Genomic DNA, 60,948 nt, shown 5'->3' with positions numbered 1-60,948 from the left:
CAATGGAGACAACTATCATCATTGGAAGAAATTAATGAAGGTATTCATCCAATCCAATGATCTTGATGTATGGGAGATAATCGAGAATGGCTACTCTTCTCCAAAGAAGAAGGAGAAGAAGCGGAGTGACAAAGAACGGAAGAAAGCTCAACTTAATGCCAAGGCCATGCACATGTTGTTTTGTGCATTTGGTCCTGAAATCTATGAAGGGATTTCTTCATGTTCAAGTGCCAAGGAGCTTTGGAATAAGCTCGAGGAAATCCATGGAAACAAGAAAGAAGAACCACAAAGGTGGTGTCTCTAATGGCTTAGAAGAGCCCGAGGTATCTTCTAACTCAAATGATTTAATTCATATACATTTGATGAGTTACAAGATGCTTTTAATAGGTTATATTCGGAGTTTGAGACCATGAACTCCAAATATAAGAAAATGATTCAAAATTTAAAATTGAAAACGATTTTCTTTTGAAAACAAAATAGATTTTGAAAGCCAAAATGAAATTTTGAAAAAGGATTTAGAGCTTTCAAAAATAAAAATTGATAGTTTTGAAAAACAAAATTTTGATTTAGAAGTTAAGCTTGAAGGCTTAACAAAAGAAAAAGAATTAATTTCTAAAAATAACCTATTATGTGTAAAAATGGCAAAATGCTCACATTGCCATTTTCATGGTCATTTGGAACATACTTGTCCTTTTGAAGAAAGGAAAACATTTTAAAATTAGACAAGTATGGGTTCCGAAAGGAACAAGGGGCATTGAAACTAACGTCCAAGGATCCAAGTAATTTGGATACCAAATCGAAATGAATGTCTCTTGTAGGTGTGTGTGAGCAATGGTGATGAAGATGATGATATTCAAGATGCTCTAGCCACACATGAAAAAGGAATGGGTAACCTCTAAGCTTAATGCTTTTAATTTTGGTTGTTTGGTTGCTCATTTAATTTTAAGCATGCATGAGTTTTGATTTAAGTAATTATGTATTATTTTTAATCTCATGTATGTTAAAAAGAAATTATGATGAACATTTTAATGTCTTAATAATTTTTCAAAATTTTTAGTTCATCATAAAAATTTTGGTCAAAATTGGTTGTAATGCAATTGATATCTCTCTAACAATTGATATCAATTTTTCAAATACTTGATTTTACAAATTTTAAAAATTTTTGACCTAAATTTGGAAAACTTTATGCGTATGCACTTAATTTTAACAATTGGTATTAATATCAAATTTCAACAATTGGTATTGCATAAAGTATTTTAGACTTAGATATATTGAATTTCATGTGCCTCTAACATGTTTGTTATTATTTGTAGAAATTCAATATTTTGTTTAAGTGTCATTTATTCAGGGGGAGTTTTTGATTTTTCAAATGATTTTTAAAATGTCAAATTTACTACTTACTCTCCAAAGTTATTTTGAACTCAAAGATTGAATTATTTTTGATATAACAAAAAGGGGGAGAGGTTATGGTTTGAAAAATTCAATTTCTTAATGACAGGAGAAAAGGGGGAGCTTAACATTTTTCATATGTTTCCACAAACTAGTATCTTTTTTCATTAAACATTTTACTAAGGGGAGTTTTGTCAAAACATTTTTCAAATGTTTTGTTATATCAAAAAGGGGGAGATTGTTGAACTATGTTTCGATATAACAATTTAAGGCAAAATAGTTTTTTGGACTTGAATTGAATTTACAAAATGTTTTTGGACTTAATTGAATTTATTCAAAGTTTTTAAAAGGTTTTAAAAATATTCAAATCAATTAAATTCGGATTTGAGCCAAAAATATTTTAAGGGATTTTCAAGATTGCCCAGGGGGTATAGATTCCCCCCCCAGGGGGTACAGTACCCCGGGTACAATACCCCCCCAGGGTACAGATACCCCCTGCAGGTTTTTGCCTCCGAGAAAAACAGAATGTCCAGGGGGTATCGATTCCCCCCCAGGGTGTATGATTCCCCCCCTGTTCAACAGCCCAACGGTCATAATATTTGAATATTATGAAGGGTATCGATTCCCTATGAAGGGGTAACCGATTCCCCTCTATTCTGGGCAACCTTTTTGAATATAAAAATCATCCCCAAACGGCTCCAAAACATCCCCAACGGCTATATACGACAAACTCATTCCAAGCTATAAATACAAGCTGAGGACACTTGAAGAAGTAAAGAACAACTATCCAAGCAATCAAACACAAGAGAATAGTTTTTCATCTTATTTCATCTTTCTCTTGTAATATTTTGTTCTTGTGAGCTCAATCTTGTAAACACCTACCTTAGAGAGTTTTCTTGTTTACACTTATTATCCTTTTGTAAAGGGGAAAGGTTCTAGCTTAGCCCGTGTAAAAGCTAGGGAAAGGTTCTAGTTTAGCCCGGAAAAACTAGGGAGTTGTAAGGTTATCTCTTTGTCCTCAAAAGAAAGAACAAATTAGTGAATTTGTTGGAAAATCCTTGGTGAGGAGCTAAGGTAGTGGATGTAGACTTTGGTTGATAAAGTCGAACCACTCTAAATCGCTGTGCAATTTTCTATCTTTCAATCTCCTTACTCCCAAGGTTATCTCTTTGTCCTCAAAAGAAAGAACAAATTAGTGAATTTGTTGGAAATCCTTGGTGAGGAGCTAAGGTAGTGGATGTAGACTTTGGTTGATAAAGTCGAACCACTCTAAATCGCTGTGCAATTTTCTATCTTTCAATCTCCTTACTCCCTAAACACAAAACCATTCCGACCCCTCTTTGCAAACCGTTTCGGTTGTCGATTCGAGCTTCCGAAAATCCTAACATATACCTTCATAACATAATAAAAAATCAACTATGTTAATTTACCACTAATATTAAAACGTTTAAACAATTACGGATTTAAAGTTCTAAATGACAATTTATCAACCTGATAATTGAACAACGGGCCCTTTGCGCAATCAATCAAGACAATAATTCTTAATAAAAACAGAAGATATATAAATAGCGAAAAAGTAAAAGAATAATGAAAATTATTTAGATCTCACAATCCTTGAAGAGCCAAAGCTTCAATTATCTTTCAGTTGGAACAAAAGTATTTAGCTACTCATAATTGAAAGAACACCAAAAGAAAATAAAGATGAAGTTTGAAAATAATCTTAGAGAAAAACTTAATGAAAACTTAATGCCCCTATGAAATCCCTAGCTCCCCTTTTATAAGGACTTCCCTATTCTAGATAAGGAAGTTTATTAAAAGTAAATCCCACAAAATAGGGGTTTTAAATATCCTCATATTTTTCTAAAGATAAGAATAATTCAAAAAAATCTTTCAGTCATCATTAAACTCTTTTTCCCTTATAAATTTGTAACTTTGATTTAGGGTTGTATGGACTGGTAAGGTGCACCCACGCCTTAGCTGAAGTCTTCTTCTGCGACAGCTCAGGATGAATAAGCTGTGCCCATGCCTTATGCGAAAACCTCTTCTGGTCTTGCCAACTTCTTGAATTTTGATTTTTCCTCCTTAATTTGGTGATTTCGTGAATATAATCCTATTCATTGGATTTTGGACTTGTTTAATCCAAATCTTCAACCTAATCCACAAAATACGAAATATAATCAAAATCCATTATTTAAGCAATTTTAATTATTCAAATATGAGGAAAATAACATAGAATATATGACTAATATGCATCTTATCAAATAGATTAATCTACTAAAATTAGATTATTTATCTTTTAAATAATATTTAAATTTTTATTTTTGTTGTTATAAAAAATATTTTATTATATCTTTTATAGAATTTAATTTAAATTATTTAATGTAGATTATTATAAAAATATATATAAATAAATAAAATAAAAGATGAAAAATCTGCTTGATTTTGGATATGTCATTTACGTTAGTAGATAGTATTTTCACATCGTTTGATTCTGATTTATCGTATATCGATAGTTTTTTAATAGATTTTTTTGTGTGGTTCGTTTGCCGATGTAGTCAGATATATTCGTATTTAACACTTGTTTGAGTTTATTTAGTTAGATTTTTTAACTTTATTTGTGTGATATTAAGTGATTATTTTTTTTGTGTTTAAGTATTATTATTATATGTTTAGTTTACAATTTTGGTTGTAAACCTTCATTATAATTTAAATATTTTTTATTTTTAATAAAATTATAAATTTTTATAAAAAAAAATCTTACTTGCTGTCAAATAATAACAATAAATCTAAATTATTAAAAAATATTTATATTATTTAGAAGACACATTACCTAAATTTTTAATGGGATAAAATAAAAAATAAAAAAATCCTGAAATTTAAATATTGTATTTATATTTGGTAATATTTTATGACAAAATTTTGAAGCAACACAAAAATGGGGGAATAGGTGAATCAAGTCATTTGGTCGTCTCGCTGCCACCAAAAAATCCAACCCACGAAAAGCGCATCGTGCAGAGCAGGCTTACCCTCGTCGCCTTCTTCCCTTTAAACGACGCTCTCTTCTCTCTCTCTCTCTACTGTTCTAGAATCCAAGATCCCTGAGAATCCGCAATTGTCTCATGGCGCTAATCAGCCCTACCTCAAAAACCTAGTCCCTAGAACCCCTCTTTCCTCCTTTCCTTTTCGGTTTTATTAAATATATTTTATTATTTGTTTCGTTTTAAGAATTTAATTCGTGGAGTGGAGTGGAGTGGAATGGATGGAGTGAGTAGCGGTAGCAACATCCAAAACGATGCATCGACGAGCGGCGGTGGAACCCAAACGCCAACGCAACCTCAACCAACGCCGCAGCCGGTGGCGGTGGCGGTGCAGAGTGCGAACGCGCCCCCGCCTTTCTTGAGCAAGACTTACGATATGGTAGATGATACCGCCACCGACGCCATCGTTTCTTGGAGCCCAACCAACAATAGCTTCGTTGTTTGGAACCCGCCGGAGTTCGCTCGGGATCTTCTGCCCAAGTATTTTAAGCACAACAACTTCTCGAGCTTTGTCAGGCAACTAAACACCTATGTACTGCAAGTTTTCTTGTTTGTTATTTCCTTTACCTGTCGCTCTATTGTTTTAACTTATACAGTTTTGTCGAGCGTTTTCTGTTTTAGATTTACTTGTGAAATATACGATTTCCTTCTTGATGATAAGGTTTGACTGTGGATTTGAAACTGTTCCCAATCGAGTTAAATACATTGGAAGTGGTTGGCTCAAATCCATTGAAGTCATTGCTGAGGTGGTTTTGGAAAACAACCATCATGGAGGATAATTTTTAGAAATCTTTTATATCAAATTAAATTTAGGATTATTGGTAGTTGGCGGCAAATGACTGTTCTAACTTGGGCTCTAGGCCAGGGATTTAGCCAGCTAGGATTTTGAGGTAATCAATTTGTGAAGAACTAAGGAACATATACGCTAAGCTATATTATTATTATTTTAGTTGCTTTGGTTTCCGAAAACAGGATTAGGATCCTGTTCAGGGTTTTAAATAGTATTCATGGTAATGTTTTCGGTCGCTTCGCGTTTATCACGGTTGCGGATATAACGAATGCAGATATCGCGATCGTGAATTTTTTTCGAATAAGCTGATTTTTTAATAAAAAAAACCTGTTTTTTTATTAAAAAAAATTAAAATAACGGAATAGCAATCCACTATTGCCGCGATTGGCCGTGATCCGTTAAATTGCGGCCGCAATCCGCCACTATTGGTGTGATCCCGCTTCACATTGTTATTTTCCGCGATAGCGGTTTCGGACACCGTCGCGACTGCGATATAACGGTCGCGACACCATTATTCGGCCGCTATTTGAAACCTGGATCCTGTCTGAACTAACTATGATGTTTGTACTGGGGATTTGATGGATGCCATTGCTCCCATGTCATGAAATTGTTTTTTGAGTGTTTTAACTGTGCTTCTTCCTGGATTTTCTCAGCAACTAAATGGAGCACAAAGGGGAAATTGGGAAAAAGAAAGCAGATCAATGTTGTTCATGACTTGGTTACAAGGTTGTCGAAGGATAGTTACTTCTATTTCTCTTTGTCTGTTGCTACTAGTTTAAATGACTCTTAACCAAAGGTAATTTAGTATTAGATGTAAAGACACTGGTGCATAAAACGTGTCACTTAGATAAACTAAACTAAACGGGTCAGATCCGATAATCCAACATAAGATTGGATATGACCATCAATGTTGGGTGAAAACTTACTAACAGCACAGACATATTTGCTCTGCTTGTTATGGAGGATGGAAAAGCTTGGAGCTGGAAAATTTGTTAATATAATGGTTAAGCACTAAAGTAGGAAAGTGGTTATCAATGTTAATCATTTGATGATTTGATTAACAAAAATTTCCATCCTTCATACCAAGTAGAGCACTAATGCAAATATTCAGACTTGTCCCTTATATGTGTTTGAGCTCGACAGATTTGAGAAATCTGGTTTCTGGGCTTTTTCTCAGGGATTAGGCTTTGAGTACTGTGGATTTAGGTCTCAAAATGTAGTGGTAGAATTTCAGTCTTTTATACTGAAATGGAATCTAATTTGTTTCATACTAAGGTCAATAAATTACCAAAAACAATGGATATGTTGCAGGTAAGAAGAACCAAGCGGTAAGATTTTCGTATTTGTGATGTGAGGGAAATTAAATCATCAGTATTTTTTGCATTGTTCTTGTTAGATAAATTGTTCAATGGAAGAATCTTAAGTGTGGTTCAGGTGAAAGTTGTGTGATTGAATAATAGTTCACTCTTGATCAATAATCATAGACTCATGCTGGTACTCTAATCCAGTACCCACTTGACTGAGGCTAGCATGTATTACTTGCAAAAGACATCTATTTGTAGTGTTAGAAAATGACAATTTAATATTCTAAGATCTCAGTCTAAATTCTTTTATTGATTGTTCTGCCATAACTCTTTAAAAGTTGAAGAATTAGTCAATAAGTGAAATCTTTATTGAAATCTTTATTACTGCTAAATATGCAATTCTCAAATTGTATGCGTATTTTTTATGTACTTTGCATGCATATTCACAATTTCACATGCATTTAATGTAGATGTGCATCATAGATACTCTGAACACGCATGATCCTAGGTGTGTGACTTGATTGTCATTCTATCAGAATGTTTGTGTCAAATTTTTATATTATTGTCTGGATTTGATTGTATTTTTTGCCGACTCCTCCACGGATTTCCTTGGGAGTGGGATATTTATCACTTTGGCATGATCCTACGGTCCTACCATGGGCATTGCTTTATGTTTATTGCATTATCCTTCACGGATGTCCTTTCGACTGAGATATATGTTACTTTTGGCATCTTCAATTGGGCATTGCATTTAATCGCTTTCTTGTACTCAATATGGTTGAAATTAGTTGACTCCAGCTGCCACCTTCTACTTGAGCTTCATTGTATTAGTTTCTTTTGAGGTGTACTCTAGTTGAGTCAACTTTAACCAGCATAAGGCAGTGTGCATTTTCCCCAATATTGGCTCCATTTACCTGAAAAAGTTCAAAGAATAGGGCTTGAGCTTATTTATTTAAACTAGTTCCTAAAGTAGAGTATACCTATTGCTGCCACCTTCTGCCATCATTCCTTCGGATTTGGGAATTGGGGAAAATGTACACTGCCTCAAGGAAAACTTTTTCTAAGCTGGCTCTTCTTGAATTTGTATTGTGCAATGTACATTTTCCCCAACCTTGCTCCATTTACCAGAAAAAGTTAAAAGAATATGGCTTTAGCTTATTTGTTTAAACTAGTTCCTAAATTATCAAGACACTGCTGGAAAAGATGGATGTCTGTACCCTTCTTCCATCATTCTGTTGGGAGTTGGGACCAGTATTTATGTAAAAAAAATTTATTCAGCGACAGTTCTGTTGATTTTTCTGATTTCTCCATATATTTGTGCTTGTGTTTTAACAGGGTTTCAGAAAGGTTGATCCAGACCGTTGGGAATTTGCAAATGAGGAGTTTTTAAGAGGACAGAAACACCTGCTTCGGAACATAAGCCGGCGAAAGCCTGCCCATGGCCATGGTAATCAGCAGACATCGCAAGGACAGAGTTCATCTGTGAGTGCCTGTGTTGAGGTTGGGAAATTTGGGCTCGAGGAAGAGTTAGAGAGGCTTAAGAGAGACAAGAATGTGCTTATGCAAGAACTTGTTAGGTTAAGGCAGCAGCAACAGGCTACTGATAACCAGATGCAGAATATGGTGCAACGTCTTCAGGGGATGGAACAGAGGCAGCAGCAGATGATGTCATTTTTGGCGAAGGTTATGCAGAGCCCTGGTTTTTTTGCTCAATTTGTGCAGCAGCAAAATGAGAGCAATAGGCGCATAACTGAAGCCAACAAGAAAAGGAGGCTAAAGCAGGATGGTAACACTTCCTCGGCCTCCGATGGGCAGATTGTTAAATATCAACCTTTGATGAATGAGGCGAAAGCAATGCTCATGCGGATCATGAAAGGGGATGCTTCTCCCATACTGGACTCCTTTAACAACAATAATGAACATATCATGTTAGGCGACTGTTCATCATCGTCTAGTGGATTGGACGGCAATGGGAACAGTTCAACCCATGTATCAGGGGTGACTCTTCAAGAGGTGCCACCAACATCAGGTCAGTCAACATTTGTACCAACAACTTCGGGTATTTCAGGGCATCGTCCCTCAGCTGCCATATCTGAAATACAATCCTCCCCATGTACGACATCCTATGAAAAGATCACAACAGCGCCATTTATAGATGTGAGTGCGCTGGTTGGAGCAGAAAAGCCTCCATCTATGTCTGCTACTCAGACGGATATAATTATGCCCGAGCTTGGTCAAATACCGGAAATGGTCCCAGAAAGCATTGTTGATATTCCTACTGAAACTGGGAATGATGGATTGGTTGATCCCACTGCATTGGCTGGAAATGGTCTGGTACCATTGGAACTTGACGACATTGTTTCTGATCCAGACATAGATGCCTTGCTAGATGGCTCTACATTTTGGGATGACCTTTTGCAAAGTCTGGCACCAGAGGATATTGAATCAACCTCGATGGACGGTAAAAACAAGGAAGATGAAGAGCAGCCAATGGACGATGGATGGGACAAAACTCAGAATATGGATCAGCTTACAGAACAGATGGGTCTTCTTAGATCAGATAACAAGAGGGTCTAATCTTTTGATGTAGTTCATTGATTGGAGTTAAACCTGAAAGTTATATTTTTTTTCCGACATGATCCTTTAATTTTGGGCATTGGAAAACGATGAATCCTTTAATTATCTGTGTTGTTCTCACACGTATAGACATTGTTTTCTGCTTTTGTTACTTCACTTCAGCTTTTGTCAGTCAAATTTGGTAATCGGAGGTTTATTGAGCATTGATATCAAGTGGTTGAACCTCCTATTTTCTCGCATTTCGCAATTGAACTCTTAATTTTAGAAGCACACTTCTAATTAACGATTAACTCACAAAATAGGGTGTTTTGTTACCTGAATGCAAAACACATCGTTTTAAGACATGTTAGCTTAAGAACTTACAGATCCATTATTTACTATCAACTGAACTTTGCAACTTCTGATCTCCGGCGACAGTCTCTCCATTAGCGGCGTTTCTGTTCACCATGGGTCCGACATCCCCATACATTGAAAGCCTCTCCGACCTTGACAAACTATCCGGTGATGTTTGGTCGCTAGGATTGGTGCTCTTAGAATGTTTTGTCGGCCATTATCTGTTGATTGGTCCCGGGGAAACGCCTGATTGGGCTGCATTGGTGTGTGCCATATGCTTCGGAGAGATGCCGGAGACGGCTTCCCCGGATTTTAGAAGCTTTGTGGGGAGGTGTTTGGAGAAAGAGGAACGGCGGATGAGCTTCTGATCACCCTTTTGTGAATTGGAGCTTTTGAAGGATTCATGGAGTCTCTTCTTCAATTTCGCTAGAAAAACAGAAAAATATCGTTTTCAAGTTTTGGGTTTTCTCCTCCATAATTAAACCTTTCTGGGTTTTCAAATATTCGGAGAATGAATTGGATAAGTTGCAGTGAACTAAAAGCTTATTTCAAAGAACTGCACATTTCCGACCTGCAAGGAACTATGCGCATGACGAATAATAATGGCCACTGGTGCTCTAAAAACAAGACCTTTCTTCAAAGCCGGCGAGAACAAATAAAGAAACCAGAGAGGAGAAATAGAAGAATGACAGAGAAAGCAGAAAGATGAAGAGTGACATTTTAGATGAAGGAATTTAAGAATTCTCTCCTCACATTGTCTTAGGTCTTAGCAAAGAAAATAAGTTCTCTAAACAAGTTTACAAACATAAACCAAATAAACCAACCCTTTCGATTTTAAAATGGTAAATTGAATTTTACTGCTTTTACGGGTATGGACAATGGAGCATTTGGGCCTTAGTTACGCCCAAATATCTGTTCTTTGATTTTATATTGTCCTCTAATCTGGGTTGCTCTTCTTCCTCTTCCAAAATTGATTTGGCTCAGTCACAAACATTAAGAGCTTGGCGATTGATTGCTTCTGCTAGAAACTCAAAAGAAAAATCAAGGTCAGCTCTTTTTTTTCTCTCTCAAGTTTTTTTTTATGATTAATCTGAGAAAAAAAATGTGGATCCAAGTCAGGGCAATATGGCGCATCACAAAGGCATCGCTTCCTGTACGTGAGATTAGCATCGAGTTTGATTCTTTGAATTTGGATGGCTTTTGGGATATTATTGGATAAAAGTTGCGATTGTGCCGATATCTGACCGAAAACCAGTACATCCCCCATAAATTGTCCCACCGGGAATGAATTAAGTTTCATTCTAATAAATAAGCATCTCAGTTTTTTTGTGAATAATCTCAAGTTTCTTTCTAAGTATTGATAAGCTTTGGGTTGGGTTGATTTTGATAATTTGGATCATTATTCTTGTTTATAATGGAATTGTTCAACTTGTTTTCTGGGAATGAAGAGGAACATTTTAAATTACGGAAACTGATCCTTATTTATTGCAAGATTGATAGATCCTATTAGATTCTGCTTCAATCTTTTCAGACTTCTCGTTTTCTTTGCAGAAAGCATTTAATTTGAAGTAGAAAGTGTTCTTCCATGTGATTGTCAAGTAATTTGTCGCCCCATTTTGTTACTTCCATTCTATTACTCAATGTCAACCCCACAATGTAATCGGTTATGCCTGCATCAGAAACTGGCAATCTTGTGGATTTTCTTTTCTGGTGCCATCGTCTCTTCAAGTGAGGTTAGTCGGCATCATCTAATTCAACTCTTTATTTCTGCTGCAATCTTCTCCGATACTTGAGCCAAAGAGTTGAGTTTCAATGAGTTTGGCATTCTTAATTTTCAGGTCAAAACAAGCCAGCCATCAGATTCCCAGAACTCAGATGATGGGAAATATATAATGAGATCTTATTTTGACAACCACGAGAACCTTCATGATTCAAGTTTTGAAAATTTTATGACACGTGAACTTTCTTCCAGTTTGTGTATAGTGAATCCCGAAAACCAGAATCGTGGCGTGAGGCTATCAGTGCGAGAGCTCTCTCTGAACGGAGAAGGTTCTCATCGACAATTATCTTTGTCTATCAGATTGCAGACTGGGGAAGAGTCCATTCCTGAATTACCTCCTCATAAATGTGAAGTTATAGTTATACAAAGACTACCCCTTGGAGTATTTGCTGACCCGTTTGAGCTTCAGAATCTTCACAAGCGGATGGGTAAACCAGCGATTGATTTTCCTTATCATAGAAAACAAGCAATTCATCATAATGGCAAAACTAGGCTTGATTCGTCATCTTTTGTTTTTCGAGTTGATTTGCACTATCTACTTGTTGCAGGATTAAAAAATGTGGCTGTTTTTGGAGACACCAACTTAGAATTGCCTTCATTTCGGTCCAATCGGTCCGCTGTTGAAATCCACATTGATGCCGGATCTGACATCTTGTTTATGCAGAGCAGTGGAATGGAAATCAACATACTGCTTCCACTACATGCACGATATCAGGTAAGTGAAAGAAAATCACGTTTAAATTACTTTGTAATCGATGCAACTATCACTAGAGGCAAAATGCACTTGAATAGGGGTGTTGATTGTCGAATGAAGGTATTTGGTGAAAGTTCAGACATTTTCTTCATGTGTTTGCAGCCCCTTGATGAAAGTGGCTATTCTATTATCCAAATCGGTGAACCTGATATGCTGATGAGATGCAACATAGAAGGAAAGCAAGATAAGCAGAGTTGTTTGTTCATGTCACTCGAGGACAGTGCTAAATCCAGAATCAGTACCGTCGAATGGAAAATTCCTGCTGGAATGAAGGCACATACTGGATTTGTATCAGTTGTAACCTTTATTACAGCTTCTTTATCAACTGTCTCAATTGTATACACATCTATGTTTTGGTCGGGTACCAAAACATGAAATAACCTTAGCCAACATCAATTTATCCATTATAAGCTTTGTTATTATGAGACAGATTTCATATCTGTTTCTTAAAGATTTTGACCTCATTTCATCTTGAGTTTATTAATGTCTTCAGATCAATGGAGTTTATGGCAGTCCTTTAGAACCGAGTTTAATAATTACGGTACATTTGGTTCGCTGAAATGGAATAGAGTGGGAATTGATTACATGGTGTTAGTATTAGCTTACCATGACAATGCTGGCAATAAATCAATCTAGAATACCAGAAAAGTTGCATGTAAATGCATATATATTGAAAAACCGAGGAATTATAACTGTTATTACACGAAATGTCAAGAAAACAAAAGGAAGGACACAAAAAGCTGTAACACAACCTCAACAAACTCTAACACAAACACTAAAAGAAAATCTACACAAAGATCAACAAGATATCATTGGACGAGCTTCTCTTATCAGGCTGCAAGGACTATGACCACGATCAGAATCACAATTGCAAATATCACCAGGAGTAAGCAAGTCTGCACAAAAAGGGTGACGGCATTAATTCCTGGACCCGCAAGTCTGCACAAAAAGGGTGACGGCATTAATTCCTGGACCCGCAAAGCCTCAAACCAAATTCCACTATCCCAATTAAAAGGGGATAAAAAGATTGTATCTTTGTCGAGGTGAGACATTACATCCGGTGTGTATCAGTGTATAATTAGTAAAATTAAAACAGAAGAATCGTAACATTATACATTACCAGAGAAGAATTTGATCTCTGAGTCTTTGCAGCCTTCACAAGATGGGATTTTGCCTGTACAGTGGCAGCCCGTGAATTTTCAATATGGGTACCAATGTCATCTGCAGCATATTAACTTTCAGTACTTTTCAACATGACCCAGAAGATCAGAACAATCAAAGTGAACTCAATACAAAAGATGAAATTCTTTACCAATCATAGTTCCTTGCTCATGAACTAGCACAGCTAGATCTTTGAAGATCTCATTCACCTCACCAATTTGCTGCTGAATTTCTTGAATTCCTTGTTCTCTTTCTTCAATGATGGCCTCATTAAATGCAATCTCATTATCCAACAGCAGGACCTCCTGTCTGCAAAGAAAAATCGCACGTGGAAAAAGGCCGTAGTTCGATAAACAATTAATAAAAATCAACAATAAGATAATTTGAATATACAACACTGGATTGATGTATGGGAAAGAACGTGGTCAATCATCCTCCAGAAGTGTTTACCATTTAGAATCTAAAATTTTGTAATACAATGTATCAGTAGGGATCTTTTTTATTTATGATACTCCAATCTAAGATTAAACACAATAAAAACAGGCAAGCATGCATGTAAACACACACAGAGAAAATACCACGAAAAACTGGCATAGAGATTCATATAAGCCCAGAATCTACTTAGAAAACATGTACATGCTGCCAAATGAACATGAACTACAGCAGGAACAATGAAAAGAAATTTCAAAATACATGTCCAAATTCCAGAAGTGATCACCATATGAAAGGGATAAGAATTCATAAAGAACAAGTTACCTTCTTGATTCCACAAGAAGGGCTCGCTGTTCGGCACTTTTATCTGATCCCACGTCTATCTCACCAGCTGTGTAGCTGCATAAAACAGGAAGAAACCTCTAGTGAGAATATCGGTAACATGCAAAAGTATAACAGAAGGATAACCATCAAACAGTTCGATTTAAGACGAGTAAATGTAAGAAAATTCAGTAATCAATATGGATGTTTTATGAAGGATTTTCAGAACCATCTGAATGCCATGAACACAAAAGCATTCAAATCACTTATGCATCTAAGTACATGTAAACTCTCAGATGATAAATACCTTGAAGGAAGAACTGTTTGGGAAACAAAAGGAATGTATGCTGTTTCTCTTTCAGCAGCAAGCCGTTGAGCTTTCTGAAATTCTTTCAGAACTGCTTGAAAGTCTTTTGCAAGTTTGGCATCAGTTATCTTCTTGCTTGCCTACAATTACACAGATATAAAGGGCATCAAGTACTTCCAGAAGGGAAACGGGTTAGAGCAAGATAGAGGAGGGGTCAAGCGGTTATAAAAATAAGTTCAATAACCCATGTATGGATTACCATGAGATTGAAATATAGAACAAGAGAAACATCACGAACAACAGACAGTACAGTCATATGTCCTCTTTGTTGACTTAAAAAGTAAAAGAGAAGGCAGCATCGGTGAAAACCAAAATCATAACCAGAAAACAAACTTACACTAACTTCAGCACGATGATCTGTTTCACTAGCTTGTTTAAGTTTAGCCGAAGTGTCCTTCACTAATTGCCCAATATGTAACCTCGTTTTATGCCTGCCGAGTGAGATTTGTCAGGTTTACTCCCCACTCATAAATCTAATTACCATATAGCCAAAATCAATCAAGAAATGCGAAAGATAGCAATTCGTTGCCCATGCAATACAATGATGAGACAACTGAGTGAGCAAGAAATACAAAACCCAACATTATATATCAAAAAACATATATACTTATTCAGAGAATTCTGACATTCATCCAAACGACAACGATAATTCGGTGAGCTTTCTCATAAGTAAAGTCAAATTGCACTTGACAAAAGGCATTATTTGTCATCCCTAATTAAACACCCAAAAAAGAAAGATGTAATATAAAATTAAACCAACAATGTTATGTCCTTCGATTCAAAATCACAACAGGATCATATTTATATCCCGTGATCAGTTAAATAGCGATCGAAACAACTGAAATTGGGCAAAAACTCACAGCTTTTCTCGAAGCTCAGGCGTGTCCTTAGGATTCCGAGGGTATTGACGAGTCGCTGGAAGGTAGAGACGGCGGTGTTGATCTGGAAAATGCCGGAAGCCACTGCTTGGGTGGCATCTTGCTTGCCGTTGTTCAGATTTTGCCGCGTCGCCAATGGCCGTCCAGCTTCCAGATCTTGAAAGCTCATGATCCCTACTTCTCTATAAGTATTTTGATATAACCCCCAACTCGCTCGAGAAAATAAATTTCCTTGAGAAAATTAGTGGGAAAATGACAATAACATGCTAACCGAGCAGGCTGTTCGGCTACAGTTGGAGTAGATATAAAAAAACGGAATTTAATAACAGGGACCGTGACAGAGAAAAGGATAACATTTTTGACGTCTTTAAAGGAATATATGAAAATATAATCCTCAAACTTTAAAATATTTACAGTTTGATTCCTTTTTTTTGTCCACCTTCATCTATGAATTTAAAACACTTTTTCTATTTAGTCCTCGTATTTAGATTTCGTTTTTAAATTTAATGATAAATTGGAAAACATGTAAAGTTAATAATATTAATGTGAACCAAAAATATTGTACGGATTAAATTAAAAACTATAAAATTTAAATGTTAAATATTATTTTTACTCTTAACAATAATTTGATAAATATGAATTATTGTTAGGGATGTAAATGAATTGAGTTTGAACAAATAATGTTGTGTTTGTGTCCTTTTGTTTAGCTTTGCATATATTTATATTCGGTTTGTGTTCGTTAAATTTTTAATATCATGTTTGTGTTCGTTTGTTTATCTTTTAAGGTGTTTTGTTTGGGCATTTACAAATACATGCATTTAATGTTCACCGATATATTTTATCAACATATTCATTTAGTGTTCGCAAACATATTTATTTAATATTGACGAACATGTTCATCAAAATAATGAAATTATGCTATTAGTACTTAAACTTCTTATGTTTCACATATTAAACTATAAAGTTCATTATGCATTTTATTTAGTCTCTATCTTCATTAATATTTAAAATGTAAAAAATAAAATAAAAGGAATAGCCATGGAAAAGAGCTTATAAATGAGTTGATAAAAGAGCTTTCAAATGAACTTGTTCATGAATATAAATGGATACACTTTAATTTTGTTCATTCATGAATATAAATGAATACACTTTTATTTGTGTCCGTTCATAAATATAAATTGATATGTCTTAATTTGTGTTAGTTTATTTATTAAATTAATATAAAAAAATTATTCTTATTTATTTATTTAACTTAATAAATAAATATAAACAACGTTTTACGAAAAAGTCATGAGCCAAACACTATTTCATTTACACTCTTACTTATCGTGGTAAGTGGTTCGTTGAGAGATTTCTTTTATTGTTGTTGGCACGTGGATGATTAAAAATGATAAATTTATTAGTATTTAGAGTAAAGTACACAAATCGTCTCTTAATTGTAGCATACTGTTTTGTTAAGTTCTCAATTATTAAAGGTTATAAAATGATTCTTCGTCTATAGAGAGTTGGATTCAACTATTAAAAGTTACAAAATAGACACTCGACTATTCATTATGTTCCAAACTTGTCATTTTCCTTTTAAAAATGAACAATCGTTTGAGTTAGACGCTAACATGTTGATTGAGATATGATAATCATTTAAGATTATGATATCATTTTATTATATCTCAGTCAATAGATTAACGTCCAATTCAGACTATCGTTAAATTTTTAATGAAAAAGAAGAGATTGAAAAATAATGAATATTCAGATAATAATATTTATTATGCATTTTTGTCAGAAGCAATTGTTATTTATTATTATTTATGTTAAATCTTGTACTATATTTGTAGTTTAGTTAATTAATATATGTCGAGTTATTCATATGTGTTTTTGTGTGAATTCGATTTTCAAATTATTCTGATGTAATTATTACTTGATGATATTGTAGTCTTGTTGTTATTATAGGATAAAATAAATTTATTTGCTAAAATTGTGATTATTGAAATTTGTATTCAACTCTACTTCATAGAGTTTTTTTAATGAGAAAATTAATTAATTAATTAATTAATATCTTCGTGGATTTAGCTTTAGATTTATCTAATTTTTATTTAATTAAACTTAAAAGTTATGATGGTGGTAGATAATACAAATTAAAATATTTGTGAATACTTGACTTAATTTTATAGTTAAGATTTGAACAACATTTTTGTTTTAAATATTTTAGTTAAAACTCATCACAAATTTAAAATATATAAATATTATTATGTATATATGTATTACTTGAATATGAGAGATAAGATTGAAACATCATTATGTGCACGAAGAAAAGATATTTGATATTATATCCATGATTGTATAAATATCATACATTTGTCAATAGTAATTTTTATCAGATTATTCGATATGCACATCTTTTTAAAAGAAAATGTTAAGACGAACGGTCCCAATTTTTTGTCTTAACTTTTTGAAATTTTATATGTGTCACAACCATGTTAAATGCACTTAATTGTGATAATTACTAGGCATTAGGATCCCCAATGATCTTCAATATGTATTTCCAGCTAATGTCTTTGTCTCCTTTTCCTTGAGTGATCAACCTCTAGTGTATCAAAAATTTTGTTAGCCACATTAAATGGATTCAGCTACAGCTATACTCTTTGAGGCTCTTCTCAAGCATGTTTTGACACATTTCATGCTATATTCGAGCACTCATATAAGTCAGAACACAATCATTGATCTAACAACTTAAATGTAGTGTATCATCTTCAAGAGTAATTGTGCACTCCCCGTATAGAATATAGAAAGAGTGTGTGTCTAGTCTCTGACCTCTTTTTGAGTCTTGAAATCAATGCTAAGTTTAGTTTGAAACCCTCAACCAACCAAACTAAGTTTAAAAAGTCAGTTTGGTCTTAGTGAACAAGAAAATATAAAACCCTACATTATATAAAATCCAACATGTATGAATTACATGTCCAATATATCAATAATGAGCTTACTTGAGATATTTGGTTCAGCTATATCAAAAATATAAAATCATGCATGCATAGTTTTACATTTACTCAAGATTAAGGTAAATATATTATGAAAATTAGAAGTGATTTTAATCTATAAACGAATTTAAGAATTAGTTCACCTTCGGTCCAATCCAATATATTGTTAATCTTAATTAAGTATATATATCTTTAATTGAGAGTTAACTTGCTTTAATATGCAAGACAAAATATCCCATTTGCATACTTTAGAGGAAATAATAGTCTTAATATAGATTAGAGAAAATAACCTCAGTAACCGAAAATGCCTTATAATATACGATTTTAACCAACTTTTTTTGGATTTACGAAAATGACCAACAAATTCGCAACGCGAACTCCAATTTCGCAACCAGTTTCCAAATTCGCAACGCGAATATGTAAATCGCAACACAGAAGTCAAATTCACAACACATAAGTCAAATTCGCAACACATAAGTCAAATTCGCAACGCGATAGTCAAATTCGCAACGCGATAGTCAAATTCGCAACGCGATAGTCAAATTCGCAACACGAATCTGTAAATCGCAACGCGAATTTGTAAATCGCAACACAGAAGTCAAATTCGCAACACAGAAGTCAAATTCGTAACGCGATAGTCAAATTCGCAACACTAAATTTCAAATTCACAACACTGAATTTCAAATTCGCAACACAAAAGTCAAATTTGCAACGCGAAAGTCAAATTCGCAAAGCGCGTTTATTTTCGCAACGCGAATTTTATTTTATTTTCGAATTCGAAACACAATATTAATTTCGCAACACAAATGTAAACAATATTATCTCAAATCATAACCTAAAACCCTAAATCACAACTCAATCTCATCTCCATCTCTCACTCTCTACGGCGACATCCGTCCCCATCTCTGACGAAATCTGTCCCCATCTCCGGCGAAATCCGTCTATCTCCATCTCTCAGAGTAACCCTCACAACCATTTACAGTCAGAAATGAAAAATCAACCACCGAGGGTTATTTTTTTAATCTCTTATTTTTATTTTGAAAATTTTGTATTATTATTAGATTTTTATTATATTGATGATAAATTTACTGGTAATTTCAATATATATAGATTAAACATTTCACTGAGATTGCTTAGTAAATTCATTCGGTTGTTGCCAATACTGCTAAACTATTTAGTCTTTAACCCTGTGAAGTTAGTATTTGTCTTTATTTTGTCTTTTTGTTGAAGAAATGCAATTCATTCAAGTTTCAATTTGCAGAAGAATAGTTTTGGAAACTTAAATTCGCAATACGAAAATGAAAATCGCAACACCAAAATCGCAACACGAAAATGAAAATCGCAACGCGGTTTTAGTTTCGCGTTACGAATTTAAGTTTCAGAAGCTACTCTTATTCTGCAAATTGAAACTTGAATGAATTGCATTACTTCAACCAAAAAACAAAGATAAATACTAACTTCACAGTGTTGCTAATTTAAGTTTCAAGAATAAACTACTACTCTTTATATTGGCCTTGAACATGCACTAAACCTATATGTTGTCCTTTTATGTTTATATAAGTGCTTACATCTGGAATGTTATCTGATGCATTTTGTGAACTATGATGGAATAATGACTTGGGTGAATACCGTGCTAGTTTGAAACATATTTGCTTTGTTTTTACTGTTTAATATCATGTCTGTTTATAGTGTATAATTTGTAGTTTTTGGTATATCTAACTTGGTATGTTTATTGTTTTTGTAGAAATTTTTTTCGGCTCAATTGACCTTAAGGAATAAATTAAGCCTAGCCACTAAAATTGCGTCGACGCTTACACTTCTACAAAGAAAATTGTTTGAGGATACTTGTTTCGGGCCATGGCTGAAAGTACAACATTCGAGTGGAGATGCTATGTTGACACATTTTGTTTCTTTAGACCATGACTAACGATCTACCCGAGAGGATACAATGTGATGATGAAGAGATATGGTTTCATTTTCCTCCGGCGTATACTTGTTTTGGGCGGGAGGAGTTTTGCTTAATCACTGGTCTACGCTTCGGACACAATGAAGTAACCCGGTACACTAGTCATATCTCCCGCCCATCATGGTTATCTCGGGTTTTTCCTGAGCTGGCAAAGTCGAAGCCGAGTTTACACGTCGATGACTTGAAGAGATTATTTGTTAAAGATGGTTTTACTTGAATTGATGACCTTGATGTTGTCCAAGTTTGCCATTTATTACTTTTGTATGCCGACCTTTTAGGCAAAGAGGGCAGACAATATATTTCTGAGGACCTTATATTATTGGTAGAGGACCTAAATGCATGGAACCTGTTTCCGTGGGGTTCATATCTATGGAAAGCTACCTGGAAGAAGTTGTCGTCTGCCTTTGAGGACCGAAAAATTTTGCAGGGCGATGGTTCTAAATACACTTTGGCAGGCTTTATTTGGGCCTTTAAGGTTAGAATTTCTATATAATGTTTCCAAATTTATAATTAATTATTTAACAATTACTGATGTTTGTGTATTATATTGTTTGTAGATTTGAATATTTGAGGCTTTTCCCAGCATGCAGACATATACGATAAAAAATTCAAATGATATTCCTAGGGCTATTACCTGGAAGAGGATCCGCATGTTGGATTGGGAAGAGTTACTACCATATAGGACGATGAATGATGTAAGTTAACACACAAATACTACCATATAGTTAAACAAGTTATTATTAGTACACGTTTAACTTTGTTTAAGCTTTTATATTGTTAGGAGGCCAACTATCCATTACAGAGGCTGACACCCACAAAGGCTGACCTTGCCACTGATTGGTGGCAAGCTAGTAAGCGGTTTTTTTATGGGACGGATGATGAGCACCCCCCCACTTTGAGAGCCATCACCGGATCAAGTCGATTCAACAGCTCGACACCCGGAGCCATCACCTGATCGAGCCTCTTCTCCACCTCCACCATCACATATTCCATCACATCATCGAGCCTCTTCTCCACCATCACCTCATGATAGGCGACCGACAAAGAGGCCACGACATTTATCTCCCTGTTCTCCACCTCTACGGGATGAGTTAGGGGAGTTACGTGATGAGGTCGGTGCTTTACGTCGTGAGGTTAGTACTTTACGTGAAGACAATGGTGCATGGCGTGATGAGGTACGGTCTTTATATGGTGAGGTGGATGTTTTACGCGATGACAATGGTGCGCTACGTGATGAGGTATCTACTTTACATGATGAGGTAGTCGCTCTACGTGAGATTGTTTTATCGTTGCAAAATGAGGTTCATACTCTACGCAATGAGGTAAATTTGTTTAATACTATACTAAAAATGCAAATAACATTTTTTCGGCATTATTTATTTATTTATTTACTGATTTATGTATTAATTTATTTTCAGCGGCCCGATAAGGTAGATGCTTTATGTCGGGGTTTTTTTTGCACGACGGGGTTCACGCATCAGACGTCGTGCATGTGCCATTATGTCTCCTTTTACCCCACTAGTGCCGAGACTTCGTAAGAAGAAGCCTGATTCACCTGTCATCGTTCAAGAGGCGCCTCCTATCGTTCAATAGGCTCCTCTCATCGTTCAAGAGACCCCTCCCACCTTTTAAGAGGCCCTGTCATCGTTCAATGGGTCCCTCCACCGTTCAAGAGCTCGATTCACAACACGTCATTTATTGACATATTGATAAACCCCCTCCCGTGCCCGATATGATGGATGTGTGTTGGTTTTCGTATGAGTTACCGGCCAGTAACATTCCTCAGCAGGATAGGGAAACACTATCATACACAATTACGAATAATACCCTTTGGGCTAAGACCGCAATTGATTTTTATCTACATGAGCGGAGCCAGGGGTGTTATTCTGACATATGCAAACTCGACGATGTTATGCATTTGTTTCTTGATAAGTCTTGGTGGGGTATTTTATTAGGGGTTGAAGATAATGGCTATTTCGAAGGGGGTAAGTCTTATATTCTTCTTATATTGTATTTTGATTAAATTTTTTTAAAATTTATTAATAAATTCACTAATATATGTATTTTTTTATAAAACAACATATTGATGCATGGGTGTCACGTCTTCTAGTAATAAGGAAATTGAAGAAAATAAAAAAATACTCGATGGACTATTATGTCGACGTCTTTTCACGTAGCTCACTTGAAGGATCCGAGAGATTCTTCATATACGTTGGGTAATGGAAAAGCTAAACTTTATCCTGCGTGGTGGGGAGGTCGATAGGTTAGTATTTATTTTTGAAATTTTAAAGGTGTTCATAATTTTTATTTGATGTGCGCAATTATTTATGATTGCAGGTGTTTATCCCTATTTTGGAACGTCGTCATTGGCTTCTCGTCGAGCTTCAGCTCCCATCCCTGAAGACAATGGTATATAACAACATGTTGAATTACATACCATTGTCTGATTTGAGAGATATTATTACAAAGGGATGAAGCGCTAATTTGGCTAAATACTTGGCTGCGATTGATTATTGGACTAATTCTGGAAACAAAAAGCCAAAGAAGTTCAAGTTATAATGATCAGAGATGAGACTACGCCATAACAAACGCAGGGAGCCAGAGGGGATGTGGTCTCGTATACATATGCTTGGAATGTTTGATGACAGAAGTAAACATTTCTACCTCCCACAGATAGAGATAGAGGTGCAGTAGGCTTGTGGTTTCGGTATTTTATGGCTAGATCGATATATGCAAGACGCTGTCTACCTGCATCCGCGTGCTGAAAGTGTGCATAAACAATGGTAAGTTTGAGCAGTGTTGTTAACATGTATACTCTAATTGGTTTAAAAATATTGGTTAAGTACCTAGAATTCAGTAATTTGTTGTTTGTTGGTTTTAGATGTGTAGAAAGTGTTGTTTGAGCAAATATTTGGTTTCTGTAGGTTAATCCTGAAGTGAGATACGTGAAATTGATGTATTTGTGCATAAACAACAGTCTGGGTACACTTTTTTTTGCTTGTTAATTGAATTTTTACATTGAAAGTTGATTGTTTAATTGATGAGGAAATAAGAATTATTTTTTGCTTGTTTAATTAATTTGTAAAAGTTGATTTGTAAAAGTTGATTTGTTTAATTTGATGTGTAAATAAGAATTATTTTTTTGCTTGTTTAATTGATTTGTAAAGTTGATTTGTTGTTTTAAATTCAATATCATTATGTTGAAGGCAAAAAAGACCGTTGAAGGTCAAATTCGCAACGCGAAATTCAATTTTTGGTTGCGATTTTATCATTACGATAGTCAAATTTGCAATGCGAAAGTCAAATTCGCAACACGAAATAAGCGTTGCGATAGTCAAATTCGCAACGTGAAAGTCAAATTCGCGTTGCGATTTTCGGTTTGCGATTTTGCGTTGCGAATTTGACTTTCGCATTGCGAATTCAAGGAAAACGCCTTCAAAAAGATAACAGACAACAATCTGATAAGTGATAACAACTGAACATATCATAGCAATGTTCAAACTCAAGTTACTAATGAATGTCTAACTGAAAATGTATGCATTCACACATAAAATACGCATAATACAACGTTTGCATTTAAAAATCACCTAAGTTAATAAGTCCCAAAAGGTGAAGCCGGTTGTGATTGGGATTTTGATTTTGATTGCAATTTTGATTTCCTTTTGTTTGGCACCATATGAGCTTTGGATTTTGACGAGGATCCATATTTTGGTAGAGGAAAAGAATGTTGATGGCACTGGTGATCCACAGTCAACCTTGTATGACCACTTTCCTTGCACCGACTACATGTCGATATCCTCTTCTCTTCACCCTTAGACGGTATACGATCATGATTTTTTGGTCGGCCAGGTAGCCTACTGTCCATGACTGGTGGCAAAACTGTTTGTGAGTCATCTGGTATGTCCCACTCAGAAGAATGTGAAATAGGGTAGACAATCTCAGCATAAGTCTGTCGATATACTTCTGTAGTGTAGCAATCCATAGCGTATGCGCTTGAATCATCTTGGTTTAGATGAAGAGCAACTTTTATAACATGGCCACAAGATAACCAGATGTTTTCCATTTCTTACAACTACACGTCTTTGCATTTAGATCGACAAGCCCATTTAAGTTATTATCCAATACTTCAAACAAAGTGTTTGAACATGGTTCAACTCTCCATGACGTTGACTTCACAACACATTTCGTTATCTTTTTTTTAGTCCATGGTGTAACACGACGTTCCAATGTTCCTGTAAATTTAAATAAATAATACTTAGTAAAATATATTAAATATGATAAGTTACGAATTTAAAGAAATAATACATGGTTCTTTTCTTGTAGTACCACTGTTCAATAGAGGCTCGAAAAAACTCCATTAACATAGTAATGGGCAATTTCCGGGAATGACGACTTAGAGCGTTGATTAATTCTGCACTATTAGACGTCATGAAACATATCTTGCTCCAAGTTAATGTCTCTTGACATCTTCAAGTGTTGAGCACATTGAGGCAAAACACGTCTTAAACAATTTATAAGCTTATTAAAATCCACTTCCCGATAAGCTTTTACAGCCTTCCAGTATATTCATTTGTGATTTTTTATACCATCAGACCTTGATTTTAGATTTCTGTACAAATGAACACCACAAAGTCCGTGAAAAGCATCTGGGAAACACCTTCTAACAGTGTTTTCAATTGAGTTTGCCCTATCGAATATGATTGCCATATTGCTAATAGGACCTATACAATCCCTAAGATGCCCATAAACCATGTCCATGAATCAGAGGTTTTAGATTTGCCAACCCCGTAAGCTATTAGCAGTATCCAATTGTTAGCATCCATGGCTACTGCTAATATGTTTACTCCAAGGTATCGACCTTTCAAATGTGCTCCGTCAACTATAATAATTTGGCGCATGCAAGTAATAAATGAACGAATCTACAAAATCATATACACAAGAAATATAATCATTTAAATGTGAAATGCATGCAACTAACAAAAATGAGTCAACAAAATTATAATGATTTACTAACTGCAACACCAATGGCGATAAACAGCAACTCAAAGTGTCCATCTCTATCTGTATTGATATGAGTTACCGACCCAGGATTTTTCAGCTTTAAATTGTGACAATAAGCCGGTAGTTGGGCAAACGATGCTTCTGGCGACCCTCTCAACAATTCCAAGGCATAACATTTGGCTCTCCTAGCTTGAGAATATGAGATACTAATCTTGAACCGAGCATTCATATCAGTCATAATTTCATGTCCCTGATATACCCTTCCATTCAAAAACATTAACTCAGCCATAAAACCACCCAAAACCTTTTTGTTTGCCTGTCTATGGTGAGGAAAAACTTGGGTTCTTGAACATTTATGTTTATCAATAAAATTCCTAACTTGAAACATTTCGCAATCTTTTATCCTCTTTGCAGTCATACGCCACGTACAGTTTTTGTCAATCATACACTTTATTTCAAAATGATCTTTGCTTGATTTGTTAACTTTTAGTTAATAGTCATCTTCCACACATTTCGTATACAAAGTTATCTTCAAGTCTTCCTTTGTATCAAAACAATCATCTTTCTTGATACGAATAACTTTGTGTAACAATCAATTGTTATCTTTACCAACTATTATTCCGTATCTGAAATAATTATGGCATATTCCAATACTCCCGTGGCATTTCCAATTATACTCCCATGGCATTTTCTTCTTTTTCTTTTCTTCGGGGACTTCTTCTTTTTCTTTTTCTTATTCTTTTTCTTCTTTAGGGTTATATTAATTACAGAATGGATGTTAAACATGTTCATTCACAGTCGTAACTTCCTCCTCATTATCATCAACAACATCTTCCTTGGCAGCGGTTGTTTCATCATCAAAATCTGGGTATTGACCAATATCAAAATCATTACATTCAGGGTCTGTTTCTTCTTCTGAAACATCATCAAAATCTGAGTATTGACCAAGATCAAAGTCCGGGTATTGACCAAGATCAAATTTTGAATACTGACTAGTACTCACAATTTTTCCTGTTGGCTCATAATTGTCTAACTGGTCAATACAAAAATCAGAATTTGATGCTGAAAGTTGATTGAGATTTGGATTAGGAAAAGGTTGTGGGTTTTGAGATTGTGTTTGGTATTGGAAATGTGGTGAAACAAAATTCTGATTTGAGAGATATTATTACAAAGGGATGAAGCGCTAATTTGGCTAAATACTTGGCTGCGATTGATTATTGGACTAATTCTGGAAACAAAAAGCCAAAGAAGTTCAAAGTTATAATGATCAGAGATGAGACTACGCCATAACAAATGCAGGGAGCCAGAGGGGATTGTGGTCCTCTCATATACATATGCTTGGAATGTTTGACGACAGGAAGTAAACAGTTTCTACCTCCCACAGATAGAGATAGAGGTGCAGTAGGCTTGTGGTTTCGGTATTTTATGGCTAGATCGATATATGCAAGACGCTGTCTACCTGCATCCGCGTGCTGAAAGTGTGCATAAACAATTGGTAAGTTTGAGCAAGTGTTGTTAACATGTATACTCTTTAATTGGTTTAAAAATATTTGGTTAAGTACCTAGAATTCAGTAATTTGTTGTTTGTTGGTTTTAGATGTGTAGAAAGTGTTGTTTGAGCAAATATTTGGTTTCTGTAGGTTAATCCTGAAGTGAGATACGTGAAATTGATGTATTTGTGCATAAACAACAGTCTGGGTACACTTTTTTTTGCTTGTTTAATTGAATTTTACATTGAAAGTTGATTTGTTTAATTGATGAGGAAATAAGAATTATTTTTTGCTTGTTTAATTAATTTGTAAAAGTTGATTTGTAAAAGTTTATTTGTTTAATTTGATGTGTAAATAAGAATTATTTTTTTTGCTTGTTTAATTGATTTGTAAAAGTTGATTTGTTGTTTTAAATTCAATATGCATTATGTTGAAGGCAAAAAAGACCTGTTGAAGGTACAAATTCGCAACGCGAAATTCAAATTTGTGTTGCGATTTTATCATTACGATAGTCAAATTTGCAATGCGAAAGTCAAATTCGCAACACGAAATAAGCGTTGCGATAGTCAAATTCGCAACGTGAAAGTCAAATTCGCGTTGCGATTTTCGGTTTGCGATTTTGCGTTGCGAATTTGACTTTCGCATTGCGAATTCAAGGAAAACGCCTTCAAAAAGATAACAGACAACAATCTGATAAGTGATAACAACTGAACATATCATAGCAATGTTCAAACTCAAGTTACTAATGAATGTCTAACTGAAAATGTATGCATTCACACATAAAATACGCATAATACAACGTTTGCATTTAAAAATCACCTAAGTTAATAAGTCCCAAAAGGTGAAGCCGGTTGTGATTGGGATTTTGATTTTGATTGCAATTTTGATTTCCTTTTGTTTGGCACCATATGAGCTTTGGATTTTGACGAGGATCCATATTTTGGTAGAGGAAAAGATGATTGTGATGGCACTGGTGATCCACAGGTCAACCTTGTATGACCACTTTCCTTGCACCGACTACATGTCGATATCCTCTTCTCTTCACCCTTAGACGGTATACGATCATGATTTTTTGGTCGGCCAGGTAGCCTACTGTCCATGACTGGTGGCAAAACTGTTTGTGAGTCATCTGGTATGTCCCACTCAGAAGAATGTGAAATAGGGTAGACAATCTCGGCATAAGTCTGTCGATATACTTCTGTAGTGTAGCAATCCATAGCGTATGCGCTTGAATCATCTTGGTTTAGATGAAGAGCAACTTTTATAACATGGCCACAAGATAACCAGATGTTTTCCATTTCTTACAACTACACGTCTTTTGCATTTAGATCGACAAGCCCATTTAAGTTATTATCCAATACTTCAAACAAAGTGTTTGAACATGGTTCAACTCTCCATGACGTTGACTTCACAACACATTTCGTTATCTTTTTTTAGTCCATGGTGTAACACGACGTTCCAATGTTCCTGTAAATTTAAATAAATAATACTTAGTAAAATATATTAAATATGATAAGTTTACGAATTTAAAGAAATAATACATGCATGGTTTCTTTTCTTGTAGTACCACTGTTCAATAGAGGCTCGAAAAAACTCCATTAACATAGTAATGGGCAATTTCCGGGAATGACGACTTAGAGCGTTGATTAATTCTGCACTATTAGACGTCATGAAACATATCTTGCTCCAAGTTAATGTACTCTTGACCATCTTTCAAACTCGACATCTTCTAGTGTTTGAGCACATTGAGGCAAAACACGTCTTAAACAATTTATAAGCTTATTAAAATCCACTTCCCGATAAGCTTTTACAGCCTTCCAGTATATTCATTTGTGATTTTTTATACCATCAGACCTTGATTTTAGATTTCTGTACAAATGAACACCACAAAGTCCGTGAAAAGCATCTGGGAAACACCTTCTAACAGTGTTTTCAATTGAGTTTGCCCTATCGAATATGATTGCCATATTGCTAATAGGACCTATACAATCCCTAAGATGCCCATAAACCATGTCCATGAATCAGAGGTTTTAGATTTGCCAACCCCGTAAGCTATTAGCAGTATCCAATTGTTAGCATCCATGGCTACTGCTAATATGTTTACTCCAAGGTATCGACCTTTCAAATGTGCTCCGTCAACTATAATAATTTGGCGCATGCAAGTAATAAATGAACGAATCTACAAAATCATATACACAAGAAATATAATCATTTAAATGTGAAATGCATGCAACTAACAAAAATGAGTCAACAAAATTATAATGATTTACTAACTGCAGCACCAATGGCGATAAACAGCAACTCAAAGTGTCCATCTCTATCTGTATTGATATGAGTTACCGACCCAGGATGTTTCAGCTTTAAATTGTGACAATAAGCCGGTAGTTGGGCAAACGATGCTTCTGGCGACCCCCCTCAACAATTCCAAGGCATAACATTTGGCTCTCCTAGCTTGAGAATATGAGATACTAATCTTGAACCGAGCATTCATGTCAGTCATAATTTCATGTCCCTGATATACCCTTCCATTCAAAAACATTAACTCAGCCATAAAACCACCCAAAACCTTTTTGTTTGCCTGTCTATGGTGAGGAAAAACTTGGGTTCTTGAACATTTATGTTTATCAATAAAAGTCCTAACTTGAAACATTTCGCAATCTTTTATCCTCTTTGCAGTCATACGCCACGTACAGTTTTTGTCAATCATACACTTTATTTCGAAATGATCTTTGCTTGATTTGTTAACTTTTAGTTGATAGTCATCTTCCACACATTTCGTATACAAAGTTATCTTCAAGTCTTCCTTTGTATCAAAACAATCATCTTTCTTGATACGAATAACTTTTGTGTAACAATCAATTGTTATCTTTACCAACTATTATTCCGGTATCTGAAATAATTCTGGCATATTCCAATTATACTCCCGTGGCATTTTCCAATTATACTCCCATGGCATTTTCTTCTTTTTCTTTTCTTCGGGGACTTCTTCTTTTTCTTTTTCTTCTTCTTTTTCTTCTTTAGGGTTATATTAATTACAGAATGGATGTTAAACATGTTCATTCACAGTCGTAACTTCCTCCTCATTATCATCAACAACATCTTCCTTGGCAGCGATTGTTTCATCATCAAAATCTGGGTATTGACCAATATCAAAATCATTACATTCAGGGTCTGTTTCTTCTTCTGAAACATCATCAAAATCTGAGTATTGACCAAGATCAAAGTCCGGGTATTGACCAAGATCAAATTTTGAATACTGACTAGTACTCACAATTTTTCCTGTTGGCTCATAATTGTCTAACTGGTCAATAAAAAAATCAGAATTTGATGCTGAAAGTTGATTGAGATTTGGATTAGGAAAAGGTTGTGGGTTTTGAGATTGTGTTTGGTATTGGAAATGTGGTGAAACAAAATTTTCTTGGTGATGAAATTGTGGTGGAACCATTAAATTTTGAGATTGATAACAACGTTGTACATTGTGAGCACCATAAACTGGGGTTGAAGAACTTAGTTGACTACTACCCGCTACTGACCCAACTTCACTACTTCTAGGTTCAACAACATACAATGTAACATCATCTTCTTGCGAAACACTAATGTAAGCAATGAATCGTTCAACATCTTCATTGTCGGTTAACAAATAAACTTTACCTTTTCTCTGATAAGATAGCCTAAATCCACTTAGAGGCTCTAAATTCAATTTCTTTGCAACATGTAACATTAGAGTTTCATAAGTTAACTTTTTTAATGACAGTTTTAGTTGAAGATTCATGGGTAAAGGCACATATTGTAAAACACCATGAACATTCTCTCATGACCCTCCAAAACACAAATCTATCCAAACATGATCAACATTAGATGATTTCATTCTACAAATTATAAATTAATTTACTGAACAAACAAGCTATAAACTACATATCATCACTAACTTAGAGAAAAACATACCTTTATTAAGTTGATAATTGATAATTTGGGAGAGAAATCATTGAAAAATTATATAGAAATAAAATTATGTAAAAAAAATTAGAGATGGGGAAGGATGTCGTTGGATATAGGAACGGATGTCGCCGGAGAGAGTGATAGATGGAGATGGAATGAGTTGCGGTTTAGGGATTTAGGTTATGAGTTGATGCTGCTGCGTAGTTATATACCCAAAACATTTGTGTTGCGAAACTAAAACCTGTTGCGAAATTAAATTCGTGTTGCGAATTAGAAAATCGAGTTGCGAATTTGAAATTCAGTTGCGAATTTCAAATTCAGTGTTGCGAATTTGACTTATGTGTTGCGAATTTGACTTCTGTGTTGCGATTTACAAATTCGCGTTGCGATTTACAGATTCGTGTTGCGAATTTGACTATCGCGTTGTGAATTTGACTTTTGTGTTACGAATTTGACTTCTGTGTTACGATTTACAATTTTGCGATGCGATTTACAGATTTGCGTTGCGAATTTGGAAAATTGCAATGCGAATTTGGAAAAACGCAATGCGGTTTACATATTTGCGTTGCGAATTTGGAAACTGGGTTGCGAAATTGGAGTTCGCGTTGCGAATTTGTTGGTCATTTTCGCAAATCCAAAAAAATTTGGTTAAAATCGTATATTATAAGGCATTTTCGGTCACTGAGGTTATTTTCTCTATAGATTATTTACTCGAGGTAATTTTATAAACTATGAATTTGTTTAGATTACCAAGCATTACAAACAAATTTATAATTTAAATTATAATTAATTAAATCGTTAAGTACTCAATAAGTTTATATTTATTTTTACTTGTTATTTAATATGTAATTCAAGTTTAAGAGTATAATATGCACAAAAGATACATAAATAAATACAAGAATTTATCAAACGAATCCGTTAAAATTGATTACAATACTAATTATCTTAGTTCAATAAACATAAAATAGAACTTATTGAGTAATCTTAGAGATAATTATATAGATTAAGAAGGTACATATGATCTGCAAATGTAATTGTATGAACTCATATCCAATAGAGATAATAATTTCCCTTTTCACTTATATTTTCAATATATTTTACTACCAATGTATTTAAATCTAAATATTATCCAAATCCTCATTTATTTTGCCTCATTCCTTAAGACAGACTTAATTTGATTGGGTGAAGTTCTCATATCTCCTTGACCATGTCGTCGGTTAGTTCTTGCTCCCTCTTGTATTAGCTTTTGCTTTTGATCGATGAGTATTAACCTTTCCTTTTCCTTTTTATTGATTATCACTTTGCAATCTGAAGTTGATTCACATTTGGTGTTTGTATCTTTGAATCATTTTGTATTTGTTTTGTTGATCCAACCATTACTGTAACTCTGTGCATAATGTAGCGTGAGTTTCAATGGATTCTTGAGGTTGATGGCTTGTATGCATTTGATTTGTGATTGCTTCGTTGAATCGTTCTAGATTCCCCATTAATTTTTCTTTTTAGATTGATTCATTTATTATTACTCGTAAGCTTGTTGAGGTCGAGTTCTGCTTAGTGCTTATTTTCTAAGTCAACCGAAATCGTAGGTTATGAGTTCCAGATATTATAAAATTAATAAGAAATTGTTATTTGAGGTTGATAATTTGCATATATTTACATTTTTTTATCTCTTTTGCTTTTAGTTATGAAGATTCTACTCGTCATGCTTCTTGTCATTTGCAGATTGTGAAAATTAAAGTCAGCAATGTTTCTTTACGAGCAACTGAGCGGGACATCACTGAGTTCTTTTCCTTTTCTGGTGATATAGAATATGTTGAAATGCAGAGGTTGGTGGCACTTTCAGCTTTAGTTCCTAGCATCTTTTATTCTTCCTTTTCGATGTGGTGTAAAGCTTATTATATGATTATGCAGTGACAATGAGGTGTCTCAAATTGCCTATGTTACCTTCAAGGATTCACAAGGAGCTGAGACTGCTATTCTTCTCTCGGTAATTCAGCTGCATGCTATCAATAATGTCATTTATTTGATGAAAAAATGTGTGTTTATGGTTTCTTTATTGATAATCATGATATAAGGCTATCTGCAGTCCAATTCCTGTCTTCCCCAGATTGTTTAAATGTTGAACCACCTTTGATCCATGGACAACATGGATAGCTTTAATTTGGAATCAACTTATAGTTTTACCTATAGGACAAGTCCATAGATAAACAGGGACATCATTTGGTCAAAGAAAAGTAGTCCAGCATGAATCTATTCTCTTTATGACATACATACAACTTAAATATGTACTTGTGTTTCAGGGAGCTACAATAGCTGATATGTCTGTCAACATCTCGTTGGCTCCAGATTACAAGCTGCCTCCTTCTGCTTATACGCCGTCTCCTGTAAGTGTCACGCCCTATTGTTAGTTTAAACAATAGAACAATGCTTACAATTCTATTGTTTAAACTACAAGCTGAGGCTGTTGATGTTAACTGGTGCTTCCAGCACTTAGAAAGCATGTTGTTGCTACACTAACAAGCATTTCCTTGTTTAATTTTTGACATAACATTGAGCTATAAACATCACAAATAATGCATATGAGAGTGACCGTAATGCATAATGCAACAAAAAATTGACATAATAAATAGATAATCAATTATATCAAACAGTTGGCGGATCCACTCTTTAGTGAGAGAGAACACATGTTTACCTTAACTTTAAACTTTCTTCGGGTAATTATTTGTTTTATTGTCTGTGTCCACCGTATAAAAATTTTATGTTATTAATATGCATATATGTCCGACCTCAAAAATATTTTAAATATGCATCTTATATGAAATTTTCATTATTACATCGAATGTTTAGGGCATACTACAAACAAAAACTCATATATATGCATGGCATTACTAACAAAAACTCATATATAAATCAATGCATGGCTTCATCAACCCTAAGAATTATCAAAAGAAGCAGAAGTAATTGCATAAGAGAATTCTTCAAAACTGATCTTTCCGTCGCCGTCAGTATCGGCTTCCATGATCATATCCGTCAACTCTTCCACCGTGAATGAAAGTCCGAGCTTCTCCATAGACTGAGCCAACTCAGCCGCTGTGATGAAGCCATTGCCATCACTATCAAACAACTTAAACAACAGCTTCAGTTGCTCCTCGCTGTAGGGTGATTTCTCCTCCAACATAAGCTCCGGCGCTACTATCGTCACGAACTCCGGGAACTCCACCAGCCCATTGTTGTTTGCATCTGCCTTTTCTATCAAGGCTTCCACCTGGTCCGAGCTTGGATTTAGCCCTAATGACCGCAAAAGTGAACCGAGTTCCAATTGTGTTAGGCTACCATCTTTGTTCCTATCGTATGATTGAAAGATCTCTCGTAGTTCTGCGAGTTGCTCTTCGTCTAGCTTTGTCGTTTGCTTGTTGTTCATGCTCATAAAAAAAGAAACTTCAAAATGTCTATATCTATAATTCTTATGAAATTTTAAACCATGATCACAACAAAGTCAAAAAGAAACTCCTTGGCTAAGTAATAACTGGAACAAATTAAAATGATTGTACACGGCTCTGTGAGGCAGATTGGGTCATCACTTCCATTAATGATCTGTGAGAAAACAAGGTGACATTAATTAATGTCTATTGTAAGATATGGGTTGGCTTTTATTGGTGCCTATAAACAGTATTGTTCGTTCCTGGAATTCCTTCACTTTTGGTGGATCTTTGCTTTTGTTTTACAAGAGTTTAACCCAAATATCGGATCACACGTCTTTCTTGCTGACTATAGACTTTGTCAGCCGTTACTCCCTCAAAATCTTTACAATGATTGTCTTGGTGGTTAAAATAAGTATTTATTTTTTCTAAAAGTCTCAAGATTAAAAAGTTGTATTTATAAGGTATGTATATTGTCAATAACTAAAAATATTATATACAAGTGATTATTCTCTGATTTGAACAGTAACACAAATAAGACACATGGAATAGTGGGCGTCTTTTGCATGGTCCGGGAAAAACGCTTAGACGTGCACGGACATGGAAATATAGAAAAGACGTCGGATCTTCCATGCATTTCAAGAAGACTCTAGGTGATCCATACGATTTTTGGTATGTTGTAGAGACCATCCTATTAGAGAAAATAAATTGAGGTGGTCATTACAAGGGAAAATTTTCTCCATACTTTATTATCTACATGATTTTGTCAATGTTATTTTATAATTATCCAGACTATTTAAAAAAAAACTCATGTTACAATATCAGTTATATTTACATAATTTATTTTGAATCCAGGTCAAAGGATGGGAAGCTTCTTATAACCTCGTACTATGTCCCGATGGGGCAGAATAAGAATGTTATGTGGTGGACTGGTTGCCGTGAAAATGAAATTTTGTTGAAAATTATGTCATATTTTCCACGTTCAATTATTACCTATTCTTCCTTCACATTACTGGTCATAGTTTGACAAAAGAATTTGGGTTCACGACGGAATTGAATTGGTCAATCACTACCAACCATTTCACACTTGGATTCTTTTAATAATATGGAAGGGAAAAGGACGTTCTATGATTTACTACTAACCAAAATTTGAACATCTTCTGTCAATACATTATGATAATTTTTTTACAAAAATAAAAACAACTCATTTATTAAGATAAAAATATATTCGAAATTATAGTAAAATTTTATAACTAAAATCGTAAACCAAATACATAATTGGGACATTCTCCTATAATCATTAACACGTGAAGTTAGCCACTTAAGATCATATAAGAAAAAGATAAAAACTTCATCCAAAAAAACTCTAATTATAGGTAGATACTAACAGATCTTAGTGCTACAACAAACGAACCACACTAGGGAATTAAACTATTTAAAGATCGTCGATAAATGCAAATCAGAGTCAAGCATTGTGACAAGACTATATACGAACGCATGCTGTATAGCCAAATCCAATTCGATGGTCCAAAATAGAGAATATCAGCATGATAATAATTGAGTGTCATCTTGATCAGTAATGGCACCGTTAATTCAACCATGAGAAAATTAAAAGACAAGAATAGTCAAACGACCGAAAAAAGAAAATCGAATAACGTATTAAAAGACAAATAAAAATATATCATAAAGGTAGATAACAATGTGTTATAAAGACATAGTTATTAGAAATACAAAAAAAATAAATATGCCATGTAAGAAAATAAACAACAAAGAAATACTTACAACGGTAATTAATATCAAATTGATGTCTTCAATTACTAACCAAAGATGAAAAAGAAAAGTGCAAACAACGATTTAGAAAAAAAGAAATTGACTTTAGGAGCGAGCAGCTGCTAAATGAAAGTTAAATAAAATCAATTAAACTTTAAAGATATATTATGACAATTTTTTTAACAATAACAACTGTATTTTATTAATAAAAGTAATGAAAAGAATCAAAATACAACGCTCTAAAAATGAGAGAAAAATAAAATGATGAAAGTTAAAATAATATTATTGCATATTCTTTAAAAAAAATTATGATTTTAAAATTTTATGCATCTTCGTCAATTTGTATCTTCTGAAGTTTTTCAAATTCTTTAAAACTACACATATTTCAAACAGTTACAATTCTTTAATGTGATTCTCGAAAGACTCATGTGATCTGTAATCTGTTATCTGACAATCAGATCTATTTAGTCAGACAACTTTCAAATAATCATTATTATCTTATGCTTCGTACTTGCACTAAAGACCAATATATAAGTCACTATAAGAGGCTGGTGAAGGAACTTATCACTCTCTATTGTTCATCATCTCTTTCAATCGTTAAATCATCAATTGTGATTTTCTACTTAAATCGTAATAGATGTACAGTCCAAAAATCATCACGATCCAATTTTTCCCATAAAAAACATACGATGTTAAATTTTAATAAAGTTTAAATTTAATTTAATTCATTTATATATATTATATAAAAAATAGATTCTAATATTTATTTTTTCCCCGAATTTTCCATCTTCCTTTATCCTTCTTAATGTGAAAACGAAGTTTGTTTGTAGCATCTTCCTTTTGCCTTAACAACATTGTAACAGGATTTTAGAATCTGTCTCACCCACCTTTGTTCGACATGATCTTACAACTATATTTAGCTTATATGTACACAACTAATTCATAATTGATTTAAATCATCAATTTTTTCCTTGCATAATCTCACCTTTCGCACTATTGGATTTAGTTAAATCATCAAACAACCTTAATAGTTAAGGAGAGTGTTATTATCTTTAAATATTTTGGATTTAAACAACGACGTATGCCGGGCGTGTGTGCATTCATTGTCAATTGATTAAGAGAATTTTAAATATATATTATCTTGTAATTATAACTAATAAAAAATAATAAATTAGTGACACTTGTTGGCATTATTGTTTCTAAATTGGAAAAATAAAGTGGATAGAGAGAATAGTAGGTAAGATGATGATGTTTGATCATGTGTACATATAAGCTAAATATAGTTGTAATTCAACTAATTCATAATTGAGAAGAACCCTTAAAGAATCGGCCATTGACAATAGGGCATGCAAAAATGAAAGAAATGTGGTTTGGTACAAGAGAAAGCTTTGGGGTCAACGTATAATATGCAAGGTTGGTTACTTTTCAAGGAACCTTAAATCCCCATGGAATTCAGTCCCTTTTGGTAAACTGTGAAACCACTTTTGGGGAAATTACCCAATTTAGTGTGGTTTTGGTCAGTTTTGTTGGTGAACAAGATCAAGTGAGGGTGATCATTAAAGGGGATCATGAAATTATGGTACAAGTATATCTACTATCTACCACCTTAAGGCCTACCCTACACTAAAAAGTCCCATCTAACTTTAACTAACCATGGGTCCCCATGAGGACCTTTTTGTAATCAAATTTATTTATTCAATAAAGAAGACAAAATCACCAAGAATAATCTATCAAGATGGATAATTTTATTATAAACATCTTTGTTTATATGGCAGGTTGTTTGTGTAGTCTCTCACATATTCATGCTATTTAAGATTAAAATGAAAGAAATAAATAATAATGAATTAAAATTTATACGAATTTTATTAAAAAAGAAACAATATGTGTGATTCATGTCGAATACACATATTTATATGGGTCAATAGGGCAGCGATGACGACGATAAGTATATACATTGTCTTTGATCACTTAATAAATACATATTTAGAAGATTATATTTAAACACCTTTTTTATAAAAAATCATATATAAATTATTAAGTTTAAAAAAATAAAAAGATTAATAGTTTTATCTTTTTAGAGAATTTTTTTATTCTTTAAAATTTAAAAGATAAAAATAATAATTTATTGTGTTTCTATCTTATTCATGCACCAACCATGCAATAGATACCTAAAAAGGTTTAATTTAATTTATATAGATTTTATATAAAAATATTAAATATAACATTAGCATATTTTTAAATAAATATTAATACAACTTTAAAAATAATTAATATATGTCAAAAGAAAATTAACACCTCTAATTTGTTTCTACAAAAATGAATTTTATATAACTTTTTTTAAAGTTTATAATCATAATTTACATTTTTTTTAACTTAATCTTCATCAGTTAATACATAATTTTGTCAATTACTTGAAAAAATAATACAGCCAATACAAACTAAATTTTAAACTGGTGTGAAATTAAAAGGTAAGAGTCTGTTTGGTTCTAGATAGTATTTTTTATTTTTATTTTTGTTTTAAGAAAATAGTTTTTATTTTAAGTTTTTTTTTAAAATTAGAAAACATGTTTGGTTGATATAAACGAAAACTTGAATCAAAAATAAAATAATAAAAACATACTTGGCATCTAATTATTAAAAATAAACATGAATAAATGATTATTAAAATTTTAAATTAAAATATAATTATTAAAAAAATCATTACATTAATTCAACATGTGAGTTACGCTAATATAAAATAATAAAGTCGATAATAAATTTCATAACACAAAAATTGTTTTAGTTTATAATAAGAATATAATGTTATGCTATATTGTAGATCAATTAAATTTAAAAAGTACGCAAAAATATTGTTATAAGCAATAACACACAAAAATATCATTAAAATAAAAATGTGTTTAAAGATAATAGAGGCCCTCAAACTTTCAAGAAAAAATAATTAGTGTAGCCCCTGAACGTTTTTTGCACTGAAAAAAATTAATATAACCCTTTGAAGAACGGAATCAAACGTTGACAGTCACAACGCTTACATGACAATTCATAAACTTACATGACAATCTACAATATCGATATGATAGTTTACGATATTGTTGTTGTGATACACGATAGATGATGATGTGGTAGATGGACCTAATTAATTTGTTTGACTAAGTTTGATGGCTTAATAGATTTTTTAGAAAGTTTGAAGATTTACTTATTTGAAAAAATCAAAAATATAAACAATTATTAAGATATTAAATACATTAAATATAAAAATACTACATAATTAAATTATTAAAAATTTTCAATTTAAGGACTATATTGAGTGTAAAAAAAGTTCAAGGACCATTTTTTTTTGCAAAAAAGTTTGAGGGTTTCTGATACCATTAAATCAAAAAATTATTGTTAGAATAATTTAAACCCATGTAAGTTAAGTTAAAAATATAGATCTCATTTTTCTTTATTTTTCAAAATTTCAAAACAGATTTAATGAAAATATGAAATCATATTTTTTATGTTTTTATATTTTTACTTTTTTTTTCATTTTTCATAAATCATTTTCCAGTTTTACAATCAAACATGTTTTATTCAATATTCTCTATTTTCTAAAAAAAATAAAAATGAAAATAGTCTATATTTTCTAAAACTAAACCAACCCCTAAATGTTTTGATTTATGGCAACGATGGTACAAGCAGACTACATTAATTTGAACTTGCCCTAATTTTGAAAGTTGTTAATAATTAATAAAAGTGTGTACATAAAAATGCGAGAAATTATTTTATGAATCTTATTTATCAGTTTTGGAGCAATATGAAATTGTAAACTCAAAATAACTTTTTATGGAAAAGATTACATATAAATTATTAAAGACTGTCGTCAATTGTTTTATTCCTTATTTTATTTTTACTTTGACATAAGGGAAAAGTTAATCTTCGGATTTTATTAGCTTTGATTGAATTTAAATTTTATAAAATAATGAAATAATTTTTTTAAGAAGAGGTTTTTTTACCTAAATATCACCCTAAAAAATTATTTACCAAAATAACACTCATTGCTCATTAATTCTTGATATAACACTCATTGCTCATTAATTCTTGATATAACACTCATTTCTCATATGTGGTAAGAAGATGCATTCTACATTACGTACTTTATACATGTGGCATTCTACTAGGAATTGATCGAGGCGGTGCGATCTCACCTTTATAAATTTTAAATTCTCTTATATTTTATTTATATTTTATGTTGATTATCTAATTTCGTACCTCGATTTTTTTTTGTCCTCTTAAAATTTTAATATTACTTCTTAAGTTCACAACTATGGCATAAATTTTTGCGCCTATTCTTGGTTGTAACAACATTTAAATCAACATATATGATATTTGTATTTAATTTAGTTGATTTAATATAATCATAGGCTCAATACTTTTAAACTAAATAGAATTTTATGTTTTGAATTAATTGAATAAATTAAAATTTAATTTTTGTAATTTATAAAGATCAATTAAATAAATCAAATTAATAGAAACTACGAAATGTGAAATACGGGTGAACAAAATTTGATTTGACTTGATTTTTTTTTAAAATTTTGAATTATTCGAATCAACTCAAATTATCGAAATGATTTTCGAGTTCAAGTTGAGTTGATATTTAAAATTTTTTATTCGCTCGAAAAATCAAAATTTTGGTAAATTATTTTGATAGTTTTACGATTTAATCTATGATTTTCTTATTTTTTTCAATTCCTTATTCATATTAGGTCCAATTTTATTAAATTTGAACCACATACTCTTAAACTATAGTAGAATATCTATGTACTTTCAGTTCCACTTTATGATAACTGTCGCAAACCGTCTTTCGGTTGGGCCCCGGAATTGGGCTTCGACTTAGGAAAATGGATTGGAGTCGCCACCGATCATTTATTTAAAAATAAATGGGTTGATCGGATACCCTATTTCTTACCTGATCTGCGTCTTACCAGAAATATGTCGAGCTCGGGAGTCGGTTACGGTCAAGGAAGGATTAGCACCCTTGAACCGCCCTTTCGGTACTACGTAATTTCCAGTTGTCTTAATTAAGAAAAATAACAAGTTAAATTAAAAGGTAAAGTTTCGACCCCAATTACTTACCCTTTATTGATTTGAAAATATCCTTAAAAAATCGAGAAATGTGTTAGATAAACAAGGTAAATAAAACAAATAAGGTAAAAGGGAAAAATAAAATAAATAAAATAAATAAATAAGATAAAGGAAAAACAATAGTAAAGTAATAATTATATATAGTAATATTTGAAAAAGGAAAAATATATATATATGTATACATCAAAGTATTAAAAAATAGAAAAGTTACCCTCTCACTTCACCGAAAGTGAGGGTCTTTAGTCAGAAATAAGACAAAAAATGGGTCCTCTAGGTTAGTAATATATAATATAATGTTTAATAATAATAATGATAAAGACACAAGATTTTTTAAAAATAATATATAATAATAAATAAAAAACGAAAAAATATATATATATATATATATATATATAAAGTTATAAGATATATTACGTAAATAAAAAATAATCAAATAAAAATAATTAAGATATATATATATTAATAATAGGTATATAATCAACCATTAAAAGTATAAAAAATATATGACTAGATAAAGATAATTACAATATATATAGTAATAATAGACTTATAAGTAGAATATTAAAGAATATATATATATACATATAATAATAATAACATAAATAATAAAAATAAATGAATAAAATATCCATATAATAAATAAAGGGACTAATATAGATTTTTAAAAAGCTCTTCCACTCCTTTAACCGAAAATCAAACCGGTTTTTCAAAATAAGCCTCGGGGTAGATCTAGGTTTGAAACTTCGAAACCCTACCCATTTTGGTCATCAGCGCAACCCACGTTTTGGGTTATTCGAACCAAATCTCAAGAAAAATAACGTGCACATGCAAAAGAAAGAAAAAAGAAAATGCTACCTTTTATTTCCTTTTCGAATCCTTTACAATAGCTTTGCCTTTGTATCCTCCCGTGCTTTCCTCTATGTTTTGTGTGTAAATCGTGTCTTACAATGGTGAGTTACAATGGCTATTTATAGTGCTTGTGGATCCTATCTTTAGGAATTTAAATCTTAGTAGAACTCTATCATATTTTTAGGAGTTTGAATCCTAGCAAAATGTTATCCTATTTTTAGGAGTTTGAATTCTAGTAGGACGAAAAGGTGTGTTGACAGCTGCCCCTCTTTTCCCATAGTCGTGTAACGGGGATAGGGCAAAGATTAAAAGACACACTTTTCGTTTGGTGGAGTTGAAAATTGACTCTGATGTTTCAATAACTCCCTGTCGAATTGAGTTACGGATGACTCCTCCATCGTGAAGTCGAGTTCATCTTGAAATGATATGAAATTAAAGCCGTAGTTCGGAATTTGAATCAGCACGTGGCTTCCCGTTACCCTTCGGTCTTCTTCTCGGTTTAAAGACCTTGGATCGGAATCGAACTCAGAAATCTTCATTGACAGATAGCTTTTTCTTGACTTAAGCTATGCTGTTTGAAAATGGTTGCTTGTCACTAAGGCACGGCTAACCCAGGTCCTCTTCTCGACTTGAAAACCTCGACTGCAACCGGAAAGTAGTGTGATTGATGTGTCATCGAGCTGAATGGAGTCGAACTCGACAATTTTGATGGCATATAATCTTTCTTTGAGTTGGATATCCTTCGTCGTGAAGTTGAAATCCAAGTAAGTAGCATTGTTCCAAGTCCAATATCCTCCGTCGTGAAGTTGAAATTGGCTCTGGAACCGGGAAATTGTTTATTGACAACCAGCCGTCCCTTCGTTGTGAAGTTGAACTTGTGTTGTCTCGAGTCCAATATCCTTCGTTGTGAAGTTGAAATTGAATCTGAATGAAATTTTGTTGACAAGCAGCGGTCCCTTCGTCGTGAAGTTGAACTTGCGTTGTCTGGAGTCCAATATCTTTCGTTGTGAAGTTGAAATTGGCTCTGGGATTGGGAAGTTGTTGTTGACAAACAGCGGTCCCTTCGTCGTGAAGTTGAACTTGCGTTGTCTAGAGTCCAATATCCTTAGTTGTGAAGTTGAAATTGGCTCTGAGATTGGAAAGTTGTTGTTGACAAGCAGCGGTCCCTTCGTCGTGAAGTTGGACTTGTATTGTCTGGAGTCCAATATCCTTCGCTGTGAAGTTGAAATTGGCTCTGAATGAAATTTTGTTGACAAGCAGCGGTCCCTTCGTCGTGAAGTTGAACTTGCGTTGTCTGGAGTCCAATATCCTTCGTTGTGAAGTTGAAATTGGCTCTGAGATTGGAAAGTTGTTGTTGACAAGCAGCGGTCCCTTCGTCGTGAAGTTGAACTTGCATTGTCTGGAGTCCAATATCCTTCGTTGTGAAGTTGAAATTGGCTCTGAGATTGGGAAGTTGTTGTTGACAACCAGCGGTCCCTTCGTCGTGAAGTTGAACTTGCGTTGTCTGGAGTCCAATATCCTTCGCTGTGAAGTTGAAATTGGCTCTGAAATTGGGAAAATTGTTTATTGACAACCAGCGGTCCCTTCGTCGTGAAGTTGAACTTGCGTTGTCTGGAGTCCAATATCCTTCGTTGTGAAGTTGAAATTGGCTCTGAAATTGAGAAGTTGTTTGTTGACAACCAGCCGTCCCTTCGTTGTGATGTTGAACTTGTGTTGTCTCGAGTGCCACGATATCCTCCGTCGTGGAGTTGAAATCGCGGATGGCCCCTTCGTTGTGAAGTTGAGCCTTGACTTGAATATCATTCGTCGTGAAGTTGAAATCCAAGTATTGTATGTTGCGGGTGGACACAATTCCCTTCGCCGTGAAGTTGAAACCGTGGAGACCCCTTTATTGTGAAGTTTAGCTTCGAGCTAGATATCCTTCGTCGTGAAGTTGAAATCCACTCTCGAGCAAATTGTGTCGCTTTGAGTGCAATATCCTTCGCCGCGAAGTTGAAATTGACTCTAGCTAAAACCTGAAAAAGTTATGCATATATGTGATGCTATGGATGCAATGCTCTTAGGTGTGCCTAAAATGCATATGCAACATATGTTATCTTGGGGCTCTGGAGAGAAATCTCGATCTCCAGTTGCCTGTCTGGAATCTTGATTCTTGAATCTTCAAATTTTGATCCCTGATCTTGAATTCTTCAAATGTTCAAATCTGATGTGCACATTCTATTTTTGATTTGAGAAATATTTCTCGACCATCTCAAGTATGTGCCTGAGCTGAGTGTAACGGTTCAGATGATGCTTCAAAAGAAGTTGTCTTGAAAGAGATAGAATTCGTTTCAAGGGAAACGATCTCAAAGATATCTGTTGTTTCATGAGAAACGGTCTCAAGGGAAACAAATTTATGTTTTAAGGGAAATAAATTTGAAGATTTTGTGTTTCAAGAGTAACTGTCTCAAGGGAGACAAAATTTGTTTTAGGGGAAATAAATTCAAAGATTTTGTTTCAAGGGAAACTGTCTCAAGATAGCCGAAAATTGTTTCAAGAGAAACTGTCTCAAGAGAGACAAAACTTAGTTCCAAAAGAAACTGTCTCAAGGGAAACGGTATTTGTTTCAAAGAAAACATATTCAAATATTTTGTTTCAAGGGAAACTGTCTCAAGAGAGACAAAATTTATTTCAAGGGAAACTGTCTCAAGATAGACGAAATTTGTTTTAAGAGAAACTGTCTCAAGAGAGACAAAATTTGTTTCAAGGGAAACTGTCTCAAGAGAGACAAAACTCTTTTAGTGAAAACGATCTCAAGCGAGACAAATCTTGTTTTAAGAAAAACAATCATGAGTGAAATAAATCTTCTTTTGAGTAAAACAGTCCCAAGTGAGACAAAGTCTGTTTTAAAAAAGCAATCTCAAGTGAGATAATCATCTGCATTAAATGAGACTGTCTCAAGCGAGACAAAATTTATATTGGAAATGTCGAATCTGAAAATGAATGTCGATCTTTCTATATGTCGAGTTGGTTGAAGTGTAGCTTCTTGCTGCTGAGCTAAGCAACCGACATCAATCTGTAAAGGTGCTTTTGAATCGAGTATCCTTCATCTTGAAGTCGAACTTGACTCTAAAGCTGTAAAAAATATGTACGTGGAAAGAAAATGATAGATATGATGCTCTAAAATGTATGCATAAGATGCATGTAACATGAATTGGTTATATTTTATCTCCTGAAAAAGGTCCGATAATTCGCATTAGGATGTTGAATCCCCAAAGATGCCTCAATATCCAAAAATGCCCCAATATTTGATGTTGAATCTTCAAAGATACCCCAAATGTTCCTTATTTCTTGCTTCATCATTGATTCTAAGCATGAGCTTTGTGTTTGAGAGTCACATGTCATTTACCAAGATCCACTCTAGAGAGACTGTCTTGTTTGAAAAAAAAAATGTTGTTCTTTCTCTTTTATTTTCAAAGTCATGAAAATATCAATTAAAAGAGTTTCAAGTTTTAAAAATATTGCCCCTATCACGGTTTTACAATTGAGACGAATCATAAAACTAGAGTTTATCGGATATCAAAGAATTAATTATAATGTTAATCCTTCAATAAATTATAGTTATTTGACAAGTGTCAAGATCAAAGCTATCTTTGAGAGATGGTCAAGTAAGGAAAGGATAAAAAGTCTCAGGTCATTGTGTTTGGTCAAAGGTTTGGCATTTGATGCTCAAAGGTTTGGTATTTGATGCTCAAAGGATTGATGGGGTAGCTTGCATGCTTCTCTACTGGAAGTGTTCTCTGACTCCCAACCTTCGTTGTCACACTCGGATTGTGCGATGCCTTATCAAGGAATTTGTGTGATCGCCTCAGTTGCACAATTTTTATATTCGAGCCACCTTTTCAGGTTTTCAACTCGAATCCTCCTTTGGTTTCAAGACGTTATTCAGGATTTGAACCCCCTTTGTTATTTTTCTCTACCATACATTAATTACATTGTTTTTTTGCAAACAAAGATTAATCCTGATGGGCAGGATGAAATCTAAAGATAGTCTCTTCTGTTTAGAAATCCATGTATGATTAGAAGGGACTTTTAAGGCACGTAATGTAGGCCAGGGTTCGTGGTTATGAAAGAAAAGGATAAATAGGCCCAAATAAGTGTTTCAGGGTATTGAACTAAGGATCAATTCATTCTGATGGCATCAATCTTGTCTTGCTCAAATTGTCTCTTTCTCTTGATGCTCTATGATCTTTGAGTGAAGGGATTCAGTGATTCGGGAATGATTGTGCTTGATCAATCTCATTGAAGCTTGATGCACCATTTGTCTTTAGGGAATTTTGCATGTGTTTTTTGTCCCTTTTTTTATTTTTGTTCTTTCTTTTTTGTTCTTGTTTTTTCCTTTTTTTCTTCTTTTCTTTTTTCTTTTTGCCCTTTTGTTCTGATTGAATCATCGCACTTGGCATTTGGTTCACCTTTCGGTATCTCATCTGAATCAATGTCTTCACTCATGTGAGCAGATTTTCTCCACCTTGCCCCCCAGTGTGGAGGGTGATCCTTGGTTAGGGTTGAATCAGAAGAAAAAAAATACTATAGGCTCAAAAGGGGATGCAAGGGATATATATTTTCTCCTGTTGTGAAGGGATAAAGAAAGAAAGCCGTTCATCATTTCATACATGTAAGTATTCACAGAAGAGGTATCCTCAGGGGGATAGATTTTCAGGATTAATTATATTCACATGAAAACAGTGCAATTAATGCATGATAGAATTATTTCAAATGAATTATTTTTTCTGCTCCTTGCTCCCATCATGTCTCAATGTTCAGGCTCCCGGCGAGATGTCCCAAATTGTATCTTGGAAGAATGCTCATGTTCAAATGAACAACTCAATGCCTTGGGTTTTAATGGTAAAAAAGGTTAATTTTGAGTCTAAAAAGACAGTTGTGTGATCTTATTGACTCAAAGAAAGGTATGGGTGTATCAAAAAGATAAAGGTAATGTTCAAGAATTTCAAATGGAGGTAATGTCAAAATTTGGTTTTTTGGTAATGACCATGAGTTATTTTGGGTAAAGAATCAAGGTATTTTATTCTAGGGTTTGAGACATGGTAAGAAAGGTCTAATCTTGTCATATGTCAAAAATCTATAATTCTTGAAGAATTAAAAGAATCCTTAATTCATTTATATTCAAAGAACTAAAGATTAAAATTTGTTCAATTGCTCCACCTTAGAAAGTAACATGAATTCAATCGTTTAAAAGATGTGTTCAAACAAAACAATCCTATAAGTACAAATGGTATATGCCATGCCCCCTTCTTCGGCAAGCGCCTTACAGTTTTCAGAAGAATTTTTGGGAATCCTTATGTGGCAACAGCTTCAACATCGTAGCCCTTAGGAGATGGGTACTCTTTTCTCAGATCATCCTGGCAGGCTTAGTCCTACAATCAGCTGATCCAGCTCCCCCTGTACTGATTTTAGTTTTTCTTTAATTGTTAAAATCTTACTTTCATGTGGTGTAATGTGGTTAAGATCGAATCATCCGTGACTTAATTTCATGTTTATGAATATGCTTAAAAATGTATATGAAGATGCAAAAATGCAAGAATGCATGAAATGTTCGAGGCATTGATCCAAGAAATGTGCATGTTATTATGAATAATCCTTATTGGGGACAAAAATGTTTTATCTTTTAAGAGACAAAAATATCCTGACAGCTTTTAACATGTTGACTAGTCTTCTGCTTTCGTCTTTCACCGGTTGAATAACCTGTCGAACCGCTCCGGCCTCTCTAGATGAACTGTGAAAATGTTGAGTTATTTTTCGTACTGGTCCAAGAAGTCTTGAATGATCACATCTCGAGCATTTACTTTTGTTGAGTATGTTCCCAATGAATTCGTCATTGGAGCCCTTAATTGATAGGAACTATGTGAAGTTCATTAATATGTTTCTTGAATTCGCCAGCAATGGTCTCCAATTTCAGCTATCATTTTGCCATTGTCGTGTTCAAAGGGACTTCCAAGATACATAACCTTCATCCTGCCCCTGCAACCTCTTCCAGTCAGTTCTTCAAAGATAAGCTTTCATTGTGCTTGATGTAGACCCGGTTCATTCTGAGTCATTTATAATGTAGCAGAGTGATATACTCTTCAATTGTGGGCACCACGTCTTCTGGATTGAATGTGACACATAGTCGCCTTGTAGACTATCCTTTGTATTTTCATCTCTTGTATTACAACACCTTTGTTCATGGATTCAGATTATTCGAGTTTTAACAAACACGTTTTAGTGGATTAATACCTCTTTTAAATGATGCAAGTGATGAAAATAAAAGAAAAGAAAAGAAAGATGAAAAGAGTTAGTGAGGTGAAAAATAATAAAAAACGATCATGAAAATGAAAAATCCTACCCCACATGATATCTACCCCACATGCTTATTATTCCTACCCGGCCATGATCTCTATCCTGCATGCTAATCTCAAACAAATCCTAATCGCATATTTGTCTAGTTCGCATGCTTTGAACATAAAGTAAGGCAGGAAATAAAATCAAAGCAGCCTAAGGTTTGGAATGAGGTTTTGGGGTGGGCTCTAATTCTCTATCATCTCCCGGTTTAGGCTCTAAAAAAACGGTACCCGAGTTCTCCTTGCTGGTGCCCCCTTGGGCTTGCCAGACCCTTAGTCCTAAACCCATCACAGGCTTGTATGGACTAAGTTAAACTCGAGAGGACACATTCCCTTATGCCCGCACGGTGAATAAATTCACACGAAGACATAAGGTATATGAATCCCGAAGGCTACTTGCTAGGCCCGCACGGTGAATAAATTCACACGAAGGCGTCGCTTTCACCCCCACTTAAATAGGGTTTAGAGCTCGGGTATAGAGCCTTAGATGAAAAAAGACTTTAAGTGCTGAAATCATTGAGAAAACGGTTAGTACAACTATTTACTCGAAAAAATATAATCAAAAGTAAGCAATAAGGATCGAAATGTTACCTTAAAATTTAAACTTACCATTTTCGTTAAAAAGACAACTGGAAATTACCTTAGCCTGACTCACTTACCTGTGTTCCCAGTGGAGTCGCCAAGCTGTCGCAACCGTCTTTCGGTTGGGCCCCGGAATTGGGCTTCGACTTAGGAAAATGGATTGGAGTCGCCACCGATCATTTATTTAAAAATAAATGGGTTGATCGGATACCCTATTTCTTACCTGATCTGCGTCTTACCAGAAATATGTCGGGCTCGGGAGTCGGTTACGGTCAAGGAAGGATTAGCACCCTTGAACCGCCCTTTCGGTACTACGTAATTTCCAGTTGTCTTAATTAAGAAAAATAACAAGTTAAATTAAAAGGTAAAGTTTCGACCCCAATTACTTACCCTTTATTGATTTGAAAATATCCTTAAAAAATCGAGAAATGTGTTAGATAAACAAGGTAAATAAAACAAATAAGGTAAAAGGGAAAAATAAAATAAATAAAATAAATAAATAAGATAAAGGAAAAACAATAGTAAAGTAATAATTATATATAGTAATATTTGAAAAAGGAAAAATATATATATATGTATACATCAAAGTATTAAAAAATAGAAAAGTTACCCTCTCACTTCACCGAAAGTGAGGGTCTTTAGTCAGAAATAAGACAAAAAATGGGTCCTCTACGTTAGTAATATATAATATAATGTTTAATAATAATAATGATAAAGACACAAGATTTTTTAAAAATAATATAATAATAATAAATAAAAAAACGAAAATAATATATATATATATATATATATATAAAGTTATAAGATATATTACGTAAATAAAAAAATAATCAAATAAAAATAATTAAGAATATATATATATTAATAATAGGTATATAAATCAACCATTAAAAGTATAAAAAATATATGACTAGATAAAGATAATTACAATATATATAGTAATAATAGACTTATAAGTAGAATATTAAAGAAATATATATATATATACATATAATAATAATAACATAAATAATAAAAATAAATGAATAAAATATCCATATAATAAATAAAGGGACTAATATAGATTTTTAAAAAGCTCTTCCACTCCTTTAACCGAAAATCAAACCGGTTTTTCAAAATAAGCCTCGGGGTAGATCTAGGTTTGAAACTTCGAAACCCTACCCATTTTGGTCATCAGCGCAACCCACGTTTTGGGTTATTCGAACCAAATCTCAAGAAAAATAACGTGCACATGCAAAAGAAAGAAAAAAGAAAATGCTACCTTTTATTTCCTTTTCGAATCCTTTACAATAGCTTTGCCTTTGTATCCTCCCGTGCTTTCCTCTATGTTTTGTGTGTAAATCGTGTCTTACAATGGTGAGTTACAATGGCTATTTATAGTGCTTGTGGATCCTATCTTTAGGAATTTAAATCTTAGTAGGACTCTATCCTATTTTTAGGAGTTTGAATCCTAGCAAAATGTTATCCTATTTTTAGGAGTTTGAATTCTAGTAGGACGAAAAGGTGTGTTGACAATAACAAAATTTCTAATTTTTAATTTATTCATTCAACTTTATATGGTTTCTTTATTTCTTCAATTTATTCTTCATTTTAAGTCCATTTTTTACAAATTTGAACAACATGCTCTCGTACTACTATAGATTATATATGTAACTTTAATTCTTAATTTTTAATTAAAAATATACTTCCTTTTTAAATTTAATCATTTAACTTTGTATTATACTTGATTTAATATTTTGACAGTAATTATTTACAAATTCTTTCTTCTTACCAATTTCTTACTCTCTTTTACTCCATTAATACTTTACTCTTAAAATACATTTTTTGAAGTATAATATTATAAATATATTTTATAATTTTATATTATATTTAATATATTAAATAACATTATATTGTAAAAAGTATATGAAGAAATATATATATATATATATATATATATATATATATATATATGATTAGAAAAACTCAAAAAATTGAAATCAATAAGTAACTTAATATTATAATTAAATTTATATAAAAACTAAAATAAATTAAATCGATTTAAATTTTATAAATTTGATTTGATTAAAAAATACAAATTAAATTTAAATTATAAAATTCGATTCATAAATTAAAATAACTTAAAAATTTTCAATTATCGCCCACGGTAACACAAAAAGCGCCTCAGCGGCAGAACCCGCCTGCAAAGTGTCTTATCACTGTCCTTTAATTGGTCCTCGTTTTGATTTCTCGCCTCTGGTCATTGAATGATTACAGGAAGTCGAAAATACCCCTCCTTTCGCGTACAAAAAAGGGCACCCTTACGGGAGGCTTTTTGTCTTTTTGTTCCAATCGTAGCCTAAATAACTAGACGGTAGGGTGAGGCTGTTACTGTACACTTCAGCTGTTCAAGAGCAACAACAAGTACACGCCAGCTAAGCTGCCGAATCCACGGAGTTCGTTACTTTTTTGTTTTCGACTGTTAAACATCCATGATTAAATTACATTGACGACCTGATTTAATTGATGAACAGATTTAGCCTCTGTACTTGAGCACACGTGATTATGCCATTTTTCACAACTTCCTTTTCTCTCACCGAAACAAGGGATTATATATAATGCGTCTTTGATGGCACCGTCTTTTGAAATTGACAAAAGAGCCCATATTATTTTCAACAATTATTATCGATTGTATAATTTGTAAAATTAAATATGATAATATTTTAGATTAAAATATGTCAAAAATTAATTTTAGGTTAGATCATCGTGCAACAGAATTACTCGTAAAAGCATATAGAATTGTTCCGAGTTCTTAGAATATATTATAAATTTTAAAATTTTGTGGCTAAAATATAAATATCCAAAACATTTGGTAACTATTTTTATGTTATACCCTATTTTTATTTCATTTAGGTGGCATTTGATTCGCTGGAATCTCTTAAAATTAGAGAGAATTGAAATCTAATTCCACCACTTTCCCATGTTTGATTCAAAATTTTAAAGGGGGAATTGGAATCTAATACCATATAGGGAGGGAAAGTAAATTTTATCTATAACATGATGTAATTGAAATCTTTGGAGGAGGGAATGTGAAATTTGACCATACTACCCTCATCATCTTTAGGTATTCTGGTCGGATTTTTTTTAAAAAAATTCAGGTTCGGGTCGGGTTTTTTAAAGTTTGATATTCGGGTCGGGTCTGGTTTTTGTAAGTGTGATATTCGGGTCGGTTTTTTCAAAAAAAATTCGGGATTGGGTTGGATTTTTTTAAAAATTTTATGTTCGGGTCGGGTTCGGGTTTAGGGTGAAAAATACCCGACCCGACTCGACCCAAAAAAATATATAATTTTACCTTATATATTTAGGAATAAATACAATAATACCCCTCTCTATATAATTTTTTTTCAATTAAGTCACTGTTTTTATTGAATAAAAATATATTTTTTATTATTTCGGGTCGGGTGAAACTTTATTTTGGTCGGATTGGGTCGGGTCTCGGATGGATGTTCCATTGTTCTCGGGTCGGGTCGGGTGGACAAAAAACCCGACCCAACTCGACCAATGGCCATCCCTAATTGGGATGATTTTAACTTATGATATTTATTAGTATGATTTTTATAATTTATTAAAATGAATAATTAATCAATAAAATAAAAATTTAATATTTTTAAAATTTTTATAATATATTACTATATGTAAGTTATAAAACAAACTAAAATTAAGTAAAAAAAAAGATAATTCTGTCATTTTACATTACTGAAATCAAATTCATCTGACATGTCTACGAACCAAATATAATATGAAATTAGATTCCAATTTAATTTTCTGTCAACCAAACATATTTCAAATTCAGATTCGTACAGATTTCAATACTTTTATAACCATTCTAGCGAACCAAATATGATCTTAGTTGTAATAATATTTAGAGGGGTAAATTATTAATATTTGGGTATAAAATGTGTAAATTATCCTCTTGCGGTTCTTTTCAGCTTTTAGCCTTACCTTTTTCCTCTCTCTCTCTCTCCCCCTCTATTCTCATTTATTGTTTCTCTGTTTACTTTGACGGGCTCCCTCCCCGCCAAACTGCTATTTCTCCGACGAAGGAAGTCTTGCTAGGCGGGAAACAATCTCTCTACTTTTGATAGTTTACTTTATTTGTTGAGCGTATCTTTTGGAGACTCGGATTCGGATCGCCGAGTTTGACCAGGTCCTGTTGAGCACGCGGCTCGTTGTGAGAATGTGGTGAGATTGGTTGACGTTTGATGCCCTGGTTTGATAGCAAATGCTCAAGATCGTGACATAGTTTCTAGTTTTTTATTATTGCGGATTTTGTCCCCCCTCCGGATCGTTTGTTTTGGTGAATTGCGGCAAAACGGTGGCGCGCAAAGAACCATTGCGGCATGAGATGGTACGGAAATTATTCTGTTGAGTTCTTTCTATTTTATATTTTTATGAAAATTTGTAGGGTTTTCCATTGTTCTATTTATTTTGTTTGTCTTTGTAGACATTGTTTTAATTCTGAAACTCGTTCTTAACTTTTTCCTTAGTTTTTCTGGTTTCCTACATTTGTTCTACATCTTTTGAAAAATATAGAAGGTAAAATTTGAAATGTGGAAAAGTTAAGTTTCTTCAATAAAAAAAAACTCATGCAATAACAACCGTGAATCGTGCATTTTGGATCGGACAAATTTTACTTGGATTTTTCCTTCCTTTTTATCTTTCATATCAGAACTATTTTCCGTGGAGAATAGGGATGATGGATGTTTCGTTTTTATATTAATAAGATAATTCACATGTATTTGTTGAATCCCCCCCCTTTCACTACGTTTTTAGTTTTTTTTAGAAAAAATTGGATAAAGTTCTTTTAAGTAATTTTATTCATTATTACCGTTGTTGCTTAAAAAGTTGACCTGGTAATACCGTGTATTATTGTTCAAATTGTCTTGTTTTTGATTGGGTTTCTGAATTACTCAAATTTTGACTTTATATTTGTGGAATATGTCATGTACGCTTAATTCAACTGGTCATAAACCTTTGACGCACGATTTTAATGGGAAACGTTGGTGGTTAAATTTAATCTATTATCGGGCCATTGATTTTATATAGATTCAGTCAACCGTCAATTTTCTTATGCCTTAGAAATTATTTTGGTTCAGATTGGCATGGGCTTTTTGCTTTCAGGTTCTCAGTTTTGGGTACCAATTGGTTATGCATGTTACTATTTTTATTCTTTTGATTATCATCTCTGAATGAATTTGGTTCTAAATTTCGGTTAATTTAATTGGTGGATGGAGAGTCTAGTCTAGTGCCAGCGACTGTAACATAGATGTAGTCATGTAGGTGCTGTTTCATTAACATTTATTGTCTATTGAGGTGTAGTCGTATATGCATGGACTGGATTGGGCACCCTGAAATCCAAAGTTCTTTGATTGTGACCACAATAGTTCCCCACTTATTTTTGGCAAGAGAATGGCACAAACAAAATACCTGGAGTATCAGATAAATTAGTTTTGTTAAAAGATCTTTTGTAATCTATGCTCTCCATTAGTCAAGCTGATAGTAGTTAAAAACTTAAAACTTCTGCAGAGTTCGAACTAATATAGCTAATTGAATACTTCGTAAACTGTTGGTGTTGGCTGTGTGCATGTAGTGTGTTGTAAATATTATAGCTACATGGACTTGCATGTAGATCACTTGGATATTAATTGGGTGCTGACACAATTGAAAAGTGTAATTTAACATTGTATATGATGAACATTTAGGCTAATTTTGTATTGTTATTGCGTGTTTCTCAAGTATGCTTCTATAAACTGATAAATGTTTTCTTTTTCTAAATGTGTTTATCTTCTTATTCCTTATAGGTGGAAGGAAGGGTGCGTTTATCCAAGGAGATAAAAAATGGGTTAGAGTTACTGAAGCGTAAAAGGCTTCAACGAATAAAATCAGAATCCATTTCTGGGGCATCTGATGTCGTAAATATGATGGCTAGAAGTGGAGGAGATGCTTTGAGAGTTTCAGCATCAAGTGGACTGAGGTTACAACGGAATGCTGAATCATTTTCTAGGTCAAATGGTGTTTTATGTGAGAAGGATGTCTTTTGTAAGCGCAAGGTTGATAAGTTTGACACTAGTGATCTAGAATGGACTGAGAAAATTCCAGAATGTCCTGTGTACTGCCCTACAAAGGAAGAGTTTGAAGATCCTTTAGTTTACTTGCAGAAGATAGCTTCCGAAGCTTCGAGATATGGTAACACCTTCTGTGCCTTTATTCTCTATCTTTAACAATTTGAATATCCTCCCTCTTGCTACCCCTAGTTGAAGGAATACGAAACATTATATCTGATGATATTACAAAAACCAAGTAGAAGGGATAAACATGTTTCGATTTTGAAAGAAATTTTTTAAAAATGGCCTCTTTACTTTTTTAATAATAAAAACTGAAGCATTTTGAGTATATGCTCTTAGGTATATGCAAGATTGTTTCCCCTGTAGTTGCCACTGTTCCTGCTGGAGTTGTATTGATGAAGGAGAAAGTAGGATTCAAGTTCACAACTAGAGTACAGCCTTTTCGTCTTGCTGAGTGGGATACTGACGACAGAGTCACCTTTTTCATGAGTGGAATGTGAGCTCACTCTCTTGAAACAGATGTTGTTTTTGTGCTTTGAGTTCTTTTTTCTGGTTTTGATGTTAGCATGACTTTTCAGAAATTATTCATTTCGTGATTTCGAGAAAATGGCGAACAAGGTGTTTGCTCGTAGATATTATAGTGCTGGTTATCTTTCTGCAACTTACTTGGAAAAAGAATTTTGGCATGAAATTGCTTATGGGAAGACAGAAAGTGTTGAATATGCTTGTGATGTTGAGGGTAGTGCCTTTTCTTCTTCTCCCAGTGATCCACTTGGAAGTAGCAAATGGAATTTAGAGGTGTTGCTTTCATATCTATCATCTCCAGTTTTTTTAATGCTTCTTGTAGGGGTTGTTTACCAAAGATAATAAAGTTTAGAGAAGGAAACTACAATAGCTTTATTTTGGATGGCTGATTGATCTCATTCGCGAGTCATTTTATTCTAGATTATGTTTCCTTTGTTCCTTATCACACTGCTTCATAAAGTGTAACAAGTTTACATGTTCGTATGTGTTGGATTGAAATCAAATCCCCAAGTGGTACTGCAAGTTATACTTGTGTGTAACCTAAAAACATCTCTTTTCCTGACAAAAAATGTCATAAAGATTTTCTCTGTTAGTAAGACTGGCCAGAATAAACTAAAGAGTAGATTTGGTCTTAAAATATAACCCTAAGAGATGCTATCGGATAATGTTGATACTATGACTTCATACATTGTTTAAGGAACAGTTATAACAGCCTTAACAAATAACAACCACTATGCTAGTTTGATAAATCATCCCATTAGTATCTATTTGATGTTATCTTAGATGTTTCCTGTTGCAAAATTGATTCTGTGAGGGTCCAACAGGGTTGATACCTCTATTTCATCACCAAGTTGCCAAGGTCTATTATAATTGGGGAAGTAGTTGCTTGTATTATTTATCGGTATTATTTAGATAAAGTTATGTTGTATAATTCCCAGAATTGTCCGTCTCTGTTCTTGCTTCCAGTTCTATTGTTTTTTATATACTTCTGTTTGATTTCAGCATTTCTCACGGCTTCCAAAGTCCACCTTGCGACTTCTTGAAACAGCAATTCCGGTATTGAAATGATCCTGATATCAGTTTTGCACTATATTCATACAAATAATTGATCTTCTCTCATGTGTGGTCCTGTTTGATTGAACTGATCTTTGTTTCAGGGAGTAACTGACCCTATGCTTTACATAGGAATGCTATTTAGTATGTTTGCTTGGCATGTGGAAGATCATTATTTGTATAGGTAACTGTTATCAAACATTAAATTCCTTTACGGTTATTTTCTTTTCTAGTATTCTATAAATAATCCTTATTAATTTTGTGGCAGCATTAACTATCATCACTGTGGGGCTTCAAAAACTTGGTATGGTATTCCTGGCCATGCTGCTTTAAAATTTGAGAAGGTTGTCAAAGAACATGTGTATGCCAATGATATCCTATCTGTGGATGGTGAGGATGGAGCTTTTGATGTGCTTTTGGGTAAAACAACGTTATTTCCTCCAAGTATTTTGTTGGATCATGATGTCCCTGTCTACAAGGCTGTGCAGAAGCCTGGAGAGTTCGTAATTACTTTTCCAAGGGCATACCATGCTGGATTCAGTCATGGTAAGTCATATTTACCTAATTTCTTCTTATTTGCGCATTCAGAGTTAATGAATTTGTTTCTAACTGTAATCATTTAGGTTTGAACTGTGGTGAGGCTGTGAACTTTGCTGTCAGTGATTGGTTTCCTTTGGGGGCTTTAGCTAGCTTGCGCTATGCATATCTCAACAGGGTGCCTCTCCTTCCTCATGAGGAACTAATCTGCAAAGAAGCTATGCTTCTCTATACAGGTTTAGAAATGGAAGATTTGGATTATTCGCCAGCAGACTTGGCCTCTCATCATTGCATCAAGGTTTCGTTCATAAAGATGATGCGATTCCTGCACTGGGCCCGTTGGTCTGTCTTGAAATCAAGGGCATGCACCAGTATATCCCCAAATTATTATAGAACAATTGTCTGCACTTTATGCAAACGCGATTGTTATGTTGCATTCATTAACTGCAGCTGCTACTCTCATCCTGTTTGCCTGCGACATGGTATTCTTTCCCGCATTCTTTGTTTTGGTAGTTTCCCTTGATAGATAGTTTTGTCTTATCATGAGCCTGTTTGCCTTCTGCAGATATCAAGTCCCTGGACTTCCCATGTGGGAGCTATTATGGTCTTTTCTTGAGGGATGATGTTGGAGAGATGGAAGCTGCTGCCAAGAAGTTTGAGCAAGATGATGCCATATCAAAAGAATTTGAGCAACAAGATGAAAATGGGAATGACTTGTATTTGTATCCACAGTCAGATAAGTTACAGACTGATGTAGAGGATGGATACTTCCCATACTGTGAGATTAATGTTGCTTTGAGTCCTGGGATTGATGCAATAAATGCAACAATGGGTGAACCATTAGGACATATATCATCTACGAGCCATGTCTCCAGAAAATTTCAAACTGAGCCAACTGACGCTTTCTCTTCTTTTGCCGCATCAACTCCTTGTACCATTTTGGAGCAAGTTAGATCCTCACTAAAAGATGTAAGATCCAACTCCCTACTTGCTGAGTCTCTTAATCTGACACATGAATTATATGTTTGTCTCTGCTTGAGCTGCTGCTCCTGCACTGAACAATTGATATATATTCAAAGCAGGTACAGAGGGTAGCTGACCAAGTAGGCATTAATGGTAAAAGATTCCCTGAAGAAGTCTCAGAAAATACACATGAATATTCTACTTCCTGTTTGTCACTTGAAGATCGTCCAAATATCCTTCTTGATAATGTTCGTGAACCATTTAGTAGGCCTATAATGGACGAAGACAGTGGTAGTTCTGATTCACAGATATTTAGGTTTAAACGGCCTTTTTTGAAGGTTGAAACAAGATTTGGGAATGACAACGTGTCATCAAAGAACCCAGAACAACAGGTTTAATTTTAGCTTTCCATAGTTATATTTATGTCTGTTATAAAGTTACCAACCAAATTTTCAGGGTTGCCTTTAAAACATTTTTTAAAAGCTATTCAAATATTCTTTAGATTCAAAAGCTGAGATTAGTTTAATGTGATTTATTCATGCAATTACTACTAGTTATTTGACTATGTAAAGAACCAGATTTTAGCTTTAACTTTTGACTTTTCATTGAGCCCATGGAAATTCAAGGTGTGACTCTAAGATATCAGGAAGTCCAGGGGTAATGGCATCAGTTACATAGAAGAACCGCTGTTCACTGACATCTTAAAGTCTAACCTTTTGCTTCCCCACTGAAAAGGGACAAAACTGATTAATGCCAATGATAAACTGTTTAGTTTCAATTCAAAAAGGCCTTATCCCCTTTTGGTAAATGTGTTGACATGACAATATTTTTAAGTATGAGAGTAAGAGCTATTGAGCAAGATTTCACATTTTGTTGTCCTTAAATTCCCCTTTTTCTTAATTTAAATATTGTGCTCTTACTTTGCCAGTGGCCACTTATCATTCTGTTGGATTGTTGTTTGTGGTTGCCCCCTATTATAGATATACTTTAGAATAAGCGTCTTATTACACATTTGCCTCTTGCTTTCTTGTGAAGTTTGTGATGGCTAGCTAGGGGGATAATAAACAAGCTTCTGATTGAGCATTAAATTAGTTACAGCCATTGATTATTTTCCCACTATTTTATATTCATTATCTTCAACTTGACTATTGTCCTGTCATTTTGTATTTTGCTTAGTGCTTTGCTTTTTTTCACTTTCGATTTTTCATGGGAATTTAGTTATCTTGTTCTTATGCCTTTTATTTATATGGCAGGGGATTAAGCGGCTAAAGAAACTCCAAGATAAAGGAAGATGTGAGCAATCGGTGCCATCTGCATGTTGTAGAAGTGACGAATCAAATCGCAATGTGAATCGCAGTTATTATTGTAACGAAGCTCCAAATATCAGTGTGAAGGACAGATTTGGAAGAGGCGCCCTTCCCATTCCCATTTCTATCAAGTATAAGAAGTTGGACCGCGAGGCAGAAATGAGCAGGCTGCAGGAGCACGACAAAAATGATAGGCTCCGGCAGGAGTTAGGGAAAAGCAAGAGGGAACCTCCTTCAGAGATTGGTCCAAAGCGCCTTAAAGTGAGAGGCCCAATATAATCTAGATTCAGAAAGCAGACTGGTTTGAAGTTGATAGACGTGCAGAAACTGATGGTTGGTAGTTGGGTTTGTGACCCTGGATCCTGATTTTAGCCAAGTCCATTCCTTCTAAATGGAGTTCTAACAGTAACACCGAAATTTTAAATTATCAATTCAACTCAGGGAAAGAAGCAGCGGAAGATTAACCAAGCTTAGGACATAAAATATTTTTATTTGTTGTGCAGGCCTCCTAAACTGGGGCAATTGCACGTCCTAGTAGTGATTCTTGCAGGACGTGTGTTCTCCCGTCTATGGCAGGAGAACCAACCTTAACGAAAAGTAGAATCCGGGTTAGTGTAATTTACTTTTGTTTTGTAAATTTATTCTTTTTAATCTTTTTCTGTTTCCCTGCTAGTTTCTTTATTCTTTGACTGTAACAATGTTGTAAACTGTTTAAATAAAACGGTAAGAGTAATGCCCCCTTAATTTTGTGGCTCGTGTATTTTGTTGACGTTTGTCTATCAGATAGTTTCTTTGTAAACTTGGATTGGATTGTGGGGTAATAATACCAAATGGGAAACCAACTTGCCCCATGTGGCAGTTGCTGCAACTTGCTGTGTTAGTAAGTTGCTTAACTTTGGGGGAATAAGCCAGCAACGCCCTTTTGCTGTGGTTGTTTGGAAGCAAACGGGCAAATGGAAGGAGAGTGTGTTGTTATAGTTTTCATGGGGTCTAGAAATGGGCCTCCTCTGTAGAATTTGTCTGGAAGCAATTTATGCGAATGCTTGCTGGGGGGGTCCTCTAATGGCCCACTGTCCTGTTTCCATAAGAAGCCACTCCATTTTTGTTTTTTTTAATTCTATCCAGATGCACAGACGATACTGTTTGCTCTATTCTATTCTTAATTTGCTTTTCCAATGTTGTCTAATTCGTTTTTCTATACCTGAAATTTCATTTTCTTTGATAGATTTATGTATTGTCCACAGTATCCGTGGTTTTGGAAATTTGACGCGCAAGTTTTGTTGGGGTTCAAAACGTGTTTGATTGAAGTCAACTTTGTCCCTTCTAGGCTTAGGCTATCCCATATATCTGCACCCAAAGAGGGGAAAAGAAGCAATATCAAATGGGCGGGACACAGATTTCATAGAGCTCATCTCTTGGGCTATCCTATCTTTCTGTGCCGACCCAAATTAGAATGTAAATAAAAGATGATTCATAAGTAGTTGGATTTCTATTTATTTATCAAATTAAATAAATGAATTTTAGTAAGAAATTCGTTTATTAAATAATATAAATCGTTTATGAATAAAATTTTTGAAATTCTCTTGTTGTATGGTTTTTATATGATTAATAACAATATTCTTAGTTTAATGTTAATAATTTTTTTGATAAAAGGGTATGCTAGGGACTCGTATTTAAAAAAATCAATATGATCATAGTATTTTTTGGTACCCAATGTGGCCCTCAAACTTAATATGGCTTTTTGACCAACAATTATTGTCATTGACCGTTATGATGTTGACGTGGCATTTAACGGTGTTGATGTGGTGGTCCATGGTGACTAACGACGTGGCTGGTGATGTCGTAGATGAGC

General features: G+C 33.9%; 4 protein-coding genes, 1 long non-coding RNA gene and 1 pseudogene across 6 annotated transcripts; 4 read left to right on the top strand and 2 right to left on the bottom strand.

Moving 5' to 3' along the window:
• Positions 1–4,326: 4,326 nt before the first annotated feature.
• Positions 4,327–9,248, top strand: LOC120193756 (heat shock factor protein HSF8-like). 2 transcript variants are annotated; one of them, XM_039196194.1, is made up of 4 exons: positions 4,327–4,589; positions 4,635–4,959; positions 7,857–8,545; positions 8,576–9,248. In XM_039196194.1, coding segments are annotated over exons 1-4 (1,539 nt in total). In that variant the 5' UTR covers positions 4,327–4,587; the 3' UTR covers positions 9,099–9,248. The 2 variants fall into 2 exon arrangements, with proteins under 2 accessions (XP_039052125.1, XP_039052123.1); XM_039196192.1 differs by having other exon boundaries at positions 4,327–4,591; positions 4,637–4,959; positions 7,857–9,248.
• Positions 9,249–10,304: 1,056 nt separating this feature from the next.
• Positions 10,305–12,436, top strand: LOC120193542 (phosphatidylinositol-glycan biosynthesis class X protein-like). The gene is made up of 5 exons (XM_039196028.1): positions 10,305–10,477; positions 11,065–11,164; positions 11,270–11,639; positions 11,760–11,926; positions 12,068–12,436. Exons 2-5 carry the CDS (start codon positions 11,072–11,074, stop codon positions 12,338–12,340), a joined length of 903 nt encoding a protein of 300 aa, XP_039051959.1. The 5' UTR covers positions 10,305–10,477; positions 11,065–11,071; the 3' UTR covers positions 12,341–12,436.
• A 314-nt stretch (positions 12,437–12,750) lies between these two features.
• On the bottom strand, positions 12,751–15,431 carry LOC120193539 (annotated as a pseudogene).
• Positions 15,432–32,226: 16,795 nt separating this feature from the next.
• On the top strand, positions 32,227–32,877 carry LOC120193675. Its single transcript, XR_005522875.1, has 3 exons — positions 32,227–32,318; positions 32,404–32,479; positions 32,793–32,877. It is a non-coding gene; the product is annotated as an uncharacterized LOC120193675 (long non-coding RNA).
• A 547-nt stretch (positions 32,878–33,424) lies between these two features.
• LOC120193665 (probable calcium-binding protein CML17) lies at positions 33,425–33,947 on the bottom strand. The gene has a single exon (XM_039196103.1). The coding sequence runs from the start codon at positions 33,917–33,919 to the stop codon at positions 33,425–33,427; it is 495 nt and encodes a 164-aa protein (XP_039052034.1). The 5' UTR covers positions 33,920–33,947.
• An 18,732-nt stretch (positions 33,948–52,679) lies between these two features.
• LOC120193747 (lysine-specific demethylase JMJ706-like) lies at positions 52,680–59,771 on the top strand. The gene is made up of 13 exons (XM_039196188.1): positions 52,680–52,994; positions 54,448–54,832; positions 55,051–55,207; positions 55,290–55,509; positions 56,239–56,292; positions 56,394–56,473; positions 56,558–56,835; positions 56,913–57,308; positions 57,392–57,795; positions 57,909–58,004; positions 58,041–58,181; positions 59,043–59,369; positions 59,405–59,771. Exons 1-13 carry the CDS (start codon positions 52,992–52,994, stop codon positions 59,435–59,437), a joined length of 2,574 nt encoding a protein of 857 aa, XP_039052119.1. The 5' UTR covers positions 52,680–52,991; the 3' UTR covers positions 59,438–59,771.
• Positions 59,772–60,948: the final 1,177 nt, after the last annotated feature.

The sequence above is a fragment of the Hibiscus syriacus genome, unplaced genomic scaffold (assembly GCF_006381635.1).
Source record: "Hibiscus syriacus cultivar Baekdansim isolate YM2019G1 unplaced genomic scaffold, ASM638163v2 tig00116996_pilon, whole genome shotgun sequence".
NCBI lineage: Eukaryota > Viridiplantae > Streptophyta > Magnoliopsida > Malvales > Malvaceae > Hibiscus > Hibiscus syriacus.
This window is presented reverse-complemented; position numbering and strand designations above follow the sequence as displayed.

What these genes read in the sequence shown, in the direction of transcription:
- LOC120193756 (XM_039196192.1), top strand. Translation starts at nt 4,645, where the DNA reads ATGGATGGAGTGAGTAGCGGTAGCAACATCCAAAACGATGCATCGACG. An exon ending in TCAGGCAACTAAACACCTAT is followed by an intron (nt 4,960 to 7,856) that starts GTACTGCAAGTT and finishes GTGTTTTAACAG; the next exon opens with GGTTTCAGAAAGGTTGATCC.
- LOC120193542 (XM_039196028.1), top strand. Translation starts at nt 11,072, where the DNA reads ATGTCAACCCCACAATGTAATCGGTTATGCCTGCATCAGAAACTGGCA. An exon ending in CCATCGTCTCTTCAAGTGAG is followed by an intron (nt 11,165 to 11,269) that starts GTTAGTCGGCAT and finishes CTTAATTTTCAG; the next exon opens with GTCAAAACAAGCCAGCCATC. An exon ending in CACTACATGCACGATATCAG is followed by an intron (nt 11,927 to 12,067) that starts GTAAGTGAAAGA and finishes ATGTGTTTGCAG; the next exon opens with CCCCTTGATGAAAGTGGCTA.
- LOC120193665 (XM_039196103.1), bottom strand. Translation starts at nt 33,919, where the DNA reads ATGAGCATGAACAACAAGCAAACGACAAAGCTAGACGAAGAGCAACTC.
- LOC120193747 (XM_039196188.1), top strand. An exon ending in ACCTTTTTCATGAGTGGAAT is followed by an intron (nt 55,208 to 55,289) that starts GTGAGCTCACTC and finishes ATGACTTTTCAG; the next exon opens with AAATTATTCATTTCGTGATT. An exon ending in CAAAGAACCCAGAACAACAG is followed by an intron (nt 58,182 to 59,042) that starts GTTTAATTTTAG and finishes TTTATATGGCAG; the next exon opens with GGGATTAAGCGGCTAAAGAA.